This window comes from Erigeron canadensis, chromosome 1 (genome assembly GCF_010389155.1).
Source record: "Erigeron canadensis isolate Cc75 chromosome 1, C_canadensis_v1, whole genome shotgun sequence".
NCBI classification, from domain to species: domain Eukaryota; kingdom Viridiplantae; phylum Streptophyta; class Magnoliopsida; order Asterales; family Asteraceae; genus Erigeron; species Erigeron canadensis.
The window spans coordinates 57,582,631-57,654,719 of NC_057761.1; the positions used below are offsets into that span (position 1 = coordinate 57,582,631).

Here is a 72,089-nt window from a genome sequence, read left to right on the forward strand (position 1 = left end):
TGTTTTGATGGTATTGTTAGTGATTGCAGGTTTAGAACAGGTACATTGGTTAGAAATGACATTTGGAAGGTTAAAAGATGCATTAGGATGATTCTTGGACGAGTACGAGTGAAGCCGAGTTGAAAAATACAAGTTTCGTGAATTCTGGAGCTTTATGCGAAGCACAGAAGGTCTATGCGGCGCATGAGAAGAAGGAATTTTGATCAGGGAATTTGGCAAAAGTTCCTGTGTGGCGCACAGGGGGGCATGCGGTACATATCGGGCGCCCAAAAATAAGGAAAGTAAGGTTTGTGCGGCGCACAGCCATTCTGTGCGGCGCATAAACTAGGTCGGCAGAAGGGTTTTTGATTTTTCACTATAAATACAAGACCAAAACCCTCCCATTCGATATACAATCACCTCCAGTCGATTTTAGGGTTCTTTGAGGCAATATTTAGCAGCTTTTTCGTCCATTAAGGTCTAAGGGTTGTTCGTGAGCTTCAAGGCATTCGGTTATCGATTTTCTTAGCTTCTACTTGTTTTCTACACATTGATACAATATGTTCTCTTATACTTTTACTTTTTGTGCTATGATTATGATTATGAGTAGCTAAATAATTTGTCATCCACTGAGATGAAGTGATACATTGACTATGGTTGCATATTTTTAATCCAAGTTGATTTTATTAACGTTATGTCGTGATCTTAATGAACTGTTTTCTTGTTCTATATTATTGTGCTTGTTGGTGATTCTTAAATGCTTTGTCGATTGTGTTGGAAGTATATAAGTTTGATTTCAATTATTTGTCTATGAGTAATTGGTGCTAGTTCATGGAGTGGTAGTAAACGACATAGTAATTATAGGAAACAATTTGTTAATTGGAGTTAATAGTTGATGGTGTCATATTAATTTCAAGTAGACATAATTGTTAATACTTAACCAAAACAAATTAATTAATTGGGGTAAATCTTATTAAACGTTGGTGGTGCCAATTTTCTAGGATTGAACTAGTTAGTTAATGGGTTTGAATAGAGTTATAAGCTTGTCGGCCACCAAGTGAGTTTCTTTATTCGAGTCTAGGTTATCTTGTCAACATATTTGGATTGAGTCTTAATTTAAATGCAACCGGAGTTAGTGTATCACGGAGTCGAAAGTGGATGATCTTCTCATCCTATTTGATATAAGATAATTTTCTTTTCGATAAATTCTTAGGAATTTCTAACTCTTTCAATCAACTAACTTTTTAATATAAAATCAAGATGATGTGGTGTCTTTAAAAACCAAAATCTTTTTAACTACTTAAAACTCGCTAGCTCTTTGTAGTCTCTGTGGTTTTTGCCCTTTACCTGCTTTAATCTATATTGCATACGGACGGGTCCACTGCCCGATTATGTGTGGTATTCGATTTGGAGTTTTTTTAAGAATTTTAATTTAACTAGATTTTCACACATCAGCTGGTGATGTACCCAGCGGCGCTGGGAACTCTCCTGAAGGAGCCAGCGGTGCTGGCAATGATCTAGCGGCGCTGGCGAGTTTCATGTAGGATCCAGCGGCGCTGGCTGCTCCGCTTTGTTTGTGTTTCCTCGTTTCAGCTCCAGATCTTCCTACATAAATCTCCCGAACTTCAACCTTGAACTTCACCTCATTCTTGCTAAAGTTGTTTTGCTCTTTCTCATCCGTCTCGCATGCTAGCTTCCATAACTTCACGTTACCTTATCTATTTTAGCTCAAATGTCTAATAATTGCTTATCAATCAAACATTGTCCTCAATGCTCAAAAATATCAACATATAGCTAAATCGACTCAAACCCCTCCCCAACTTTGAGCTTTTCAAAGAAATGGTCAAAGTTGGTTGACACACGATAAACAAATTATTTATGACATGACTCTAAAAATAAAAAGTAAAAAGACTCGAAACAAACTAAAAAAATGGGTTGCCTCCCATTCAGCGCTTAGTTTAACGAGTCTTCAGCCGAACTCATTCCCCAAAGGTTACCAAAGTGGTCTCTTAAACACCCCCACACTTAAAGTGTCGGGCGGTTTACGTGAATAAGGTGAGTAAAATGTGAATCTAATCTTGACCATTACCCAAATCATTTCTTTCACCTTAACAAAAATCACTTTTAAAATATCAAAACCGTTTTTATTGTTTTCAAATCTCATCTCAAAAATCCACCCTTTCATCTTGACATACTTAATTTCAAGAACACCCTTATGATACAAATGTTCGTAAAAATGGGACTCGGATGATCCGAGGCGTATCTTGGCGAGGTAAACCTTCGGGTTAGCAGCCATGGCGTCTTCGACTTCCAAAATTCTCGACCCCCAAATTCCGAGCCCAAGTTTTTTTTAATACAAAAAACGGTCACTTTTTTATTTTTCCGGCAAGTTTGATTATATTCCGGTTACCTTTGCTATGTTATCAAATTGGCAAGTTTTGGCCATTTTTGTTTGTTACACCACTACTTTTGGCTAGTTTTTGTCGATTTGTCGCTGGCCAAAACTTGTCAATTTGTCAATCTTTTGACACTAAACTCTTGCCCCTAAGACGAGTGACATTTGTCTAGTTAGAGTCTTAGAGATCGAGACATGTGGGTGATCATTGATCAACAGTACACAAGCTGGGTTTGTGTATTAGTGTATATACTAGAAATAACACCCGCGCGTTGCCGCGGAGCTTTTATAGTAACGTCGTGGACAATGATTCATTAAGATTAAACACATTGCCGCAGATTATATTACACACCTTGCGGCGAAACTCAAGTAGATTATCTTTTCAGATGACAATGTTTTGGTACAAATTTGATAAAGTCACCAACAAACATTTATTTGACATTGTAACAATAAAACATTTTATTGATAGGCTAAAATGTAAAAGATAAAAACTTTAGGGGGTTAAATGGTAAAGACGTAAAAGTTGATGGGTTAAACTGTAAAAGGAAAAAACTTTGGGGGTTAAAAAGTAAAGAAAAAACTTTAGGGAGTTAAAATGTAAAGTAGTAAAAGGTGATGGGCTTAAATTTGGGGGTTAAAAAGTAAAGAGAAAACTTTAGGGAGTTAAAATGTGAAGTAGTAAAAGGTGATGGACTTAAATGTAAAAGGTAAAATTTTTTGGGGTTTAAAAGGTAAAGAGTTTAAAGTTGCATGTATGTACCATTTGTATAGAAACTTATAAAACCAGTTGGTTTTTAGTATATATATAAATATATGGAGGGATGAAGAAGCCACGTGAAGTGGAGCCCATTGGATCTAGCCTGTTGTGCCTCTGACAGCTGGCCTTGTCTTCTCAAATGGGACACAATTACTGTATCTCGTCATGTTAATCCAAAATATCGTGTGATGAGATTTTTGATTATTTTTGAAGCATCGCATATCGATACTTCGATAGGATATTACCTTGGGCAAGGGGTATTTCTTTTGGTATTTTACAAAGAGAGGGTTTGTATGGTTGAATGTTGAATTGAGAATACCATGCTTTACTTGTGACTTTTAATTTAAAATTTTTATTAAAGAATTTGTTTTATTAATTTTATTCGGATATACATAAATGTGTTATATTTTGGTGATTATCTCTGTTTGAATTAGCTAATTATACTCGCTAAGTCATAAACTTTTGCCTCAAACACCATCAAACTTGCAAAACCTTTAAATATTTTCTTGATAAATATTATAAAAATTTTCTATAATTAATTTTGAAATAAAGTAGTTCTTGTCTCATGTGGAATCTATACCATCGCCTTTATTTTCTTTGTGTTTGTCCTTTTCCTTTTTCCCTCTTTTATCTCCATGATGATATATCGCGACCCATAACTTGACAAGGGATATACCCATGGAATATGTTGCTTATTTATATTGCATTGTAAATAGGATAATAATATATATATCAAATTTATCTGAAGATAATGCTGAATTTCTTTTAGATAAATACAATAACATTATTCGTTTATCTGCAGAACAAAGAACCGTCAAATTGCGTTTGATTAATCAGTAAAAAAGCCAGCATTTAGATTAAGAAAATGTACTACTTGACGGTTCTATAATGATACAGATAAGAGACAACAAACGCATTTAGTTATAAATAAAGGCTAGTTGGTATAATAATATGTCCTTAATTGGTTTCTTAGATTCCCATATAAAATACTTTCTCTACTTTATTAGCATTCTTTAACTTAGGGCCTTTTTTTTTCTTAATAATTAAGTGGTTAAATGTATAAATATTGACTGAATGTATTAAGTAAGAAATAGATAATTCATGGTTATTTTTGTTTATTAAGTTAAAAAAAAACATGAAATTTGACTTAATGTATTAAGTTCTTAATTATTAAGTCTATTAAGTAAAAAAAACAGGGCCTTAAAAAATAATATATAATACACTGTTTTTTTTTTTTTTTCTCTCTGGTCAAACAACTTGATAATATAAATTCCAAATAAAACCAGAATCAATATTTGTGAAGCTATGGTGTCATATGAAATGTTTTTTTTTTTTAATCTATAAATCTAAACAATAAAAAAAGACTATCCATCTACTATACAGCTTTATGTGAAGTCGGCATCGGAAACATATGCATTAACTTATGGCTTTAAAAAACTTACTTTTTTTTATATAAACTTTTAACTTTAATATGTATTAATAAACTATAAATTAGTTATAAAGTTGAACCTTTATAAATTGATACTCGATAAATTAATAAGCTCGATAAAATTAATAATTAGTCTGTTCCAACTTAGGACTAGTATACATTTAAATCCTAATTAATCAATAATATAATAAGATAATAAATTTTTTAAAATCTTAGTGTATTTATATTGCTATCAACGAAACTATAAGTTAATAATTATTATGATCTTCTAAATTTTAAGATTGCTTAAAAAAAACCACTTTTTTTTTGTTGAACTTCAAATATATATTGAGCTTGTCTTTAAATATTCATTGTACTAAAAAGTTGCAACTTTGTTTTTTTTTTATTACTACAAAAAGTTGTGAAGAGTTGTTGTCGTTTACAATATTTCTTTTAAAGCTATTGGATCATCCTCAATTTTGTCATTAACAAGATTTTGTAAGATTTCACCATAAATTTTTTTAATGCTTTGAATTTCATAACATTCTTTATTTATATCAGGATAAATAATCAAGTGACTCATATCCATTTTATGTTGATAATGCATACTCGTAATGAAGTTCTCAAGCTCACGGATGTCTTCTCCACAACTTAGATCGTAAAACATCTTTAAATTAATAAAACATTAATTTATCGATATAATAATATCTCGTTAAATTGATAAAATATCCTGATTCCGACATTATTAATTTACAAAGGTTTTAGGTATTAAGATATGCATTAAATCAATGGGTCCCTAAGCCATTTATTATTTTTAAACAAAATTAGTTATAAACTTATAATGACCAAGTGGTAAAATGGGGAGAAAAGTTGGTATTAGGATCCTCTAAAGTTATGACAACTTTATAGGTAAAGTTGAGAGGATCTTAACCTTTGGATTAAAATCAAAGGTCATCAAAGGTCAAGATTCAAAATTAATTTTTGAATCTTAACCCTTGACTTTAATCCAAAAACTGGGATCCTTTCAACTTTTCATATAAAGTTATCATAAATTTAGAGTATCTTAGTCCGAAAAGTTGATTACACAAATGAGGTTTTAGTAAGGTGGAGTTGTGGCTTTGATTCCGTGAAATTATGATGCTTCTTGAGTGCCTACATAAAGATGATTTTTCGCTTAAACTTAATATTATTTTTCCCAATAAAGATTTTTTTCATTTTCTATGCATTGGATCGCATTACATATTGAATAACGACACCACTTTGACTACCATTATCAAACTTTATATGTTTAAAATGTAAAACGCACAATCTTTTTATGATTATCTCCATAGATAGTAATCAAACTTTATACATGTATCCCACTCTGAATGTGACATGAGTTAAGGTACATGACTATAAGATGAGAGACCATTTGCTTTTAGTTCTTTTAGCTTAGAAGATTGTGAACGAATAATCTTTTTTATTTAATGACAAAAACTTTTAAAAACTGTGAGAGCAATTTCTTTTCAAAAGCGGAATATGTTTAGAACATTTAGGTGCAATGTAATTAATATTTAAAGAACACAATTAGTTTTAGGTAGCCATGGAAAAGGTTAGGAACCGGAAATACTCTGATTCTGACACATACATTCGTGTCAAAAGACTTGTAAGCTTTGAACAATCTATACATGAAAACCTTACTCGTATACCCGTAATTAGTAGTAATTTATATACAAGTAAGGGGACTGGAGCGAGTTTTTATTACAAGGCTTTTCGTGTTAATAAAATTGTTCATACTCTATGTAATCGATTTTACGATTCTGTTAACATGTTGTCAACTTAACTTGATTTATGCACACATATATACATGCAAGTGAATATGATCACATCTTCATGTAGCACATAAATTTTTATATTTCTTATTTTCCTAAACTATTTTAATTATAGTTTGTACCGGATTCTATGTATATCTATTAAGATATGAGGCCTTTAAAATTTTGAGTTACCTTAACTTTGAGACACTATTGAGTAAGAAAGCATAGACGGCTCACGGCTGCTTTATATTTGTACTTTGCATAATGCTTCGAGCTTTTGATTGTGGGGGGGCCTTTTTGGATGGCTATTGTAATAATAGTGTTGAAGGGAAAGGCAAAAAAAGGTTTCTAGGGATTGGAATCCAAAACCCAAATAGACGATTGCAAGTTTTTGTGTTTAATTCATCAAGTTGAAAAGGGTTTGTTAATTAACATCTATCGTGTTTGATCTTAGTGACCATCCAAACTTGCATGCTGTCTGAATTCAATACACTCACGTGTACATCTTTGGTAATAAATTTCCAGGCTTCAATAGAAAAAGTAATTTTTCTTTACAGTTTTGGATCAAATATTACTAAGAGTATAAACTATGTCGTCTTAATCGGATTCACACTAGAGCGTCCTCTCACCCAATAACTAGTAGGTGGAAAAATCGTCTAATAATTCGTCCAGGAACACGATTTGTGTGTATATACCAGACTAATATTTGATCCAACAAACGAATTTCATATGCATTTTAGGTAATGCTGCATTGGGGATGTAAAACTAATTTTAATAAGATTAGACACACACTATGCATAAATTTATAGAACTTAAGATTTGACATAGAAATTAGCGTAGGAAATAATTCATAAACAAAAATATAAATATTTGATATATCATATTTTTATAATCATCACAGATTTCATCTCAATAAGATTTTCATAAACCCATCAATCATACGTGGGTCAGAGATATCTTCTAAATCCACTATGTGAGTTCCGGAGGTGAGTTTTTCCCCAAGGTCTTGGGTGAGTATTTGGTTTCTCATATCAAGGTATTTTTCATGAGGAGGATGTTGGAGGTCTAGCAAATCGTTGGTTAAAATTGTCTCCAACACGTCGGAATCGAAACTAACTTAAAAAAAATAAATAAATCGATCCTATATTGTGGAATATGGATGCATTAAGTTGCTAATTAATCATGATTCATGGCCTCATGGGTAGACCGTAGACTACATGTGTTTATGATAAGCCCAATCTTTTTAGGCCCATTCCAAGGCCCGCCTGATCAATTTTTATGGTATCCAAATGAAACTTCTCTCTCCCTTTTTTACACATGTGTGATGTGATTGAAGTACTCCTGTCGACCTAAATCATATGGGATTTGATAGCCAGTACCGATCTCCATACGTAGTTGTGGACTATTAGGCAAAATGTTAATAAAAGCCCTTACAAAATCCTACCCCTGAATTTTATACACTTTTTTAAAAAGATTTTCATTTATATACAAGATATCACTTCTATGCATATCAAATGACAGGTTAATACTGTTTGTAAAATTCAAATCAGATTGTTGGGGTTATTGGTATTGCAAAAAGTTGATGGGACAATCGATTGTGCAATAAATAATTCGTGACAAAATCCTTATAATAAGTAACATATTACTGCTATTATTTTTTTTACTTATTATATATATACTAGTGAAACAAGAGAACATTAAAAGAATAAGGCACTGAAGTAAACTCATAAACTATGTAAGCATCGGTTGAAACGTCGAATCAAATTTCGATTTGTTTTATCTTATTATAATATTATAAAACTGTACGTATAAAAAAACAGTTATGGATGTGAAGAAAATTTAAGTTTTGCTATATAATAACTGCTATATATATATATATATTCGTGTGCATCACACACGGCGGCCGGGTTGCTCACACAACAACACAAACATTGGAGTAAATAATACGAGTATAATATAATGGCAACGCCATCATCGTTGTTCGTAGCATTGAAGTGGTTGTTCATCACGATGACATGTATAATGGCAGCTGCGCTTGTTTACTTACTCGCCATGGATCACTACTCTTCATGTTTTGGACTGCAACTTGGGTAAATAGATATTTGTTGCTTAAAGATTACTACAATAAATTATGTAAGCTGTGATTTCAATTCCTCTAAATGGTGTATTTTGTCACATTAATTTGTATGTGTTGTAGGTGGATGCAAGTGTTAGATATAGATATTATCATCTATTTTCTTTTTATAGCGGTATGAGAGTACTCCATATCATTTACATTATGGCTAATTGCGTTGAACTTTGTTTGACATTTTAATGTTTGGTTATATATCTTTTGTGTATCTTATTCCTAATCAATTAGACTCGGATGTAATTAAGTGGCTCTGTATTACTAATTGGTATCTTTAGGCTTGGTTTTTCTACAAGGAATCAGGCTGGATCAAGGCATTCGTTTTCTTTGTATTAGTACTTTGGTGTGGAAGGTTGGTAATTAATTAATCTTAAATTAGGATATCATCTTTAATTCCAACTAGATTTTGTTCCTGACACTAGCTCTTGTTTTAATTTTTATCACTGCAAGCTAGCTAGTATAAATTGAGCCCCATTTTCTTTTCGATCTTGTCCAGCTTCGTGACCTGTGGATACATCGTTATACAGTTCTTCAAGTTGTCATCTGAAGAATCGTCAAAAGATCCATTATACTTTGTGCTGGCTGGACATCAAAAAGGGTAAGGATAAGAGGACATCAGGTTATCAAACCGTTGATTAAGATATACTTCTAACTTCGACCATTATGTATTTTTCTTAGGGATATCATGGGACACCGGAAACAACATTCGATGGTAATAGCAAAAGTAATCGTTGCTGTACTAGGCTGCTACATGCTGGGAATACTAATTTACGCCTTTATGATCAATGGAATGCCATTCCATATGGAAATACTTACGCCGTAAATCTCACTTTTCCTTTTCTCTCTTTTAAAGAGCAAGTAATATATACTACTCATGCTAGCTATATGTCTTGCTTTTTACCATTCTTGTGCTTGAAATGAACCAAAGTAAAATTATTTATGCCATACTACATTTGTGTGGTCTTGATGGTTATATGCTTACATTTATTTGCACTTTGAGAAGTTACACACTTAGCTTATTTTGTTATCCTTTAATCTTAATTTCCTTGTTACAAATGACAATGGACATTAATAATTTCTCACAGGTGTATGATAACTGGGCTGATTGACATCCATATCCATAATGTGGTTTTTACGGTATGTGATGAATCAAGTACTGAAACTTCATCTTTATCTGTAAAACAAGAATATACATCTAACTTTTGCTTTTCAGGTGTGGATATTATATAAGGAATCAAGTTGGATAAATGCTGTCCTTTGGATACTTTCGGTTGTATGTTTTGGGAGGTAAGCATTTATCAATGAAACTAGGTATTGTCTTTTTTTACTCCGCTGCTTATAAAACATGAAAACATAAGTTCCCAGCATTCATATCCCTTTTCTACCAAGTACATAATCATTTTTGGGTTATAACCATGAATGATCATGTGAAAAGTGGAATTAGGAGCGACTATATATGCTTTCAGCACTCATTTTGCTCACCTTCGATTTCATACGCATCTTGGTAATACATCTTTTGATTTGGTAATGTTTCATGTTAACACTTTGCAGCGTGGCTCTATGTGTATACATAGCGCGAGAGCTATTCCACCTGTCACCAGAGCAGCATGTTTCCTTTATACTTTTCAATAAACGTAGCAGGTAAGTCCAACGTACAGAGAACTTCTACTTCTTCATACATGTATATGTTGATCATGAACCAAGATTATACATTAGGTGGTAACCTTATCAACCAGTGTGCACTTAGGCTAATTAATTACTCATATCAAATAAACTCACCCATAATGAGAAAAAAGATTATTCTATTGCAGAACCTGTTCTGTAAATAGGTTTGTAATTAAATGAAGTCAAATAAGTACTTTTGCTAGAGAAAATGTTGCCTGTAGCCCGCTTGATGGTTGCTCATATATATATGTATGTTTGGCTAATCTCTATGCATATGGTTATTTAATTTTGTCTACCTGCTTGATACTCATATGAAATGGCTGAAGTAGCTATTTTGATATTGTTTCTTTTGGGATACAATCTAAATTTTATCTGTTGAAACTTGCAGAGATCTGATGTCGAGTGATCCTCTATTGAGAGAGCATTCCGATGTATAAGTACCTTGATTCTGCAACAAGACCACCATATCTTTCCTACGTTCTTTTTACTAGCAATAACAAAATCCGGCTTTAATTTGGTCTTTTAGGTGCTATGGCTATTGCTTACCTTAATGAAAATTATAAGGTTAAGTGATTCTATGTTATTGTACTCATATACAGTAACAGATTCAATACATCCACTTTTAATGAGAAAATCTTCAAATGCCAATCAAAGTAAGATTTAAGCACATTTATTGTAGATGTGAAATAAGTGAAAGTTATAGTTTGAAAGTTTTCTTGAAACAAAAATAAAAAGGCTTATTATTAGATTAAGCTCTCTTATTCGTTCTTCATCAGTAAAAGGTTTTTGTTTTTATACAAAAAGTACACTTTTGCGAACTCAATTGTGGCCTTCCCGTCATGTGCTTTTCTGAAGAAATGCTTCACATAATCCGAGTAAAGAACATGTCTATAAAGCGGTTTCTCCCCATTCTTAGTCAGGCCTGGAAGAGGCCCGATAACATCCTGAGGCCTCGGGTTCACAAATATCGGGACTGAGATCCGGTTACTATTTGCATTAGCAGTCACACGATGCTCAACGCTTTTGTAAGTCCCGTTACTAATGATCTGAAGTGCATCTCCAACATTGATCACCAAAGATCCGCTAATTGGAGGGACGTGAATCCATTTCATAGTCTCCGTGTTTCGCACATAAAGCCCTCCAACATCATCTTGAAGGAGTACAGTGAGCGTGGATACGTCTGAATGGCGTCCCACACCCACTGTAAGCTCGGGGTTTGGACATTTGGGGTAGTAGTTAAGGTTAATCCTCTTTGATCCCATTAGAATCGGTTCTATACTCTCATCCAACTCTTCCACATTGAGTCCTTTCATCAGTATCTTGAGCAACTTCTTAACAACATTATGAGAACTCTCTATGTAATTCAATGCTTGATTCCTGTCCGTACAAACAAAGTAGTTAACTTAAACAATTTAAACTGTATAATGTATATTTACATCACTTACAAATCAATAGATTCATGGGTATATGTTAAATTAAATTAAACAGAAAATGGTTATCTAAGCTTTCATTTGATTCCTACCATTTAAAAAAAAAAAAAGAGTAAAAATCAACATTGTAGTCAAATACACATAGATCTAACATTTCAAACGATACCACCAACACGTACATGCACATATGGACATTAATTAACATTAACAAACAAAAACCAAAATAACAGAAGGCCCACTTGATACTCCAACGAACCAAATAACTTATATAAGCATGCATCACAATAATTGAGTTATATACTACTGAATGTATGCAATAGCGACTTGGATTTTCGGATCGATATTTGGATTGTCGCACTACAAGAAAAATGTTGATTAGTGACGACTTTGCTTAGTGATGACTAAAATTTGGTCACTAATGCTGTGTTCTTGAGTTTTTTGTTGGAGAGAAAGGAAAAAAATATGAAGGATTTTTAAAATATTTGTGTTCTTGAGTTTTATTAAAGAGAAAAAGAGAAAAGAAAAGAAAGGAGTTGGAAAGAGAAATCAATACGTTTTGGTTATAATTTTTTCCTTACACTTTTGGGATGATTTGGAAGAAAGGATAATTCACTCCTTCTCTTTCATTCACCTCTCTTCTCATCTTTCCCCTTCCTTTAAAAAAAACCTCAAGAACATAGCATAATAGCCCCATTTAGTTACCATTAAGAAAAAGTGGTCACTAAATTTGGCCACTAAACAAAATTAGTGGCCAAAAAATAACATTTTTTGGTCTCTAAACAAAATTAGTCACGGACCTTTAGTGACGAAAGTGACGACTTAAAATTTGGTAACTAATTTATCATAGTGACAAAAATTTGTCACTAAATAAAATTAGTGACGAAAATTTGGTCATTATGATAAATTAGTGACCAAATTTTGAGTGGTCACTTTTTGTCACTCTTCGTCACTAAAAATCTATGACTAATTTTGTTTAGAGACCAAAAAATGCAATAGCGACTTGGATTTTCGGATCGATATTTGGATTGTCGGTTCGGTTTCTGCTCACTCTTACTAAAAAGTTCGTGGCCATTAATATAAGTGGTATTTGAAAGTTTGATGGCTATATTGTTCAACAAAAAAGTATAATATGCATATAGAAAGTTTGTGGCCATTTTAATTCATTAATAGAACGTTAGTTGATATTTAGGCTGGCTCAAAGTCTCAAACCCTTTGCAAAAGTACAATTAATAATGTTAATTACCTACAAATGGAAGGCCAAAAGGAAGAGGCCTCATTATCTGAGATAAAAAAGAGGCTAAGATAGTCCTTCCACTCAAGAGCTTTCTCGGCTTCAGGAGTAAAGCTTGTACCGAAACGAACGTTATTGGTAACCGAATGTTCCTTTGAGTATTTCTGCTTTTCGTGTGGCGGCAAGCTGAAAAACTTGTGAGTTGCATCTTTAGCGTCTTCAAGCACATGAATCGGGACTCCATGGTTCACTATCTGAAAGAACCCCCATTTCTGTGCTGCATCACATACTGCTTGTGCTACATTTGGGTCGTCCCAGTGTGACATATCAATAACAGGTATGGAACTCTTATTTGAATTATCCTCGACATTGTTACTCATAAAATCAAACCGTTCTTGTGTAGATTGAATGTATTGTTGAGGTAATGTCTTGAGTCCCAATTCTGCCAAGCCTTTCACTCCATGACCTTGGTTTACTACGAAATCGAAAATGTCTAGTGGGTTTTTTTGGAGCATTGAGATTGATGGAGCCATATATGGTTAATTCGAGTGTATGTTTTAGAGATAGCTAGCTAGGTTTGGATCGGATTTGATGGAGTGGTTAATGTAATGGTGGTTCTGTTAGTTTTGTTGATAATGTATGTGATTATATATATAGAGATATGCTATGTATAAAGAAGTACAAGGCCGGGTTCGTGCTCCTAGTTTTGGTCTTCATGCCTTTTGTTTGCAAATGCATGGCTAGCTACTCGGAAAATAAATCCTATATGTTCTACTATTTTTAAAGGTGTAAGATTAATCGTAGCTAGGGGTCTAGTATACGTTATTTTAACCGGGTCTATGTTATAGAGCCCCTTCACCTCCAATACCTAAAAGAAGAGGAAACCCTCCAACTAAACCGCTAACTTTGCCCCTCTACAAGACTTAAATCTGTTTCATTGGAAGACTTTTTGTGTAAAATTCTTTGAAATGTCTTTTGCATGTCTCACACTCAAAAAGTCCTTATCTAATACAGTACTTATTTTAAAAAGACTTTTTAGACTCAAATCAAATACATAAGTTGTTTACGAAATATTCAAGGATAAATTAAATTCTCTATATAAGAGTTTTAACATTAGATATAACCTTCTAATAAATTCGATATACATCATATCAAATGGTATATTCTTATCTTTGTGATGTTAAAATATAGTAATTTAGTTGAAGTAACGTATAGTATATTAGTATAGTATATTCTATATTTGGCTTAATAGAAGTTTGTTTATCTAAGTATCTAACTACATATAAAAGTTTTTATTAACTACATAATTTAAAAATAAAATATAGGTCTTAAGGTTTATCATTTTTTCACGTGCGGTCCATTTTTAAAGTATGTTATGTATGGTCTTTCAAATCATTGTTTCGATACAAAATAATATCACTCTTTACATAAGTTATGTAATCAAGAGAGACTATTCTGCAATGAAACAGAGGATTATGAGACCAGCCACGTAAAAGGTTTTCAATAAATTTGCAATCAAAAAGTGATTTCAGTAGGGTTATAAACGAACCGAATATTTTACAAACAGTTCATGAATCGTTAGGTGGGAGGTTTGTTCGTGTTCGTTCGTTTAGCTAATAAACGAACATGAACACAAAAATCTGTTCGTTTAGTAAATGAACTAGCATGAACACAACTCTTGATCGTTCATTTATGTTTATAAACGTTTGATAATCTGTTCGTGAACGTTCATTCAAATATGTTTGTGAACCATCGTTTGTGAACAATAGTTCGATTGTGTTCGTGAACATTTATTCGTTTATGTTTGATTACATATATTAATACCTAACCAGTTATACTTTAAAAAATAGTTTAACTATAAATATTTCTTTTATATCATATATATATATATATATATAACACATACCTAGTTATCTGTATTTTAAGAAAAAGTTTAAATTTAAATACTTATTTTATAAATATTTCGGTTGTGTTCGTTCATTGGTGTTCGTTTTATTTGTGTTCGTGAATATTCGTTCATAAACACAAATGAACGAATATGAACAAACCATTATGTTCGCTTATCCATTCGTAAACACAACATTATGTTTGTTTATCTTTCGTGAACTGTTCGTTAAGTGAAACGACATGAACAAGGTGTCGTTCGTATTTTTTTCGTTTACAACCCTAGATTTTATGCTCTGTTCTTGAGTCCATTTTTCAATTCATTTCCTTTCCATCTTAAAAAAAAACTCAATAACTCAACTTGTTTAGAAATCACTTGGATTCTTTTCTTTTCCCTTTTTACAAAAACCCAAGAACATAGTATTAGGGAGTATACATGTAAAAAAATCATGTACAGTAATAAAGAATGGAAGGTGTGAACATAGGATGAAAATTATTTCAAGTTACCTCCTTAACTTGAGTCAAGTTAGAAAGATCTTAATCATTAAGTCAAAATTCAATGATTATCTTTGGATCTTTTCATTTGATTATAAACCAAAGGCTAGAGATGCAAGAAGCGGTTAATCGATTTTGGTTATTGATTTTAATAACCGGTTTCAGTTATTTTTTGAAACAGTAATAACCGGTTACGGTTAACTTATATCGGTTAATAACTGGTTTTTAGGTTTTAAAACTGGAATCTATCTAACCGATTTCGATTAATAATAACTGGTTAACTGATACCGGCTAACCTATTCGGATTTTTTTAACCGCCCATTACAATATTGAGAAAGTGGTGAATAATGGGGAAAAACAATCATTTTCGACATGTTTGAGCGACAAACCCATGTTCCAAAAAATCTCCATATTCCAAATAAATATCATTTTCTAAACACGAAACAAATTTAATCATCCAAAATCTCAAAAACAACCAAAAAGTGATGTTGGATCTGATGAAAGAAACATTAATCTATATATAGTATAGATATATTGAAAACTTATGAAATAATCTAATGGTGCGATTAACCGGTTATTATTTGGAATAATTAACCGGTTATAGGTTAACCGGTTAATAACCGGTTTTGGTTTTAAAAAGAGTAATCGGTTAGTAACCGACAGTTTCTAACAACCTATAATCGGTTTTTACTATTCTGGTTAATAACCGGTTTTGGTTACCGGTTATAAATCGGGTCGGTTCGATTAATCGGTTTTTTCTGTTGGAACCACGTTAGTGTAGCCGTCACTGATCATGTATCATTCCTGATATGATAATTGACGATAATGAAATCCCTATGCCTAGGTAAATATATGATGAGCGTATTTACTTTTAGAGACGTAGAATAGAGTTTCCCATTAGGTGATTGTAAATAAGAGGACTAATGGTATACACATTAAACACCAAAGGGGTTGAATGTGTAATTATTAAATGGTGGTTAGTGTAATTATTCTTCTTATAAATAAAGGGTAATTAACTCTAAGTTAAGGTTAATCACACACACATAATCCCACACAAATTCGTGTGTTTACTCCTCTCAAATTCGTGCATAACATCACAGTTGAATTACCCATCTCATCCTAACTCAATCACCTTGTTTTGAGAACCCGAAATCAATGACAAACATGTTTAATGTCTTTACAGGTTCCACAAGATCATCTGATGAGTATTTTCCCTTGAATCAAACCATGTTTATTCCAACATTTTCTTGCACCTTTACCAAAGGCTACCATTTTTAAACAGCTTGGGAATCTCTATATGTGAACATAACCAAATCACATGGACCATTAATCCAATTCACTCATTTAAATGTTACCTTACTTGGAGTTTGGACAGTAGTCTCGAAATGACCAAATGGCATCCCGTCCACTTGTTTTCACAAATCAATTTATCTGATCCATGACTTAAAAATTACTATAAATCAAATTTACAAAATCGAGAATTCGAGATCGTAATAAAAAATATTGTTTTACAGTTATATTAACAAAAAAAAGTGTAAAAGACAAAAAGATATTCGTTGTCTTACTATGCAACCTTTATTGATCAACATGGATATATTATCTAACCTACTTTACAAAAACAACATCCAAAAAAAAAAATCCCTGATTAATCAAATGTGTAAGACATTACTTCTCTGAAGGCACGATCTGTCAAATTCAAAGGCGAAAACCATTTGAATGCCGAAAAGTTAACATTCATAGATTATAGCTAATAAAGGGTGTGTTTTGTTATTAATGAATCCCATTAGACATGGATTTTTTTTAAGACGCGATCTTACGAAACCCGGGTTATGCATACTATGTGAGTATTCCAAAACTGTCAGGTCAAGCGTTGGCCTAATAACTCCGTGTATGCCATTCGCCTTAAGCTTTCAATTGGCTGAGGAAGTGTTGAATACCATTCGCCTTAAGCTGCTTACTCTTAGATTCAAGAAAACGAGCCAAGTTGAGAAGGCTCTTGAAGTTTGAAATCTTCCTTATTCTCTTATTAACGAAAAGTAGGTTTATGTGATCTCCTAGTTTGTATTTGCAATAGGCTAGATTCTGCGGGCATGACAAATTATGTACCATAGTTTTTTTAGCACATTAGTGCATGTGTATATACTAGTCAATATGTTTACAAGTCATATTGTCTCAACATTTTTGAGTAATTTATACAATTCACACGGGTATAACCTTTTACCCAAAATAAACACATGATGTGTTAACATAATTGTAGGAGCCAAATACAATGCATGATGCCTAAATTAACCTCCAAATTATAATTCATTTTTTAAAATTCTCAAGCCACATGTCAATTATACATGGTGTTTTATTTGTTTTATGTTAACAGTTAGTTTTATTTTACCTTTAACCTATATATATATATATATATATATATGGAAAAGTGAGCATGAGACTGTTATGCACCCAACTTGGGTGAAAAACCCCTCACATACTAATATTTTAAATAAATACATGGCCCCCATGATTTTTACCTTTTAAAAAATCACCCAACTTGGGGTTTTTCACCTAACTTGGGTGCCTAACAGCCTCATATTCCTTTCCCTATATATATATATATATATATATATCTACCAATATATATATAACAAGGTCCTAAATTCATTTATAAACAAATAGGAACCCTTAGATGAATTCCATCTTTGATTGAGAACCATTAGGTCAAATTTAATTATTTCATCTTTAATAAATGACGGTATTTATACTTATACTTTAAATGATTAGACAAAAAAACCCCTTAAATCATAAACCATAAATAATAATTATTATTATTGTATAAATATATGTACACAGAAAATTCCTTACGAATCATGGACCATAAATAAATAAATAATATAGTATTAAATTTTATGTAAGCGATTGACCATATTTTTTTTAAAGTAACTATTTAGGAATTATATTTACATTCGGATATCCTATATTTATATTATGGAAACTTTTAGATATTTACTAATGTTACTAAAAAAATATACCTTGCCAATCAATCCACCCAAAATATATTGTTGTTTATCGATTGAAAAACTATAGCCAAGTATATTTAAGATTCATGATCAAACTAAAAGATAGATTTTGAGATACAAATAAATGAAAATCTTTTGTAAAAATCGTCGTTGACTTATGCTAATCATTTTAAATTAAATATTAGGTCTAAGATAATAATTATTTAGTAAAATCAAGAATTTTGATTGGTTAATGGGTCGTTACGGGCAACATTTTGAGTATGTTAAATATTGAAAGTTGAAAAAAAAAAAAAGACAGAGTTTAGTTTAGTAATAAGTAATGATAGTATAATTACAAATATTGGGTATTAAATATGTTTATGGATAATTTTGGTTCAGACAATGATTAATCTTCTTAAACACTAGTCTAAGATTCTTTTTAAAATTATATAAATGTAATAAGTGAATTTCATTTAATCTCTTTTCTAATCTTACCCTTTAATTTTTACATATCACAATCCTATGAATTAGGAGAACATTTAAACTAATGAATTAGGATAATTACTAATTCCCCATATTCATCAAGATTTACATAATCCAAAAAAATATATTAAGTTCAAACTTTATTAAAATCCAATGAGACAAATAGACTATAATTAAAAAAAATGTCAATTAATGAGTTTTTTTATTTCATAAGATAAACGACATAAACAAATATTAATCAAGTGAAATTGAACATTTTAATTGGTTGATAAATACTTAGGAAAATTATATTTTAATACATACTACATTTACGCCCGTGTTAAATACACGGGCTGTTTATAACATTTTCAAGATAAAGTTATTTGTTAATTTTGTAAATTCAGATGTAAAATATGTAGTTTTAGAAAATTTAAAAAGGTTATTGAACGCATATAGTGTATTTCAACTTATGTAATACTCTCTCCGTCTCACTAAAAGTGTTTAGTTTTAAATTTTCAAAGTCTTTTTTGTGCAACTTTGACCTTATATATTTGTTTGTATTATATGAAATTTGATGAAAATTATATGAATTGATTAAGTTAGATGTGTTTTCATTGATATAACTTTCATCGAAAATTATTTAACACAATTAAATTTATTTAAGGTCAAAGTTATAAAACGGAGATTTAAAAGGTCAAAATAGGACACATGGGATAGATGGAGTATTATGTTGTAGATAATATTTGTTTATATTTTTTATTTGACATTTGTTGCGTATCATCACTTACAAACCAACTTTTGATTAAAAAAAAATAAAAAATAGTTAATAAAATTGTACGTGAGAATTATAATGTAATTATTGATGTAAAACAAAAAAGTATAAATTAGTGAGAAATTTTATATAAAAATATATATGATAATTTTTGTGTGCGTCCATAGTTTTTATTTTTATTTATGAATTATGACATAAGCAAGTTTTAATTTGATAAAATCGACTCTTATAATTGGTTAATAAGTTACTATATCAGTTGTGTTTTAGTGTATATAAAGATAAAGATAAAAATAAAAGATAAATATATATGTACTCGCGTATTACGTTTCGTTTAACAAAACTAAAAATTAATTACCTAATTAATTTAGTTAAAAGTTACGTAAATATGGTAATTCGATTAGTATATATTATATTTTATTACATTATTAATACGAGCATATTAAAATATCTAGATATCTGAGTGATTAAAGTTTTTAATCAAGGAATCAAAAGAAAACACTACGTCTCTAAATATATATCAAAAAGAAACCTTAATTCCAAAATAGAAAAGTTTGGACCCTTGGATAAAGTTCAACTTTTAGTTATAACCATTAGATCAAAACAAGGATGTCATATACCTTTTTTAACTTTTTTAGATTTAATTTTAATTCAATAAACTAAATAATTTTTCTTTCCCAATATAAATTTGTAGACATTATTTATTAATGTTATTTAATATATAATTATGGAAACTAATATTTTTTAAATTTTATATTATTTTTCATATTTAAAATAAATTTTGACTCTTTATTTAATAAAATTTTCTTTTTAATGGGTACAATACACAGATTGACATAACTTTTCAATAATTACTCAACGATTTTTGAGTTAATGAATAACTGGAAAAAAAACAAATAAAAAATCTATAATAAGCTATCACAAATATGTATCAAAAAATAGTTTTATGAAAATCGTAAAGATATTATCCATAACTTTAAGTTAGATTAACACATAACATTTGATGTATAGATTGGTAATTTAATTGGTTAATAAATTTTGTAAATAAATAAATTATTCAAACAAAACGTTAAAGCTCAAGTATAGACAATACAGACATATTCGAATGCATAAAAGACATCCAATCAAACAGAAACATTAGTTAGCGAGACCTCTAATAGATGATGCATCCATTTTTCTAACTGGCCGGTCACCGTTAACCACAATCTCAACGACCATCAATGTAACTTCACGCCTTTTTTAATGGTTCAATTTTTACCAAGTTCATCATGTCATTATATATATATATATATATATAGGGGTGAGTTATTTTGAGAACTCCTAAAAGAAAAAGAACTCAAGAATTATTCTGGATCACACATTCTTTTCCTTTTTCTCTCTCTTCAATTAAATAATAAAATTCACCCAAATCATTCAAAATGTTCTAACTCACAAACCGTAAATCGTTAGACAAAACAAAAAGCATGGGTAGTCTTAAAATTTCGTCCTCTTTCATTAGAGATCCAATTCGATATACTTTTGACGACTTTTTAATTTTCGTTTTCTTTTTGGTAGTTACACAAAACTTACACATGTGTAGGTTGAACACAAATTATGATTCGGAACGGGCTTCGCCCTTAAGGATATTCATAAACCAAAGCTTGTGGGGGTGATAGGTCATAGAGGGTGATAGGTCATAGGGTGATAGGTCATAGGGTGATAGGTCATAGGGTGATAGGTCATAGAGGGTGATAGGTCATAGGGGGTGACCAGTGAGGGGTGATCTACCTAACGGGCTCCGCCCGAAGCCGCTATTCCTCCGCCATAGACTGACGGGCTCCGTCCTTGGCTACCATGGCTCTGCCATGGATTGACGGGCTCCGCCCTTGACCTTCATTGTTGTGTACATATGTTCATTTACTAATTTACATGTGAAAACAATGATTTTACACATGTGTAGGATGAACGTGATGGGAAAAAAAACGAAAATTAAAAAGTCGTCAAAATTATATCGAATTGGATCTCTAATGAAAGAGGACGGAATTTTAAGACTACCCATGCCTTTTGTTTCATCTAACGATTTACGGTGTATGAGATAAAACATTTTAAATGATTTGGGTGAATTTCTTATTTAATGGAAGAGAGAGAAAATGATAAAAAAAAATGAATGGTCCAGATTTGTTATCGCGTTCTTTTTTATTTGTGAGTTCTCAAATAAACCTTCCTCTCTCTCTCTATATATATATATATATTCCTCGCGTATTACGCGGGGTTATAATCTAGTATATATATATATAGAAAGGGTTATTTAAGAACCCATAAATAAAAAAAACTCAAGAACCATTCTGTACCACACATTTTTTCCCTCTTTCTCTCTCTTCAATTAAATAATAAAATTCACCTAAATCATTCAATATGCTTTATCTCACAAACTGTAAATCGTTAGACGAAACAAAAAACAAGGGTAGTCTTAAACTTTCGTCCTCTTTCATTAGAGATCCAATTTGATATACTTTTGACGACTTTTTAATTTTCGTTTTTATTTTTGGTACTTAACGCTGGTATGGGTAGAATAATCGAATCAAATTGTGATTTCTGTCTGAAATCTTTGAATGATGGTTTATGATAGATTTAGTTCTAGTGTGTGAATAGCTAGGGAGAATGCATATTATAATACATACGTACTCATATTATAATAGTACTGTATCAATTTGGTAGTATAGCTAGGACATGTCATGTAACCAAACCCAAGGGTGACCACTATTTCCTCTTCCTCTTTTCCCTTTTTGGTGTGGATTTTTAATTTTTAATTTTTTGATTTTTTCTTATTGAAAACTCATTTTAAAAAAAATTTCAATATTTTTTTTAGAAATGGTTGAAAAATAAATAAAAATATATGGGTTATATGTTGAAAACGGATGGATATGGTACGGGCGTTGCTTTATCCGATCTAAAGGGTTGCCACCAGACGCATATGGAAATGGTATAGATTTGATGGACCACAAGTCGACAATCCAAGATATGGTGGTGGTTGGATACGGTACGGACGTACCCCTTAGCTCCGCCCTTAGAGATGGTTTTTTAGTGATTCTTACAGTTCTCACCCTTGTTTTGGTTCTCACTTGATCACTTCACTAAAGTAGTCTTGCTATATATGTATAATTAGTGCTATCGGATAATCTTGACATAAATGGGTTTGTTTTTAATTAGTGTCTATTGTCTAATGTCAAGTTTTAATTCAGTCTTGACTGGTATGTGTCTAGTATTTAATTAGTTCAATCTCTAAATTAAGGAAAGAGTGCAAGTTTTCCACAGTTTCCTATATATCTAGTGTATATTTCACATATACCATCTGCATTCATTTCTAAATATACTAATTAAACAACAAAAGAGTCTATGAAGTAAAGGAAGGACCACATACATACTGTACGTATAATTAATCTAACACTAGCTAGGGTTGTTCATCAAACGCTTCGGAGGCAATAATGGCAACGTTGTTTGTAGCATTGAAGAGGTTATTCATCGTCATGACATGCGTAATGGCAGCTGCACTTGTTTACTTATATGTCATGGATCGCTTCTCCTCTTGTTTCAACCCAAGTGCTTGGTATATAATTAGAGATCTTAATTTAATTATATACATATAAACATATGCACTAGCCATTATATATTTGTACATTTACATATATCCTTCTATCTGTCGCTATAATTATAAGGTAGATATTGGCGGCGGCCTGTCGACCTTTTGGTGATTTCCCGTAGCTATTTCTAATAAGCTTGTAATTGTCAAATCTTTTGCAGGTGGATGCAAGTGTTAGAGACAGATGTTATCACCTATTTCCTATTTATAACAGTACGCAATCTCAATTAATTTACGAGGCTATAGCTAACTTGTTGTTTAAGTATGACATTTTAAGTATTACTGCGCCTAAAGCATAGATATGAAGTAAAGAAATTGCAATCCTATATCTCTAGGCTTGGTTTTTCTACAAGGAATCAAGCTGGATCAAGACATTTCTTTTTTTGGGCATAATACTTTGGTGTGGAAGGTAACCTTTCTTGTTCTTTATCAGTAATGTAACAACAGCTATGTTTGTAGTCCTTTGTAGATTCACTTATACATACGTATGTAGTCGTTGGCTTTTGGGTTTATGTTTAATTTATACAACTGACCTTGTTCTTGACATTGCTAATCCTAAAATAGGATATATATAGTCTAGCTTCCAACTAGTTCTTGTTCTTGATATGCACTCTTGATTATTTATTTTCACTGCAAGTATTGAGTTTCATCTTTTATTTCCTCGTCCAGCTTCGTTACCTGTGGATATATCGTTATACAGTTATTCAAGCTGTCATCTGAAGAATCTGAAGATCCATTATACTTTGTACTGGCTAGACATCAGAAAAGGTATGGATAATAGGAAATCGGGTGTTCGAACCTCCAAAAATATGTACTAGGCTTCTCAACGGGGCACCTAGTTGAGTTTTCAGTCACTAAGTGCATATATACAACTAATAGCATCTCTTTTTATCTTTGTTTTTGTGCCATTATGCCATCAGAAAGTTAAGATAGACTTCTAACTTTGATCAGTATGTCTTTTTCTCAGGGATATCACGGGACACCGGAAACAACATTCGATGGTAATAGCAAAAGTAATTATTGCTCTACTAGGCTGCTACATGCTGGGAATACTAATTTACGCCTTTATGATTGATGGAATGCCATTCCATATGGAAGTACTTACGCCGTAAATCTCTCCTTTTCTCTCTTTCTATCAAAGAACAAATAATATACGATATAAAATGTCATGTGTGTGAAGTTAGGCGTACCCCCTCATCAAGAAATACTACTCCTGCTAGAATGTGAACACAACCCACCAATCCGGGGAAAGTCGAGTAGGTGGGTTGGTTTCTAGTTTGGGTGTGCGCGCGCGGCGGGGGGGGGGGGGGGGCAAACAGGTTGTGGGTTGATTTCAGGTGTCGGGGTTGGGTCTTGGTTGTCGGGTCAAATGGGTTGATAGGTTGACCTATTAAAATACTATATAGATTTAAAATATTTTCGGGTTAGTTGGTCGACCTGTTAATCCTGAACAACAAATTGGGATAAAATAAGGTCGAGATTTCACAACCCTACCTGTTTAGGTCGGGTTTTTCGTGTTGGTCGAGTATTAACATCCCGAGTTCCTGCTACATGATGAGTACATGATGAGTACATGAAGTGGATGAGATCACTTGGTCTGTTTACGTCTTGCTCTTTACCAATCTTAATGTGCTTAAAATGGACCAAAGTTGAGCTATTTCTAACATACTATATATGTGTGCTCTTGATGGTTATATGCTTATATTTGGTTGCACTTTGGGAAGTTTACAATTAACTGATCAATGTCGTTGGACCGATCAAAAATAAAACTAATTACCACTAATTAGCTAGGGTAAGTCGAGTATCGTATCCACAGGGAATCAAGGGAAAGTGTTAAACAATTTTACAAAGTTAATTAAACTAGACATAAACTTAAAATTGATTGATTGATTTGTTTGATTAAAACTAAAGTTGAGCATAAACTTAACAATTACTTCAATTAAATAAAAGGGATCATTCTCATGCTTCAAATTATGTTTTCAAAAGTATAACCTAACTTATGTTCGTTGGAAATCACATAGACATGATTCGTTATAAGTTTGGATTGAATGAATGTTAAGAACTAAATTAATCGGTTGTGATGATTCACGATAACGAAAACCGGGGAATTGACACAACTAAATTATCTATTCATTAACAAGATTACAAGTTCATAAGAGATTCTTCCAATAATAATTGATTAACAAGAAATTGAAATCAAAAGATAGATGGAATTCATTCAAGGTTATAAACTAATAATCATTCAAACAATCCAAACAACATTATATGTTAAAAGACTAATGAGAAATTAAACATCTAATCCAACATGAACATAAGAAAAGTTGAATACAATTGTCTTACATAATTGTTCACATGAGAATGATCAAAAGAGAATTAGCCTAAAATCTTCATCATTGATAATATCATTGATTCTTCAATTAGGGCTTGAATTTCCATGAAAATATGAATTGATGATGAAATTGGGGTGTTGTGTGTGTTAGGAAACTGCCCAGGGATGAGAAAATATGAAGTGGTAACTTCCAAATTCGTGTATGAGGGGATATAAACTGAAAATTAGAATATAACCACCAAATTCGGATTTGTATACAGATATAGCCGTCCCAGACTGCCTCCTGACCGTCTGAGACTGCCCTCCAGAAATGGCACTTTTCTAGATTTTTGCCTTGATACTTCTTGACTTGATTCTTGACTTTGCTTGACTTCTTAATGATCCATTTAACTTCAATTTGTCACCAAAGACCTGAAACACTTAAACAAACATCAAAACACCCTAATCGTCTATTAACATTCACAAAACATGTCCGTTTTCGTATCTTAAAGTAGTACGGATTAGGCGTTTATCATTAACTTACTTAATTATCTGTTTAATCTTGTTTTCCTTCATAAAGTAGTTTACAATGGCCATTAAAATTTTTTCACAGGTGCATGATAACTGGGTTGATTGACATCCATATTCATGTTGTGGTTTTTTCGGTACGTTTCCATTCACTCTGTTTTGTTAAATTAAGTACTGAAATTCCATGTTTATCTGTAAAAAACTTGAATGTACATAACATTTTTGTTTTGAACTGCAAATTTCTATATAAAAGAGTAAAAGACCCGTTAGCTAGAAGTTAGCCGGGCCAAAGGACCGTACAAAGTAAAAAATACAACTAATGGGAGAAGGAACACCATTTTGCTTTATGCCTAATCCAATTAAAAGAGATTGCTTAAAGATTGCTACATAACTTTTGAATATAGAAATCTTGCACCATTGCCATACATATTGCTAAACCTGATGAGTCACCTGGAATGCTGTGAAAAGATGATCAACATCTTCAACTGTCACTCCACATAGGAAGCAAAGATTTCATGACATAGCCACATATCTTGCCATTAATGCTGATGTTGTTGTAATGCAATTGAATATACATTTAAGGATCCCTACATTTAACTGTTGCTTTTCAGGTGTGGATAATATATAAGGAATCAAGTTGGATAAGTTCTGTTTTTTGGATACTTTCAGTTGTATGTTTTGGGAGGTAAGCATATATTGAAACTAAGTAATCGTCTTTTTTCACTCCCGTGAATTCATATCTTTTTTCTACATTATAAAGTTCCAGTTTTGTGATTCTCGCTTGTGAATGTTCCATCTAGTAAGTACGGACTCACAATCAAATCTAAATTTCTATGAAGATAATATATGTAAGTTACCCTTCTGATTAATTTACTGCCCAGATCTTGGAGAAACAGCATGACATATGTATTTGTGTTCGGATACTTTTCAATCACCTTTGAATATATATTGCTCGATGACGATTCAGATTATAACCTTGAATCATGCAAAAAATGAAAATAGAAGCAATTATATATATGCTTTCCCATATGTCATGTGTATCATGGTAATACATATCTTGATTTGGTTGTGTTTTATGTCAACATTTTTGCAGCATGGCTCTCTGTGTATACATAGCACGGGAACTGTTGCACCTCTCACCAGAGCAGCCTGTTTCGTTTATACTTTTTAATCAAAGTAGCAGGTAAGTCATACGTACAGAGAACTTCTACTTCTATATATGTGTCTGTGTCTATGATCCAAGGTTATACATTGGTTGGTGATTTATCAGTATAATTAAGATGTCAGGCGTGGCCACGTTAATTAATCTATGATGTGATATAGGAATTTATAGTATACTTAGTCTTTCACACAAGTATTGATCATATATCAAAGATTATGTATCCATAATGAGAAAAAAAGAAAAAAGATACTTTAGAAAAACAAAACCAATTCTATAAATAAATTGTAACAACATGAAGTTTAAATAAGTACTTTTGCTAGATTAGAAATTGTTACAAGTGAATTATATATGCGAATATCATATGTATATGATTGGTTTGTGTTTTGATTAACAGTCCACAAAACTAAGAGTACACAATATTGTAGGCATTGCTTTTCTTTCTTCTTTTTTTTTTTTTGGGTGCAATCTTAAATTTTTTCTTTTGTTGATTTCTTTTGAATCTTGCAGAGATATGATGTCGAGTGATCCTCTATTGACAGAACATTCCGATGTATAAGAATCTTCCGCAACAAGACCTTATCTTTCCTATTTTCTTCTTACTAGCGATTAGAACATTCTATTTCTGATACTCGCCGCAGATAATTAAAGTTAGTAGCTAGGCCGTTCTAATCTACTTGATCTCTAGTTTTAAGATTATTATATCTTTGAAGTTAAATCATGTGTTTTTAACTTCATTAATCAGTTTTTGCACCAGTGTCACTTTGAATGTTGACTTTCTCATATTTTCCTTGATCCAGGCGGTATATATACTTGTTAATGCTATTGAAATCATATTTTCCTTGATCGAGACAGTATATATAATCAAAGGCTTAAGAAATCACCTCTTGTGTTTGTTGTTCATATTTAAAAAGTTTCTGTTTGATGGAATTGAAAAACTATCCTTTTGCACTCAATTGTGGTCTTCGAGTTACTATTTTGCGTTAGCAAATGCTCAACACTTTTGTAATTTCCCTTGCTCATGGTCTGAAGTGCATCTGCAACATTGATCACCAAAGATCAACTTGAAGGAGTACAGTGAGCGTGGATACATTTGTGTGGCGTTCCTGTAAGATCAGAGTAGCACTTAAGGTTACTCTTCTTTGATCCCATTAGAGTCGATTCTATATATACTACCCTCATCGAACTCTTTTACGTTCTATATATACCATATGATGAATGTATATCTATCATCTCCCATTTTTGAAGTTCTAAACTGATCAACTTAATTTATATATTGAAATGGCATCTCGATACTTGCTTCTCATAAATGATTTTATCTGATCCATGACTTAAAAAAAATCAATTTTTTCAAAATCGAGATGGTTATAAAAAACTGTTGTTTCACACTTATAAATTCTAATAATTTATAGAGACTGAATGACTGCACCAAAGCATCAAGTTGATAAATTATTGATAGGCCTTGAACTCTTGAAGTATGACTACCTTTGATGTTTTGGTTGTCGAATCTTTTAGCAATATATATATTTTGTCTCTATATGCATGTTTTGAGCAACGCCTGGAAATCAGTGTTGGAGAATTCTTAAAAATGCAAACATAAATCTAGCATCTCTCAAATGCTTATGGTTGTTTCAAGTTTCTAGGATTAATCTGTCTTCTTCAATATCAGATAGTTTTTTTTTTTATTATTATTATTTCAGTTACTTGTAAGTTAGATCAGATAAAATCATAAATTATATGGCAAGTACGTGGATTGCCTATAAATTATCAATCCTACCTATATTTCTTCTTTCTCCAGAACAACTATTCGTGCCGACTGCAGTTGTTATTTGTAAGGGCTCTTCATTAATTATTCTCAAACTTAATTTTATGTCATAATATGTTATTTAGTAATCAGCTACACAAACGTTTATTTAACGAAATTAATTATATATGTTTCCTACTTGTTGTTGTCTAATATATATATATGCATTTTACAAGAAGGCTGAATAGTCTACAGAGTCAGCAAGATCATGAATTGTCTTAAAAGCTCCAACAAAGTACAGAAACGGAAAACAAATATCGATTCTGGTAATGGTACACATGATCCTCGAGTGGTTGTTGCTCCTAAAGCCAATGGCATACCCGCTGGAGTTACTTTGGGTGTTATTTATAGATATTCCAGAGCTTACGTGCTTAAAGGAACGGTATGTATATATAGCTTCTAAAAACTTGGTTCAAATAAAACAAGTATAGAGTTAACACAAATGAAGTACATGCAGTAATTATTTTTCCACCACAAGTACATCAGTTTTTATCATTATATATGGTCTAGAACTCAAGATTTTATACAATAATAACCAGCCCTTGTGTATATATGTATATATGAATTAAGAATGGATAGTTTTAATTTTTCTTTTTTTTCTTTTAAACAGGTATTGTCTATTGTATCAATTTCTTTGCTTGCAGTTAAAAAGCTTACAGACTTCACTTCATCTTTCTTCCTTGGAGTTTTGCAGGTTTGTAGTAGTTTTAGTTATAGTTAACATATATATACGAGTATATGTTAAGAATTTAAGAAGTAGATTGTTTTTGGGACTTAAAACATATGATCAGATTAATTTAGCATGAACTTTTTAGGCGGTCATCGGTGGGTGTTTGGCCAATTTGTATGTGCTGGGCTTAAATCAACTCTCAGATATTGAGATCGACAAGGTTAACAAGCCATACTTGCCATTGGCATCAGGCGAGCTTTCTGTTAAATATGGCATTCGGATCACCTCTACGTACGCGATTTTGGTATGACTAGTTAAGAATTACTCGCTAGACCTTTAATTAATTGATCAATTGGTGACTTAACACAAGTCGTAGTTCTCTTTGTCATTTGAAAATCTGACGAGGACACCCAATGATTAACTATTCGTCATTTTGAGGTGAATTATTTGGGGATTTTGCCTTGGATGGAGTGTCAACTCTTGGCATTTGAAGTTGTGTCTGTTCGTATGGTATGCTGCAGGAACTGCTTATTCGATTCACCTACGTCTTTATATATAATTTCTGATAATAAGAGTAGTATACTACAAAATAAGAACCAACTCATTACTCATGTATGTACGTTTTAATCCTATATATATATATATATAGCTAAATTATGTCAAATGTGGTTGTTCATAGGCACGTACTTTTAGTTGCCATTACTACGATGGAAACAGTATCCCCTGCTTGTCGCGATATGCAGTTGGTCAATTCAAGGTGTGATCCTTCCCATGTTGTTCCATCTACATGCTCAGGTACCTTCATCCTTACTAATTACATGTACACTCACATATATATATATCTTAATTAAACCTTACCTAAAATCGGTAGCCTAGCTATATGTCTGTATACATATGTCCAAAAATATAAGGCAAATATTATTTGACCCATTAATTAGTTTAAGGCTTTAAGCCATGTTGAACTAATAACACAGATGCTTAATTAATTACAGACCTACATGTATGGGAGGCCACTCGTAGTTTCTAAGCATGCCATTTTTGTATTTGGCATCATGGGCATCCACTCGATGGTGCTGGTAATATTTAAGGTACCTGATAGATATATGTATTTATTTTCATATACCATGTATAACAATTATCCGATGTTCAATTAATTAAGCTGGCGCATATATATTAACATTGATAATGCATGTACTTATATATGTATCAAATTGTTGAAATATTAATGTATTTCTAGAAACTACTAGAATAAATTAGTTGTAGTAAAAGTTAGAATTAACTAGGATTATCTAGAATCATTTAGATATTTGGTTAGTGTTTAATTACTAGAAATTTCTAGATTAGTCTAACCGACTTTGAAGGCCTATAAATATGGCCATCTTGTAACATATGGATGTAACAATAACAACATCAACAACTTCAATCAATAAAATCTAAGTTTATTTCTATCTAGTCCATCACATATTCAAACTCTTCTAAATCCCCTCATCATCAATTAACATCTAAACTATATTTAAGCATCACATAAATAACTAAAACTCATAACAATTCTAACAAGTGGTATCAGAGCCGTGTTGGGCGTTTACTAAAAATACACCATGACTACCGTTGGTGCATACAATATTCCCGTTCCTATCTTTGATGGTGACAACTATGACTTTTGGAGTATCCGAATGAAGACATATTTCCAAGCACAAAGCTTGTGGGATATTGTCGAAGTCGGGTTCACAACTCCAAAAGATGTCGAAACTCTGCCTGCGGATCAAAAAGAAAAACACAACAAAAATGTTGTGAGAAATGCTGCCGCTCTAGGCTACATTCAACAAGCCGTGACGCCATCTATTTTTCCACGTATCATGGGAGCTACAACAGCCAAGGAGGCGTGGAAAACTCTTCAAGAAGAATTTCAAGGAAGTGTCAAGGTGAGATCCATCAAGCTACTAACCCTAAGGAGAGATTTTGAAAATTTAAAAATGAAAGATTTTGAGACCGTCAAAGATTACTACTCTAGAATCAAAGAAGTAGTAAATCAAATGAGAGCCTATGGAGACTATATAACCGACAAAAGGATTGTTGAAAAAATACTTATTAGCATGCCTGAAAAATATGATCATGTCGTTACTGCTATTGAAGAGTCAAAAGACATTGAGACTCTTTCAGTAATAGAACTAATGGGCTCTCTAGAAGCATATGAGGCTAGACTGAGCCGGCGAAGTGATGACTCACTTGAAAGTGCCTTTCAGTCTAAACTCAGAATGAGGTCTCAAAAATCTAACAGTGAGGGGAAAAGAAATTTTGAAGAAAAATCAAGAGGAGGAGAAAAACCCAAAACCGGGTTTGATCAAAAAAGAAAGCTACCCTCCATGTGGTATTTGTAAAAAGACAAACCACCTGGAAAAAGATTGTTTCCACAAAGGAAAGCCACAATGTAATAACTGCAAAAGATTTGGACATTTAGAAAAAGATTGTCGTCTAAAACAAAATCATCGAGCTAACTACACGAAAGAAGACGGAGATACACCGGAGAACAATAATCAACTATTCTACGCGTGTCATGCTGCGAATGAACAAAAGGAAGATATTTGGTTCATCGACAGTGGCTGTAGCAACCACATGACCGGAGATGAGAAATTATTCAGCAGCATCAACACGTCAGTAAAGTCCCGTGTCAAATTAGGGAATGGAGCACTCGTTGACACTAAAGGAAAAGGTACGATAGATGTCCAAACTAGTAACTGCACGAGATCTGTCAAGGATGTTCTTCTAGTTCCAAGCTTAGCAAGTAACTTGCTAAGTGTTGGCCAAATGATGGAGCATGGCTACTCTTTACACTTTGAAGATGAGACATGCGTTATTCGTGACAAGAAAAATAATAACAAATTAATTGCCGAAGTCAAAATGGAAAATAGAAATTTTCCACTTTGTTGGCATTACATCAGAGACACGGCCATGAAAGCTCAAGTCGAAGAATCATGGCTATGGCATCGAAGATTTGGCCACTTCAATTTTCACGCACTAAAAATTCTCCAACAGAAAAATATGATGAGGGACTTGCCTGGCATAGAGGAGATCACTGATACATGTGAAAGCTGTATTATGGGCAAGCAACATCGAAAACCTTTCCCTCGTGATATGCTTGGAGAGCAAGGAGTATTCTAGAATTGGTACACACTGACGTATGTGGACCAATGAGAACTCCATCTCATAACCAATCCAGGTACTTCATCCTCTTCATAGATGATTATTCTAGAATGACCTGGGTATACTTCATGCGTGAAAAATCAGAAGTTTTCACGATATTCAAAAAATTCAAAACTTTCGTTGAAAAGAAAAGTGGCCATTATATAATAACACTAAGGAGCGATAGAGGAAAAGAATACACTTCTAGAGAATTTAATAAATTTTGTGAAGATGAAGGAGTTCACCGCCAACTAACAGTTGGTTACGCTCCCGAACAAAACGGTGTCTCTGAACGTAAAAACAAAACTGTAATGGAAATGGCCAAAACTATGATACATGAAAAAGGCCTTCCAAACAGATTCTGGGCAGAAGCTGTATACACGGCTGTATACTTGCTAAATAGATGTCCGACGAAGGCTGTGGAAAATAAAACTCCGATAGAAGCATGGAGTGGAAAGAAGCCATCAGCAAAACATCTACGAGTATTTGGATGTATCTGCTACATCCACATTCCAAAGGAGAAACGTCACAAGCTCCAAGAAAAATCAGATAAAGGAATATTCTTGGGCTATAGCACACAATCAAAAGGCTATCGAGTTTATAACCTAAAGTCAAATAAGCTCGTGATCAGCCGAGATGTGGAGTTTGATGAAGAAGCTTCTTGGAATTGGGAGAAAGAGAAAGTTGATAAACAGATATATCTTCCAAAAATATCTATGGAGACTCCTACTCAACAACCACTACAAATAGAAGATTCTGGAAGAGATGAAAGTACAGGAGAAACGAGCCCCACTACACCAACTTCTTCACCGTCAACATTACCTTTAGCACAAGAGGAATCAAGTTCGGAGTCAACACCTGGAAGAGTCAAAACATTAACTGAAGTCTACGAGACTTGCAACTACACATCTCTAGAACCTGAAAGCTATGAAGCTGCTGCCAAAGACGAAAAATGGTGACAGCTATGAATGAAGAAATCAAGATGATCGAGAAAAACAATACATGGGAGTTAGTTGATCTCCCCAAAAATAAAGAAATCATTGGAGTTAAGTGGGTCTACAAACAAAACTTAACCCCGATGGTTCTATTCAAAAACATAAAGCAAGACTAGTGGCTAAAGGCTACTCACAACAACCTGGAGTCGACTACAATGAAACTTTCGCACCTGTAGCTCGACTTGATACTATAAGATCACTTGTGGCATTAGCAGCTCAAAGAAGATGGAAGATTCATCAACTAGATGTGAAATCAGCCTTTCTAAATGGGTTTCTGGAAGAAGAAATATACGTAGAGCAACCACAAGGATTCGTCACGAAAAGAAAAGAAGATCAGGTTCTCAAGCTAAAGAAAGCTTTATATGGACTAAAACAAGCTCCACGAGCTTGGTATAGTCGTATTGACAGCTACTTCACAAGTTCTGGATTCAGGAGGAGTGAAAGTAAGCCTACGCTCTACATCAAAACCCAAGGTAACTCTGACACTCTCATTCTTTCCTTATATGTCGATGACCTAATATATACGGGAAATAATGAGAGAATGATACAAGAGTTTAAACATGACATGATGAAAACATTCGAGATGAGCGACCTTGGATTGATGCACTATTTTCTTGGCATCGAAATTAGTCAAGAAAATGAAGGCATCTTTACATGCCAAAAGAAATATACCGAAAACCTCCTGAAAAAATTCAAACTATACGGTTGTAAAACCGTAGCCACACCATCAGTTGCCAATGAGAAGATGAGAAAAGAAGATGGATCTGAGAAGGCGGATACTTCAAGATTCAGAAGTCTCATTGGAAGTCTACTCTACCTAACAGCTACAAGACCAGATATTATGTACGCAACAAGTCTGCTATCCAGGTTCATGCAAAACCCTACTCAGATACATTATGGAGCTGGAAAACGAATATTAAGATACTTGCAAGGTACCATGAACTATGGAATATGGTACAAGCCCACTACAGACTCAAAGCTGCAAGGATATACAGATAGTGATTGGGCCGGATCGGTGGATGACATGAAAAGTACTTCTGGATACGTATTCACACTTGGATCTGGAGTAATCTCATGGGCGTCTAAAAAGCAAGATACAGTGGCACAATCATCAGCAGAAGCCGAATATGTTGCAGCCGCAAATTCAGCAAATCAGGCTATATGGCTAAGGAGAATTCTAGAAGATATGGGCGAAACACAAGATGAAGCTACAAAAATATTCTGCGACAACAAGTCCTCAATTGCAATGGCAAGGAACCCCGTGTTTCACGGAAGAACAAAGCATATCTCCATCAAGTATCACTTTCTTCGAGAAGTGTCGGCAAAGAAAGAGATTGAGCTACACTACTGCAAGACTGAAAAACAAGTTGCAGATATTTTCACTAAAGCATTGCCAAGACCAAAGTTCGAGTTCTTGCGTAACATGCTTGGAGTAACATCGAAATACATTAAGGAGGAGTGTTGAAATATTAATGTATTTCTAGAAACTACTAGAATAAATTAGTTGTAGTAAAAGTTAGAATTAACTAGGATTATCTAGAATCATTTAGATATTTGGTTAGTGTTTAATTACTAGAAATTTCTAGATTAGTCTAACCGACTTTGAAGGCCTATAAATATGGCCATCTTGTAACATATGGATGTAACAATAACAACATCAACAACTTCAATCAATAAAATCTAAGTTTATTTCTATCTAGTCCATCACATATTCAAACTCTTCTAAATCCTCTCATCATCAATTAACATCTAAACTATATTTAAGCATCACATAAATAACTAAAACTCATAACAATTCTAACACAAATTAATATTGCGTTTTAGGACATTCCTGATGTCGAAGGAGATAAGATAGAGGGAATTAAGTCCTTTGCAGCGAAGTTCGGGCAAAAACAGGTCACCTCAATTAAAAACCATATGCATATACTATAACTAAGTCGAAATAAATCTTCAACTAATTTGTTGAAATTTAATAACATACATGCCTGATATTTATCTACAGATGTTTTGGATTTGTGTATGGCTTGTTGAAAGTATATATGCTATATCGATATTAATAGGGCTATCATCGACCCATATTTGGATCCGATACATAATGGTAACGTCCACATTTTTTGTTTTCTTGGACATTATTTATGGATTAAAAAGTTCAATTTTTTCTGTGTGTGTGTATCTTGGTAATTACTGATCATTATATGTGTTAACATCGGATTTTTAGAAGGCCTAGCTACCAGTTAATTACTCTATATATAATTACATATGCTTTGGATATTAAAAATATGTGTTATGTAAATGTGGTGATCGAATAGGTGATTGGTCATGGCATGCTTGGTTTCATGCTTTGGAAAACGGCAAACTTGGTGGATTTAAAAAGCAATGATGCTATTGAGCTTTTCTACCTGTTTCTTTGGAAGGTATAGTAGCTAGTTTACTACTTGTACGGCCCTTACTGATTTTTTTTGTTCCATATATAATTTAAATTAGAACATATAAAGTATATGATAAAATACATATATACATTAATCACTTCACAACACATTTTTTCTTTTGCAGTTATACTATGTGGAGTACTTGTTGGTGCCGATTTTGAGATTTCTAACAGCATGAAGATAGCTATAAAATAAATGATGTGCACCCTTTATTAGTTTTTTCTCAGCCCCGGCCCAGTCCCCATTATATGTTTTTTGGATTCATAATACAGGGGTGTTTGTGTTAGTTTATTTGTTAGTGATTGATAAAGACGTTTCTGTTAATTTATTTAAGTAGCATAAGCTTATTATGAGCTAATCAATGATGTTGTGTTATGAATTTATGACTGTCTATTTTCAATGAAGGGATATATGAAGGAACCTAACTTAGCTGGTAAAATTGAGTGTGATCAGTTTAATAGCCAAACACTATTCGTTGGTTGTTAAGTATACAGAAAAAGCCTCGAATTGAGTCACCAAAGTTAAGCAGACAAATTAGCAAAGATTTAAGCTTTTAAAATCAGTAATGACGAGACGTAAAAAAAATATCTTTTGAAATTCATACCTTCTATGTGTTATATTTTATCAAATTTCGAAAATCATATAATTGTACATTTTGGCGTTCTCCTCATTCTATGGTTTATTTGAACCATGAAGCTTTCTTTATATTTTCATCGAGGTTTGCTTTCTAGTATAGGCTCTATATTTTACTTTAAAATTACAATCTTTTATGGTACTAACATTTTGAAATGGTTATATCCTTATCCTTTTATATATATATATATATATATAATATGTTGATAGATAGATAGAATTTTCTTATTTTGAGAACCAATTTTTTTATAATAACCATAAAAACTTTTAAATTATGTATTGGATTTAGATCACATTTTTTTTTCATTCAGATGTGAAATGATATTAAAAAGTATGTTGCAGAGAAAAAAAATTTAAAAAACCTTCACAATAGCCTTTTGTGAACTTGTAAATGAATATGTTCACGTTTTCATTCACATGTTAACAAATGAGTATATATAAGGTTTTGAAAAAAACTTTCTTGTACAACATGTATTTTTATAACGTTTCACATGTGAATAAATAAAAAAACATGTGATCCAATACATAATTTAAGAGTTCTCAAGGTTCCTACCAAAAAATGGATCCTCAAAATAAGGCTCCCCTAGATAGATATATTATACAAGTAATTGTTATAGATTGAATTAAATAAAATTGAAATTTTGCTTTTTAAATAAAGGGATTTGCTAACTAGTGCCCCTAGTGCACCAGTAAAATAGCATTTAATGAAGCATTTAATGAAGTCCAACCTTCTTAAAATATGAAAATATGTATTAATTATTGATTTAAAAATAAAAATTGTTAGGTTAAATTAATATACATCAAATATAATTTTTAATTAATAAGGAAATAACAAGTTCATTAAATGCTACTTAACTGGTGGGCACTAGTTAGCAAATTCCTTAAATAAAACTCTGTAATTAATGTCTTTTAATTTCGATAATGAGTTTGAATAAGTTCATTTTTAAGGCAGTGTTTATTGTTTTCATGCCAACAAACTGACCCAAACATGGTTCGGGCTAAAAATAAAAATGTGAAACGAAGCCCAATACAAAATAAACCGGATGGGCTCAACCGAAAACATTTTGGGCCCTCGCAAATGGAGGAAACCCTAACACAATATATTCACCAAAATCTGGATTCCTATATCACATAACACACACATTTTTCTGTAAACCCTAAGCCTCAGCAAACATGCCGCCGAAATTCGACCCATCGCAAGTCGTCGACGTTTACGTCCGGGTAACCGGAGGTGAAGTCGGCGCGGCGTCATCTCTGGCTCCCAAAATCGGACCACTCGGTCTGTCCCCCAAAAAGATCGGAGAAGACATCGCCAAAGAGACCGCCAAGGACTGGAAGGGGCTGCGTGTGACGGTGAAGCTGACTGTTCAGAACCGTCAAGCGAAGGTGTCGGTGGTGCCGTCAGCGGCGGCGCTGGTGATAAAGGCGTTGAAGGAACCGGAGAGGGACAGGAAAAAGGTGAAGAACATTAAACACAGTGGGAATATAAGCCTGGATGACGTCATCGAGATTGCTAAAGTGATGAGGCCGAGATCCATGGCGAAGGAATTGCAAGGGACAGTGAAGGAGATATTGGGGACGTGTGTGAGCGTTGGATGCACCGTTGATGGAAAAGACCCCAAGGATCTCCAAGAAGAGATTGCTAATGGTGATGTTGAAATCCCTCTTGATTGAATTTGAGGTTGTTTTTGTCATTATCTTATCTTTCCGTTTATCTGTTGTTATCTTTATTTTTAAATGATTATGATATATGTAGATATATCATATATCTGTCTGTTTTTGAGACATTTTGGTAAAATTCTACTATGTTTTAGTTATGGAGTTTTAATTAATTATGATGCGTTTTCTATATTCATTGTGTTAGGAATTGTGATGTTTATTTCTGGTTTTGATTGGTAATGGTTACTAGCATAAGCATTGCGATTAGTATAATAGATGTTCTGTTTTTTTGGGTTAAGATGGCAAGTTATAGTCATTTCAAGTTTTGATGGTCAGTTTTTAAGAGATAAATGGGCTGGTGTTTGCAATTTAGAAAGGCCATTTTTAGGGAATAATGTGATATCAATCAGACAATCAGTGTATCTAGATGGTTTTCTGAGTTTCGGGTTCAGGAATTTGGACAATTCAACCTGAAAGTCGCATCTTAGTTTATGAAGGAATTTGGTTGTTTGATATAATTACAAAGGGATATGAAATTCAGATTACTTTAGAGATTAAGGCTGAATAGTGAAGCTACATTGTTTTATATGAAACTGAGTCTGCATTAACAACGCTAGGAACTTATTTGATACCTAATATTCATGCCAATGAAATACACGATAAAGTGTGATGTTGTGACATTTCGCTAAAATGCCTGATGTTTGCGTTTGAGTTTAACCAGAAACCCGTGTTCATCAATATGAACTATTTTTATCGGGTTTTTTGCGTTTTATTGGTGCTATGAATGGGGTGTGTTTTGGGTGGGGATTTGTTGTAATCCAAAGCCTTTTTTTTTTTTCATGTCAGATTAACTGGTTTAAAACTGCTGTTAAAACTGTATATGGATTTTCATTTGTAACACAGTTGATATACAACTTTAGGGGGGTGGGAGTGGTTTCCCCAACCCAAAATTCCCTAAATTTCCACATCACCATCTTCCAATAAAAACCCTCCATCTCAAACTTTCCCAATTCACCCCAAATTACCCTAAAACTATGGCGCTACTCACCCCAACCCCAATTTCCAAATCATCATTTTTATTTCCATTTATTTTTACTCTATAAATTTAAAACATAAAAAAAACATTCATTAATAATTAAAAAAGTACATAATAATACTGGATGAAAATTTGGAGGCATGAATTGATTTGGATGAAAATTGGCATGCATTTGTGGATCATTTAGGCGATATTTTGATTTGTTGAAAGGATTTGTTTTGGTTTTCTTTGGATCCATTGGTAATGGGTGTTTATTTTTTATAAAGAAGAAGTGTTTTTTTTTATAAAAGTGGAGGTTTTTGGATTTGAAGTTTATGTTTGTAATGTTGTTTAAAAGTGGTGTTGGATATATATAGTGGGTGAAAAGAAAGATGGGTGAGATTTAAAATAAAAAAAAAAAACGGTAAGAACAAGTAACCGTTGGCTGGGCCCATGTCCACGTGGCAGCGGCTAGTTCGTTGTTTGACCACAAGCGGGCCCCCCACGAATTTCTCTCTCTTCGGCGTTCAAACCCCAATCCGGACACACCTTTCCCCACCCCGACCCACCGGCGGCGGTGTGCCCGCGCGGGGCCGGGGTTCACCGCGCCTCACCCCGTTACGACTCCCACCCCCCCTAGTTTTTCATTGATACACTTGTGACATCTTTATAATTTTGAGTTTTGGAATCTGAAATTTTGATACAATTTGTGACACCTTTATAGGCTGTAAGCCTGTAACCTCTGCAAATGGCTTTTTATGTTGATTGGTTTAGTTGCAATTCATTTACAAGTTTCTCCAACAGCATTCATAAATAGATTCGTAAGTTACCATCTTTTGATAATAATGCATTGAGATTGCTAATGCTCATGGATTTCTAAAATTTGTCAAGCGTGAAGTCCCTCTTTTTAAGCGTTTTTTTTAGTGAAATTAGCATGGTGTATCTAAACCCTTTTTTTATAAATAGGAAATATGATATAACAAAGTATGAAATCTATATTGATAACTGCATTATTTTAATGAAGATTGAAATACATGCCAATGCGAGATTGAATGCTAAAAATCAAGCTGAATGTCTTGAACCTAACATGTCAATAGTGAGTTTATCCAGGCGACCGGGCTAGTGAGCTGATTGAAACCAATAAATTTGCAAGATCAGACGGCATGTTCAATTCTAGTTTGCAAGACGTTGAAAACTAAAGAATTGTAACGGTGGTACTATTATCTTGATGTTTTGATTGACTATCCTAATTTAAGCGGAATAAAACAGTAAAAAAAATTTGTTTGCTTGGAACTTGAAATGGTAACATGACCAAATTGGTTTCTGTAGTCGTGAAACTTGGAGATGTATACCCACATCAATGAAATAATCCAACTCTATCTTCAATTAAAAATTAATTTCTCTCTCTTCCAACTATACAACTCAATCTAACTCAAATTTTCACTCTAATCATTTTTTATTATATTAAAGTGATTTATCAAAAAAAAACATTTTTTTAAATAGCTCCGTTTTCAATAAAATTTATGTCAAATTGTTCACAATTGAGAAATAAAGAATACTATGTTTTTATATTTTTATAAAAAGATTATAAAATATTAAAGAATAACCAATAAGGTTTATAACTAATTGTATACAATAAAATATAATAAAAATATCTACCAATGAGGATACAAGATTGATGGTACAATTTTAAATTGTTTTTAAGTCTAGATTGATAGAGTTTGCAAGGAATCTTTTATTTTTATTAATTTTTTATTCCACAATCTCAATTGGAGTTCACCGATAATGATAGTCTAATGGATACTTTGATGTTGTCGAACTCTTCTTAGTCTAGGTCTTTGGGGATATTTTCCTTGGATTTTCTAAGTTATTTTTCATCCAATTTAGTACTTTTGAAGTTAAGATCTGGACGTTCATGATGTTTAATTTATAGTTGTAAGTAGTTTGTTTTTCTTCCATCATGTATATGTTGCTTTTTTGTTCGTCATGTTATCTTTTCATAATGTAACATTTTGTTAATTAGGGACTCACCAGCGGCTAGATAGTACTCGTTTAGTAAGAAATTCATGTGTCTTTTAGAAAAAATGATGTAGGTGATCATGCTGAAGTTTTGGATGGTTGAGGTTATAATTTCACTTTTGGTTGAGGTTATAATTTGTCTTTTAGAAATTCATGTGTTTTTTAGAAAAAATGATGTAGGTGATCATGTGTTTTAGAAGTTTGTACCTTTTATGCTTAAAAGAGAGAGATGTGAGTTTGGGGCTGTTATACATTTAATTTGGGTGAAAAACCCCTAACGTACCAATATTTTAATATTTTAAATAAATGCTTGCTCCCATGATTTTTATGGTTTAAAAAAAGGTATGTGAGTGGTTTTTCACCCAACCTCATATTCTCTTCCCCCATATATATATATATATATATATATATATGGGGGAGAAGAGAATATGAGGCCTCATATTCCCTCCCCCCCCCCCCCCATATATATATATATATGGGGGGAAGAGAATATGAGGTTGGGTGAAAAACCCCTCACATACCTTGTTTTAAACCATAAAAATCATGGGGGGTCAAACATTTATTCAAAATATTAAAATATTAGTATGTGAGGGGTTTTTCACCCAAGTTGGGTGCATAACAGCCCCATACTCACTTTTCTCATATATATATATATATATATATATATATTAAATGGGAAAAGAGAATATAAGGTTGTCCGGTACCTAAGCTTAGGTGTGGAACCCCTCATATAAATTTTTTTTAATATTTATTGTTTAATGATTAAATGCTTGGGCCCCCATGATATTTATGGATTAAAAAAATAATATTTGAGTGTTCCACACAGTGGAGGCCTAGAGGGTGTGCAAACCCGATTCCCAACAGAAGCATAAATTTTGAGAGGGCATAATTTTTTGAAATATATATATATATATATATATATATATATATATATATATATATATATATTATATGTTAAAGGAGGTGAATATAATGCGCAAGAAGTTACAGTTGAAGGATATGCATCTCGATGTTGCTATTAAAGAAATAAACAAGTTAATTCAATATTTCATGGATTATAGAGAAACGGGGTATTCATCCGATATTTTCACAAAAGCGTGTGATTCATAGGAATAAACAGTTCCATGAGAGTTCAAGTAGCCAAGAAACTTCATTTACACCCAAAGAGAACTTTAGAGTCAGTTATTTTTAATACATTGTTGATCAAGCTCGTTTTTCACTTGAGACAAAATTTGAGCAATTCAAAGAGTATGAAATATTGTTTGGTTTTTTGTTTCCACATAACTTGAGGATAATTGAAGATAAAGAGCTTAAGTTGTCATGCAACTTTCTTGAAAATGCACTCATGTTTGAAGAAAGATCGGATATTGAAGTTGATGAACTTTATATGGAGTTGAAGTTATTTGACACGTCACGAACTTCACAACCCTATAGATATTTTAAAGCTTTCGAAAGTGCTTGGTTATTTTCCAAATGCAACCATTGCATACAAAATATTCTTGAATATTCCAATCACAGTTGTATCTGCAGAAAGGAGTTTTTCTAAGACTGAACGGAGTAGCTCGTTCCCACCCTATTTTTTCGTGTGGAACGCCTGGGAACGCCCCCGGAACGCCCAATCTCGGCCCCGAGGGGCGTTCCACTTCCTTAATATTTATGCCCCGTTGGATATTGAACGCGAGGCTCCAGCGTTTGGTTTTTTGTCATTTTGCATAGTGTGCCAACTTACCCAATTTGTCATTTTTCCTGCAGCTTTTGAAGATACCAACAACCCTTTATTCAATTTTTTTTTAAAAACTAACTCTATTTATATATATATATACTTATTTATATATAAAATGAATGTCTTGTGGGCATTCCTCCACCCCAAAGGAATGGGGGAAATGCCCCTTATGATTGGTAGTAGACACTTGTCATGCATGGAGTGGAGAAGGAGTATTCCCTTAACCCTCCACTCCCCTTAGTCTAAGTTGAAGTTATTTAAATTTTATTTACGATCAATAATGTCTCAAGAAAGACTTAGTGGATTGACCATGATAGCTATTGAGAACGAAATTTTAGAGTACATAAATTATAAAAAGCTAATTAAGCAATTTGTTATGAATAATGCTAGGAGAGCTTCACGGATCATCGGATAAATAAGTAACTATTATGGTCTGTAATTTTAAAATTATGATCTTATTATGTATATATAAAATGTTTATATATTTGAATTCGGCTAAAGTTAGAGGCATATTTTTCTTTGCTCGACCAGGATGTTAAAATTTTCAAGGCCACCACTAGTTCAACACCTAAGCTTAGGTATCTAACAGCCTTATATTTCTATCGTCCATATATTTAATAGATGTGTGTTGTTAAAAAAAGTAAATAAACTAAACCACCATGTCTAGCATCATTTTTGTCTTATGTGGCCTACACATTCATCCAGTCATTCGCCATTTCCAATCTTCATCAAACCCATTTTTTTTCTTTTCTTCTTCTTTCATCATTCTTCTTCACAAACAATCAATGATAGATATCCTCCATGTCACTACCTACCTCAATACACTCTTCACAAACAACCTGCACGTCATCCCATCCCACAAACATCCTTGATGTTGCTAACTAGTATCCTATCTATAATGGATTGATGATTTATAAATTAAGATGTTCGAGACTTATTATTTTACTAAAAAGAAGTATCACGGACATTGTTATCAGTTTTAGAAGGTTGATCACAACTCAAATCACAAATGATTTATAGGATATAAATTTGTTTCTAATAAACACCCAAAAAACAATGTTTTTAATAATGTATGTTCATTATCTTTGAATTTTATAGCACCTAAGTTAGAGGAAGCTTCTCAAATTAGGATGTACTCACTGTATATCTTCAAATCAAGTATAATATCTTAGGGTAATTAATTTAACACCCGTATGTGTCAGGAATCGAACCCCTAACTCTCTAGAAAAAAACTATAAAGTAGAAAACTCCCTGACTGGTCTATCACTCCAATGGCAGCAGCAGCCCATCTGGGTTATTGCAAAGAATCTAATACTCGCTGATTTGCATCTTTGAGAATGTACATTAATATGATTGATTTCACTTACAATGATGACTTATATGGTCACAACTATATTTACATGGTTTCATCATAGTTACTATTTACTATAATCGATTTCAAACGATTTATATTATTGGTAAAGTCCATGTAAAGCAACGGAGGAAATAGAACTCATATTATATGATGCTGATTCACTAATATGACTTTTACATAGACATAAAAGCAGGACCCCTTTTAGGGTGAATATATGGTATTGCGAGTGTTGACCATTACAGTTCCTACCCATCCCAATCAGGCCCATTTCAAACTATATATTCAAAGGCCGGTTCAAAGTCTAACCGACCGATTTGTCCGTGTTGATGCTTAGCTCTTTCTTGCTACTTACCCTGGCAAGCAGGACTGTAGGAGGATAAATGCATTGACATATGAATAGCCCCCAAGCTGGGACCAAACATGTTTAGTAAAATTGGAGAGCCGGGTATGATAGCAACCTTATGAAAATAAACATCCGCTAAGCAACTAAGTAATGTGCTTAATCCATAAGAAACCATGATGTACAACTTATGATTTTTATTAAAGATATCAAGTTTAGGTTAGTGAAAACACACATGAAAAGAAGTCTTGGTCTAGGTATACATAAACATGTAAACAAACAAATATCTATAAATTAAAATTACCAAATACATTATTCATTAAAAAGAATATGATAGTAACGATATAGTTAATGAGCAGCGAACTGCTTGTGTTTTTGCAGGCTAGATTATCTATTGTGATTGAATGTTAACTTCAACCCCGCTTTATACATCATGCAAATATATGTTTATAAATGAAGGCTCAAGTGATTGGAAGTGTATCCAATCATAGCCCGGTATGTAAAATATGTATCCAGCTCTAAATATCGCTAATGTGTGTATCTAACTTCTATACGTAATAGGTATTGTATGAAGCTGGTACTATTTTTTGTTGAGGCGCCCAACTCATATGGATACCACATGGGATGGAAGCGGAATTTACACAAGCAGACATAATAAGATTATACTAAACTCAATACAAATACAACAAAACAAAATTTCTTACACATATTAACAGTGTTGTGTTTGTCAGGCATAACAATGTCGATGTTCTGATTGCCTTTACTGTTCATATAACCGACTGCTTCATATAAGACTTTAGCTTCTTCAAATTTCTTGTTCTCAACTTCAAGTGACTGATCTGGGGAGTCAAGTGTGGATGTGATGGACAACTCGGTCCCACACTCTAAGCCACCGTTCTGAAATTCCTTTTAACTAAGGGAAGCCAAGTATTCATCTGCTTCAGTTCAACTTTGCCACCAGCTTTACGTCATTATCCTAATCAGAATAACTGACCAGTTTCAAAGGGTCGGAAGAAACGACATCTGTAGGCGGACCTGCCTCATCATCTTAACTAAAAGAACCAACTGATCTATGGATGAATCGGTTTCATTATCTTAATTAGAAGAATTGGGTGACTCCAACTGGTTGATCTTAGAAGTCAATTCCTCAAACCTTGACCGGGCAGCAATAAATGCTGGATTGCTCGCTTTCAGTAAGTGGGTTCAATTTCTAATACCTGATTCTTAATAATTGGTCTGGATTAAGTTTCTAATACCTAATTCTCAATAATTGGTTTGAGTTCGGTTTCTTCACACAAAAGCTCCATAAAACTTTCCAATGATGCTGGTCGCCTGGTTGTACTCTGTGTGGTAAAAGAAACAACTTGCAATGTGATACTTCATGCCCTTTTCCAACCCAAATGTTCTTCATCACGAAGCACCCACATGAGCCAGCTATGGAAATAGATGGATGAGTAGATTCAACAGTAAAGCAACCTGCATAGGGTGGTAAAAGAACAATGCATCAACTAACCAAATTAAAATAGCTATTAAGTTGAATCACGGGTAAACTACAAAATGTAAGAGCCTAAAACGGGAACAGGTCAAATGGGTTGAATGAAGTGGCTATGGTCAACCTACCTCGTCTCTAACCACCAACCCGCCCATTTTGCCACCTATATATTCGATACCATTCGGGCTAAAGATGTATATTAAAAGAGTTCAACCAGTTTATCACAAATATATGACAAAAGCTATTAAGGCGACAACCTTGTCCCTGAAGTTATCAGAGTTTCCATGGACATCTTTAAACCCCCGAATAATATCTTGCAATGATGTCAGGACAAAGAAATATTGTTGCTTTAGCCATAGTTCCTTTCCATGAAAATGCAGAAAAGAAATTTTCAAAATGTGCCCACATTTAAGCAAGTCATGAAGGTGTCATACACATGTACATATGAATATGTAAGAGCGATCACCGGGATACTAGACATTGCTTATTATCTCCGCCTTTTGTCTGTTACAATAGCATTGATATAATCTCCAGTATTATAAGACACTCCTCCAATTATCAACCCAACCTGACATCATCCGTACCAAAACTACCTACAATCATATTCACAATAAATGAAAGGTGATGATCATGGAAAGTTCCTTTGCTGCTGCCTTCCCAGCCACTGCTCCAATCCTGTCTCGTATTTCTGAAGCAACATTTGTAATGTCATAGTTGTCACTAAACAAACATATATAAACTTTTATAAGTCACTAAACATTGGATCAATTCGGAAAAAAAAAAAAAGAGAAGTAACTAACTACTTAATGAAATATAGCAGCTTATGAAGAAGCATTAAAACTCGTCTGACCATTGTAGATGTCTAAATTAGAGAAGAATTAGCAAAAAAATATATTTAAGTGACCATTGTAGATGCCATGCTCCACAATTTTGACACGGTTTTTCGGTTATACAAAAATGACTCAAATAGTCATAAAATTTTTAATAAGTAAGCCGGTAGAGATTAGAGTACTAATTACATAACTTGGCCTTCTTTCTGATTTCATAAATACTTGATATTATTATTAGCAAGTGGGCTTGCGTTGAACTCTAAAGTAGTAGTCACTTACCGACTCTAGAGACGTACAGGAGGCATTTGGATATATCTTCCAATGTATTGTTAATACATCTTCATTGACAACAACCATTTCCTTGGGATATAGAACACCGAATAAACCCATTTCTTACTAACTAAGAGGCCATACACCTTCAACATCCATCATCTTAAAGAAATCTATCCAACTAACACATATTACTTGAAGAGTATTGAATTTAAATCTTACCTCGAGTTACTTCCACGCACTTCACCTAACATTCTATCCAGCCATCATGCACCTTTAGTGTCTACACATAGACCATCAGAATGGTTTATTGAAGTAACCATGTTAGTGAAGTAACCAGTCAAGAGCGACTGCCCACCTGCAATAACCATTTTGAAATATTACGTTCAATATTAGCAATTGTAGAAGAAACTATTACTAACAAAAATGCTATATACCTTCAACACCCATCAACTTGAATTTAAATTTTACCTCGAGTATTGTGCAGAGCATTGTGCATTCCGGCTGTATGATTGAGTACATTATAAACCTGGAGGGTATAAAAAGGAAAGAAGTTAATATGAAATATGGATAATTTGATATAGGTATAAGTAAACGTTACTCTGCTGAAATATTAGACCAGATGTATGATTCAGCTCATGTGACCCTTTATTTTCAACTGTTAAATTTCAATAGACCAAATATCACACAACAAAATACCAACTACAAATACTTTCAAAAAACACAGATATCTCAAAAATATTGACACAAACAGAATCAGTCACCTATTTCCCTGAACTGAAGTGTACAATCTGGTTGTGAGACACCATCAAGACAAGCTTTGCTGAGTCTACATTGAATAAGCGATCATGCTTAACCCAAAAATAGAAATCTTTTCCAAAGGTGTTGTAAAGTACTGTATTAACCATTTGATGGAAATTAGAAAACCTAGTGTTCTAATAATGATTAGAGTTGGAAAAATGAGTTTTTTGGGTAGATCAACTAACAGCTTGAAACTGGTCATCTTTTAGCACAGGGCTACACGTTGAATGGGGCAGAACAGGTCTAAAGCGTAAGGTGTTAATATGAAAACAATTCAAATGGTAAGCATTATAAAACACGTACCAACATATGTTATCATCAAAGATTATAGGCAGAAAATAGTTTCAAATAGAACAGAAGGCACCAAGTGTTGTGTCTCAGACATTATGTAAAAATAAGTACCTTTCTCACGGAATTGGATCTGCAATATTATCTATACTTTTATGGTAAGCCTCACAAGTTCACATTTTCCCATCGTCCTGTACCAATAAGCTGTCAAGGCACGACTCCCACAAACAGGGTCCAAAAAGAGAGAAGCAAAGAGAAGGTCGAAGTTTTCTACCACACCAAACTGCATTATAACGAAATAAATCCCATTATTAATACATGAACAGCTTGCGATAAATGTTTATAATTCATGTACACTAACCTAAACTTTAGCACTATATTATGGCAGAAGAAGCGACTATAAAAGTCAAAATCTGACCCATTAGAAGTGATTTAATTATTAACCCTTTAAGCATATTAATTTGCCGCTCAAAGTCCACAACTTCTTTTACTAACGGAAATACCACCTGCATAAAAGAAGACACAAAAAACATAACTTCAAAAACAATCCTTTATTTCCAAATAAGCAAAAATACAATGCAAACAAATATGCCATCACGTGCAGCCTTCTTTACATCAACAACGAAAATTGCCGCCAAGGGTGGGGTGGGACTTACAATCAAAGAACCACTCTATGTCAGAATCTATATTGCATAAATGGACTCACATTTTGCACACAAACATTTTCCTAAATATATCGCCATAATTTATATCAGATTTTCATGGTTAATAAGTTTTTTATCCTATTTAGAAATAAGCGGAGTTGACTTTAACTCAAATTCTAGCACTTGGATGCCGATATGTGTGATGACAAAATGGATGATACGGGTAGCAAAATGAATGGGTCATATGGGTTCAGCTTTAAATGTGTAAACTTTCTGGAGTGGTATAAAAGGAGTTCGGTTATGTTTGAATTGACACCACTTTTGCAATTTTGCCTACCCATTTTTACATCACATAATTTATACAATAAGGGAGTTTTAGAATCTCTGTTTAATCAAATTTGAGTGTGTGATTTTCCGTTTTTAAGTGGCAAATCTCACTCTGAAATTGCATATTCAAAGACCTCATAATAGAAAGATTACAAAATACTATTGTTGAAAGTTAGAAGAATGTAATCACTTGGTTATGTCAAAAGGTAAATTTAACCAACCCGACCTCCTTTTTTTTAACTATAGTTTTCTATCTCATCGCTTAATATATAACCAATAAATTACAGCTCAAATTGACCAATTTATACATAAATTTGTACGCTTGCTGCAATAAAAGTTTACAGCTAAAGTCACCTGCACATCTTGATACTTTGCATTCGTTACTTTATGTCAAAACTTTTTAAAAAATTGCAAAATTTTGAATTCTTTGTTAAGTGTTACCCATAAGTACAATGCAAGGAAGGGGATGTAAAAGGGAGTGACAAATGTACCTGATGGGGAGATTTTTTGCTACCAGGACAACAATTTTGATCAATTGCAGTTGAGTTGTTAACATTTGTCACGATAGCATATTGTATAACTCCATCAATGGACCCATTACTAAGTTGCTAGGTTTTTGCATCCACACTTTAATCCTTAAACCATTGTGAGTACCTGTGAAATTCACCCTATTAAGTGTCATGTTTTGAACACGTCAAATTTCCAATACTACAGATAAACGTTACATTTTGTTTATCTATCTGTTTATAAATGTAACTTACCACGAACATGTTTAGAAAGCTTGTTGCTTACAACAGTCAACAAATGGCACGTGTCATCAGCAACTCAGCAAGTTATCTTGCTGTTCTCAAAGTCATGTACATCACAAATATGAATATCTTATTTCCCAGCTGCAAAAAAAAAAAAAGGAAAAGGAACCCATATACGATAGTACATTTTTTGTTGTTGCTTAATACCTTTTTGAGGAAGATTCAAGATTCCACTTCATCAACTTTATGTCGATAAGTGGTCCATTGCCGACACATATTTTATACTTTTTAGGCATCATGGACAATTTTCGTAGTTTATGGCTGAAGTTATGTAGGTAACAATAAGGTACATGGAGCAGAGGTTCCCATCAATCTACATAGTAATTGATAAGACCAAAGGTAGCAATATGGGCAGATTTAGTAATTGTTCAAACAGATTATATTTTACATGTGTCGGCTTAGGTTATATTGTCCATAAACACTTCTAGCAAGAATATTAAACCTCTTGTATAAAAACTACATCTTTAAATAATAGTCAAATTACCTGGATAAAATGGTCGAGGAGGTTTAAGTAATGTTTTTTCTTTTTTTTTTCAAAATAGGCCATAGCCTCTCGTTTTATTAATCCACAAAGAACATTACAACTCGTTTAAAAACATCTAACTGGTAAGATATTCCCAAGCATCAATACATACTACTATTCCTTTACCATCACTATCCTATCAATATATCTAAACAATCATGTCATCTACAAAATGACCTTTAGAGAACAATAGTTATTACATCTATCAGTTTCAAATCCGCTACAAAATGATGACATGTAGTATTAAATTAAACTAACTTTCAAGAATAATGGAACCAACCTTTTTTAATAGCAAGACAAAATTCGAGCAAAACTCCCCACCATCTTCATTACCAGCATGAAATTGCAACTAAAAGAAAAAAAAAAATCCATTTATAAACCTTAAAACATATTTTATCATAAAAAAAATGAAAAATATCAAAAGCAAAATCGAATCAACATAATTTAAGCAAACAATGATTATGTACTGAAACAACGTATTTATTACTACATGGGCATTTCTAAAACAATAAGTTTGTATGCTAAACTCAAGGAGTACCTCGGTGTGAAGATCATCTAATAGAAACACTTGAGAATGTTATCACAGCCATGATTATTGTGATGATGAAGGGATTACCAGACTCTGCAGTTCCCAAGTTGCACAGACAACTGCTAGAAAATGAAACTTAGTATAATTAGAATATGAACCTCATATGATGGAAGGATGTGGTTTATTAATGGAAACTTGGTTCTGACCGACTAAAAGTATAAAATGACCTCGTATGATAGTAAGCTGCAAGGAAACAACACAGATAAAATAGACTATTTGCACATATACACACGAGCCATGGTCAAGAAAAACCACACAAACTGTTATAAAAAAGATTTACTCTTCAAGTAAGTGTCAAAGAGATTTCCTATAACGCCTTTAATTGTATCATCAATTGGAAGGATGTGTACTCACTTCGCATCCATAAAGTGAGTGCATTGATGAACAGAGACAACGTCGCCAAGCCTAATCCTTAAGTTAACCCTCACAACCTTATTCATCCTGATCTTACACTCCTCATAAGTATCAACAGCAAGAGCAATTATAAGTAGAATCTTTTTTTTACCCTCTATATGGAAAAACACACTACTTAGTTTTAAAAATTGTGAATCATTGATTGATAAACTATGTAGGCATCTACCTTTAGTAAGTATTGATCACGTTTTAATGATAAAGTTCCATAAGTAATGATATTTCCTCTTTGAACTCGATATAATTTGTGTTGATAAAGCTTCACAAATAAACAACCGGGCTGATGATGAATCGGCAATACACCTGTTTCTCCAATGTCCCTTTGCTGATGAACTACGGACTTTCATAATGGTTTGGTGTAAACTCCCACAAATCATACCCACTCAGGTCAGAGACCTTTTTGAAGTTCATAAGCATCCCCAAATCAGCCCCGGGAAAGCCAAATACATCAACGTAATCATTCTCGCCTATATATGGATAATTTGGAAGACCCGGAATGATTCTATCTTCTCATCAAAGGACCCCTCAATCAGATATGCAAAGAAAGATCTTAAGTCCATTAGCTTCCTTTGGGTATCTACCAGACAAAACCGACCCAAATTTGATTGGAGTCAATGGTGTAGCTTCAATATCTAGTTTTCAGGTTTGTTTTTCTTTCTCAACTTCCCTGTTGTAATTGTATCTCACTAGCACCTTGCTAGGTTCTTCATCAATAATATATGGAATGTTCAAAAAAAAAAAGACAACCCGGCTTCTCAGGGACTGAAAATACCACCTGGTTGCCAAGACTGTAATCTTATGTTTTCATAAACATATAACAATATTTCCTCTTCCAAACAGAAGCATCATAAAAGAGTGATGTTTATAAATAACAGATTATGCGGACCATGGAGATTGTGTATATATACATACTAAAATCCAACACTAAACTAATGACGTGAAGTGCACCAGGCCAAATGCAACAAATAATTGGTTAAGAAATTATATCAAACACTTGGTGTTCATTTAGTTTATGGAGTTGGTAAACATTTAACAAAGAACAGGAAAGTGTAATCAGCAGACATCTCAATTAGAATAATTATCAAAAATAATAATAGTAAATTAAATACCTTTGGATCATCGTTCTTGTCACTCAAATCCAAACCGCCGAACTGAATTCATGGAGACAGAATGAGTGAGGGAGAGCGATATAGAGAAAAAGGCAACCGCCATACGGTTTAAATAGCATAATTAATTGGGCCTCCACACTCTCTTTCACCCTCAACTACAAATCAAGCAACCGCAATCCAAAACTTTTTAAGGATGCCACGTCAGATTTCATATGAATCCTTAAACATGCCACATAGGCAAATTAACTAACCACTTTATTCATGCTTATATCTATTCTATTCTATACTTATATCTCTACTATATTATAAACTCTGTTTACATTTTAAGTTTCAAAAATTTACTTTTTCAAAATGCTCATATTTTAATTTTATATTTACCTAACATCCTTTCTCTCTCCTCAAATCTCAACTAATCATTTGTTTTATCTCTCCTCCATAAATCATTTATTCCTCCAATTCATTCAAAATCTTTTATATCAAAAACCGTATATCGATAAATTATAAAAGTTATATGGGTGTTCTTAAAATTTCATGCTCTTTCATTAGAAATGTCATTCGATAAACTTTCGACGAATTTTTAAATCTGAGGGTGGAGCCCGTACGGCTAAGGCATTTGGCTATCACACTCTATGACCTATCATCCCATATCTCACCGCCCCAACCCTGAGTACTTGCTCTCGTTATCTTAGATAGATAGATGGACAGCTGTCAGGCCTTAATTAAGAATAGGCCGGTTATTGTTTTCTTGGGGAACAAGTATTATATATACCCAAATCCGTTTTCCTATATAACATAACACCTACACACATTTTTCTGTAAACCCTAAACGTAACAACTTCCTCAAATTAACATGCCGCCGAAATTCGACCCATCTCAAGTCGTCGAGGTTTACGTCCGGGTAACCGGAGGTGAAGTCGGCGCGGCGTCATCACTGGCCCCCAAAATCAGACCACTCGGTCTGTCCCCCAGAAAGATCGGAGAAGACATTGCGAAAGAAACTGCCAAGGACTGGAAGGGGCTGCGTGTGACGGTGAAGCTGACTGTGCAGAACCGTCAGGCGACAGTGTCAGTGGTGTCGTCAGCGGCGGCGCTGGTGATCAAAGCGTTGAAGGACCCAGAAAGGGATAGGAAAAGGTGAAGAACATTAAACACAGTGGGAATATAAGCCTGGATGCCGTCATTGAGATTGCTAAGGTGATGAGGACGAGATCAATGGCGAAGGAACTGGAAGCGACAGTGAAGGAGATATTGGGGACATGTGTGAGCGTTGGATGCACCGTTGATGGAAAAGACCCCAAGGATCTTCAAGAAGAGATTGTTAATGGTGATGTTGAAATCCCTCTTGATTGAATTTGAGGTTGCTTTTATCATTATCTAATCTTTCTGTTTATCTGTTTTTATTTTTATTTTTAAATGATTATGATATATGTATGTATATCATACATGTATCTGTTTTTAAGACATTTTGGTAAACTGCTACTATGTTTTAGTTAATTGAGTTTCAATTAATAATAATGCTTTTTATATATTTATTGTGTGATATTTGTTTCGGATTTTGATTACTACTAGAAAACTGGGCTTTACCGACGGAAAAAAAGCCGTTGCTATTACCGACCGACTACCGACGGATTTACCGTCGCAACGTTATTTAAAGACTACGAGTCAAATTACGACAGATTTACCGACGGATTTACGACGGATAAAATCTGTGGGTAATCTGTCGGAAACATACAAACTTTACCGACGGATTAGCGACAAATTATTTACATACTATTTCATATTTTTAAATTTTAATAAAATTATATGTATACCGACGGATTACCGACGGATTAAATAAAATTAAGTAATTAAGCTTTAACAAGTTAATTCGTATTGAATAAATAAATAATTTTAGCGACAGATTACCGACGAATAATTTAATGATTTTTACTTTCAGCTTTTGAACCTAACCATGTATTTTAATAAACTTTGTAAATAATTTTAAAAAATCATGTAAAACTGAAATTAAATACACATTGGCATGCTTGTTCTTTGATTAGTTAATAGTGTAAACAAAAGTATTATAATATATAAACAATGCCTAAGATATACACACATGTAATACAAAAGATTATAAATGTATTATTTTATTCATGTCTAAAGTTGTTATATAATGTATTTATATGATTCCAAGGCTAATAATCTAAAATATATAAACATACGTCGGTAATCCGTCGCAATCACCAACGGATTACCGACGGATCTTCTAATTTTTAATTTTTACTTTTTGCTTTGGAACCTATTTTTCTAGATTATAAACCTCGTGGATAATAAAAACAAAACATACAAAATGTAATTATAGCTTGTTTATACTCATGAAACTAGTGTTTTTCATTGTCACACGTTATATCGTTATCATTTACTAAAAAGTGGTGTTCATCCTTAACAATCGTAACCATTTTAGCATCCTTTCAATGATACTTTGCATCAATGATTATATATAGTATATAAAAGAAAACTACCACTTTTATGTTTGCTTGTCTTCGTTCGTTTATTTGGCCAAAGTAGCGTTTGAATTATAACACATCAACAACACCAACCTATAACTTTTTCTAACATATTATAAATGTTTACAATTTTCTATTTCTCTCCTTTTTTTTTTCTTTTTTTTCTGTCTTTTAGGCTGAGAAAGATAAGTTTTTGAATTTGAAAATAAAAATATAAAATAATCCGTAGGTAATCCGTCGCTAATAACGACGGATTACCGACAGATTATTTTGTATTTTTATTTTTTTGAACTTAACTATCTAGCTAATAAAATTTCGTACATAATCAGAAAGCATATAAATATTTTGTTACATGAAACAACCTCTAGGAAAGGATCTTGATTATTAGGATTTATAAATTATATTTAAATTAAAAGATCACATAAACGAGAATTAATTTGATGAATTCGAGCGATATGATTTATTAATAAGTTATTAGTTCAATTGTCTTTGAATATATATAAAATTTTTGATGATTAGACAATTCAAATTTTGATGATTTTTTAATGACCATATGTGACACATTTTAAAAATTCACAATTATTTTTAAACAAATTGTGAAAGTTTGAAACCAGTGCAATAAAAAAGTTTATGTTGCACCTGTGCATAAATTTTAAAAGTTTATTAGGTAACCATTTCAATTAAAAAAAAGAGTTTATGATGCAATCATTATAATTGTAAAAATACATTGGTTCACGAGTGATTAACCTAAATTATTTATTATATAAATGTTGAAATGGATTAAAATGTAATTTAATGACCTTTAGATGCCTGTAAACTTATGAATATTTGCATGCTATTGATTTTAAATACGATTATTAAATCTTACGCCACACTTTCTTGAGTTGAGTTTTTACATTAAGATGATTAAATGTTCAATAATGTAGTTTACAAATAAATGAACGAATTTTTAAATTTATTAAGTCAATGTTAAAGAAGTATAGATTTTTAACGAATTTTTTTTCTTGATTATCAAATTATTAATGTCTCTAAATATTGCTAACATGTGTAATTAAAAAAAGAAATATATATATATATATGTAATTAATACAAATAGATGTTTTTTTAGATAGATATTTTCATAATATGAAGTTTCTTGTGTAAGAAATGACAATACAATACTTACACAATATATATTTGATGATGTTCGAATAATTTAAAACTTTCAAATAATATTTAATAATTAAAAACTATAAAATATATAATAAATTAATTAAATAATAAGGTAATTGTAAAATAAAAAATTTAATTAAACGAATAAGAAAAGTATCACTACCAATACTTGCCGCCATCACCACCCGTCGTGGCACCACACGACCCTTAGTCTTAGAGAAATTGTTAGCATCAAGAGCAAATATAACCGAGATCAAAAATTTTCCTCGCGGCCACTACTACCGCATTGCGCGGTTATCGTGCTATTTATACTAAAAGTTTCTTGAAACAAAGGTCCCTATATACATATATATATGATCACCCGCATATTACGCGGGATAATAATCTAGTTGCTCCTAATACTAATACTCCTAATAATGATATATATTAATTAATTAATTAATTCACACCTAGAGTTTTAGTGAAACTATTATGTACGTAATTCAAATCTATAGTTTCAATCGTAAAGTTGTAATTTTTAAATGTGTAATTTGATATATTCATATTCATATAAACTATAAATTTATTTATAAATTTCTTTAACCCCACCGTAGGTCTCCCACCCCTTCCAACAACTCCAAATCCAAGATAATCTCTATACCATACAACTTTGAATGAATATTCTTTTATCCTCTCAAGACACTTTCTTTCACCCTCAAAAACTAAAGAACCCCACCACAAAAAATCGCTAAAAACACTTGAAAGTTTTAACCTATACTACCTTTTTATTAATATTCTTCAAGAACTATCACCGAATCTATCTCAACAAAGCCATCGCATTGAGGTTTAAGTCTCGTATTGGTTATTATCTAAATGTTTTTGTTTGTTTTGTGTAGATCTAAAAGTTATTGCAAAACATGGCTGGATATGTGAGGTTATTTGGTAGAACTACACAAAAGGATGATAAGTATATCTTTATTAACTTTTTTTTCCATACTTGAAATCTATATATATATATATATATATTTGTTTCTTCAGATTTGATGATAAGTTGGAAGGGTAGATGAAACAGAAAGTCACAGTATCAGGTGATGAAAAAAAGTTTCATGTCCCAACCTTAAATTTATATATATTTTTTTTATATTTAACATAATATTAGCTATCTGGTTTTATGTTTTAGTTTTTATTTCAGATCTGAAACGTGAATGGGTATTGATGAAAAAAAAAAGGATGAGATTTAGTTTTAGATCTAGATTTAGTAATTTGTTGTGAAGTTATTCATTTGTAATGTAATGTTGTATATTGCAAAGAATTAACATAAATTAATGAATATCTTTTTCTAATCTTAATCTTAATTATGATAATTTTTTGTTTTTTGTTTTTTACATATTATTTGCCAAAAATTCAGCCGCTAGATTAAAAATTAACCGATTCATATAAATTGGAAAATAGTTTCAGCGTCGGAATACCGACGGAAATATCCGTAGGTAAAATTTAAGTTCCGACGGGAGATCTGTTGGAAAATATTACCGACGAGGTTTTTACCGACGGATATTTTCCGTCGTTAATCCATCGGTAAAGGTCGTTAGCGACGGATTTGACCGTCGGTAAAGCCCAGTTTTCTAGTAGTATGGTTATTAGCATAATAAACATTGCTTTTGGTAATTATATAGATGTTCTATTTTTTTGATGGGAAGTTATAATTGTTTTTCGTGTTGATGGCTGACCTTTAATACTCGTAGGGTGTTTGGTAAGAGGGAATCATAGAGAATAGAAATGTAATAGAGAATGAAAATAGTGAGAAAGAGAATGAGTATTTGGAAAGAGAATGGATTCTGTTGTTTGGTACCAACAGAGAATGAATATATATAAAAAATAAAATTTTAAATAATAATACATATATTACATATAACATCTTCAAAAAAAAAAAAATTTTTTTTTCCATTCTCCACAATTTGTAGAGAATGTAGAAAATTGAATTGATTCCCCTTTCTCCATTCTCATTCCCTCTTTCCCATTCCCTTTTCATTCCATCATACCAAACACCTCCGTAAAAGAATGGGCTGGTAATTGCAATCTAGAATGACTATTTTTATTCTTTTAGTGACTGTGATATCAATCAGTGTATTATGGAGTGACTTTTTAGTTTATTAGGCCGGTGACAACCCCGGCTTTGTACCTCGTCTTTGCACCTCTTCCTCTTTTCTTGCATTGGCACGAGCTCGGTATTGGCTCTTCCTAGTTTGCCTCTTCGATCCCCCCATCACCGGGTGAGGAAGAGGTGGTGGTGGTCCCGGCCTTGATGTAAACTAAAAAAAAAACCCTTTTTGATTTAAATATATATTTTTTTTTGGCGAGGAAGTAGTAGGAAGAGTGATTTAAGGAAAGAGAGCTGCAGGGTTGAGGCAAGTAATTTGGTTGTATGATAGAAATTACAAAGAGATATGCAAAAATGCAAGGCGTAAAAAAATGATGTTACATAGTTTTATATGAAACTGAGCCCGCGAGAACAAACATGAAGCTTATTTTGATACCTAGGCTAATATTCTTGGCAATAAAATGTTAAAGTGTGATTGTGAGATATTTTGCTTTAATGTTTGATGTTTGAGTTTGAGTGCAACTAGAAGGAGCAATCATATCGGGGTTTTTTCCAGCATATTGGTTCTGTAAACTGGGTTTGTTTTTGGTAGGGATTTGCTACCTAAAGCTTCTTTTATATGGCAGAGTAACTGGTCTGATTTTGGTGAGGAACTATAAATATAGTATTTTGCTCTCTTTTTTTAATTTATGAAAGAGTATCAAATTTCGAGTTTTCAGAACAAGATTTTTCTATATATTGATATACTTGTGACAACTTTATAATATTGAAAGTTTTGGATAATGTTGATACAACTCGTGACACCTTTATAAGCTATAACTTCTGCATATCGCTTTGATGTTTATTGCTTTATTTGGAATTCTTCGTGGAGGATGAAGCCCTCTTTTAAGCCTTTTATTCTTGAAATTGTCATGCTGTATTTAAACTCCTTTTGTTCATAGGAAAACTTATCAAACAAAGCATGAATTGAAATCTGTTCTGATAACTGCATTGTTGCCGTGAAGATCGAAATTCATGCCTAAGTGAGGTTGAATTACAATAATCAAGCTAATTGTCTTGAACCTAACCAATAACAATAGAGTTAATCCAAGTGAGTTGGGTGATTGAACTTTAGAAGCCACGCTAATAAAAATACGAGAGTAAACGTTGTTTTCAATACTAGTTCAATACTCTTTGATATTACTTACTTCAAGAGAAAAAACTTTGAAATTACCTATTCAAATAAATCACAGAAGTGACTATGCCATGATGTTTTGATTGACATGCAAATATGTGATTTAATACACCATATAGTATGTGAAGACAAACATTTATGTTCTATTCTAAAGTAAGTCGAATCAAACAGTAGATTTTTTGCTTATAAACCAAATGTTAACAAATGTAGTCTTGTTTCCTTTAATTATCTAGATTTGTATTTGTTGGATGTTAGCACTTGGTTGTCTTTTAATCTTAATGTGTAACTCTGTGGTTAGCAAAAAGAAACAAATGTTGACTCAGAGGACAAATATGATTTTAGAATATTGCCCTGGAACGGGTGTTCCCAATAGTGCCATGAAAATGGAAGTAAAAACAGGAGTGAGCAATCCGTTGGGAAAGGCCTAAAGATGGCGCTAAAAGTTTAATGGAAACCAGACTATTTTAGATGATAGATGAGTTGCTCATGAAAAAGGCATGATCGTCTTCAACTGCATAAAAGTAGTGCGGAGAACTAGTAAGAAAAGACTAGGAGAAAATGCCAACAATAGAGGGTAGTCGTCAAAGATTTGAAGAATCAAATAATTTCGATGATGATGGGTTTAGAGACAGTTAATCACTCTATGTGAGAGACTGATAATTGTCTTGAGTTAGACTACAACCATAGGCTTTCATAGAAGTAACAAGTAAGCATTGAAGTTAATAAACCATCAAAAGGGAAGTGATGCTGATTGTACAAGTTAATCATGAACAATTATGGCCGGTATATATATCCAATAAAGAAATGATACTAATAGTCTAATATCACTTCCAAAATATAATTAAAAAAGTTCAATTAACTAGGTAATGAGGAAAGGCTATCGACAATAATCCAAAAAGGGGAGGCACGTTGATGTTGCTGTATGCCCTTTTAAGATTGAAAAGTAAAGTAACTCCCAATGTCGTCTTTTACGGGTTTTGAAGTTAATAAACCATAAAAAGGGAAGTGATGCTGATTGTACAAGTTAATCATGAACAATTATGGCCGGTATAGATATCCAATAAAGAAATGATACTAATAGTCTAATATCACTTCCAAAATATAATTAAAAAAATTCAATTAACAAGGTAATGAGGAAAGGCTATCGACAATAATCCAAAAAGGGGAGGCACGTTGATGTTGCTGTATGCCCTTTTAAGATTGAAAAGTAAAGTAACTCCCAATGTCGTCTTCTACGGGTTTTGGGTCCCAATACCGTTTTCGACGGTGTATGGGGGAGGTTGATATGTAGACAGCCTTACCCCTACCAAAGGTAGAGAGGCTGCTTCCAGGTTTTATCATAGGTAGAAAAGGACCTTCAGCCTTGCTGGGCATGAGGATCGAACCCATGACCTCTGTTTCCAGAGGCATGAGCTCCAATCACTGATCCAACCCAGTTGGTTATAAGATAGCCATTCGCTTTAACAATCGATACAAGCACCAAATGAAAGACGATGAAGTTTCTCTTTCATTTCCTTTATTTTTTTCTTTATAATTTTTTAAAGCAAAAGAGCATGAAGCTTTAAACCTTTTTGAAGCGATAAAATAAAAATAACCTTTCTGAAATTGTATCAACGCATCTTCTAATAATATTGAGTTGAAATAGATTGGACAGGTACGAATGTAATCTATTTGATACATCTACGCATCATGACGATTTTATCTTTTTGTTTGTGAAAGATTACTCCTCCTATGAATAAGAAATACTGAAACTCACCTGCTTAATTCATACAGTAGCTCATTTATAATTTTTCGGTCGGATCGTTTCTTTATAAACTCATTATAAGATGAAAGATATGTAAAGCTTAAATATGAAGCAAGAATCATGCTTTAAGGGGAATAAAAGACATAGGTTAGAAACTTAGAGTACAATACTTAAATATATTATAGGCTGAAAATTTAAATTGGTAAAGTAAGAAATCAAGCAAAAAAATAAAAAAATAAACATACTATGAAAGGGAAAAAAAATTATCATAGGAATTTGCATTTAAATTTACACAATGTTAGGGTATATTTGGCAAAGAGATTTTAAGAGTTTTTAGAAGGTTCAAGCTTTTAGTTTTTTAAAAAAATGTCATATATAATAAAAATGTAACACCCCGAGAGTTTTAAGGTAAAAGAAATTAACCATTTTTATAATTTGACATTAAATTAATTTCCTAGTATTTTATTTTTGGAAACAGGGTTAATTTAGTTGGAACATTAGCGGATAGCGGGTAAAATACCCACAAATTTGAGAATAAGTCGTGGCATCTTCAAAGGAGTGCCAGCCATCCTCCTGAATTATGAGTCATCTCCCACTTCATTTTCTTCTTCATTTCCTCATGCAATTCCATCCCTTTCTTTCAAAATCAAAAGCTTAATTCTCTCTAATTCAAAAAGGGAAATCATTATACTAAACATCACCATCATATGATCTTCATTTATATTAGAATTTTAAAAGCTAGGGTTTTGGTGATTTTGGGTGATGGCCGAAAATCAAGAAGAAAAAGGGGGAAAAAGAAATTGTAGCCCATAGTCTTGAATTAGCTCATTGAATCTTGAGGTATTGAATTCCTTTAAATTAGTTTTTATCTTTCTTGTGAAATTAGGGTTCATGGATGAACCAAATTGAGGGTTTTTGCTAGAATATGAATTATGGATGAATTTTTCCCAAATCCTTAGTTAACCTAGTTGTTATTGAGTTATATGATGTGTTTGATTATGAAATTGATAAGTTCATGTGATAATTTGAGTTATGAGAAAAAATGAGTTTTTCTAGTTATTGAAATGATAATGAAAATGGTAGGTTGAACTACCTTTTGTGATTGTTGGAAATGAAAGTAACTCAATGACAAATGGGTTGGGTTGGGTTTAGAAAGGCTAGTGAATTGAGTATGACTAGGTTGAGCTAGTCAAGTTGTGAATGTAAGCTTATGCATTTTATGTGATGATCATAGGTTGAAGCTTGTTGTGCATAATCGTTTTAGCTTTATTGTCCTTGTTGCGGGGGAGGGGAGTATACCTTTATGTATATGTTGGATCAATTGACCACATCATGTTGAAGCCTTTTGTCCATGGTGGTTTTGACCATTTCATGTTGAAGTTTATAAATCCATGTGTGGTAATTGATGTGGCATGAGCCCATGTAGGGCATTGTGATTATGAAGCCTAAGAACCTCCGGGGCCTAAGAATCCCGATAGATGTGATTGATATGATTTTTTAGCTTATATGGGTCCATATATGTGTTGTTAGTGTAGAAGGTGAACATGTAAATGTGACATGTAAAAGTCCTTGTACTTTGCCTTCCTTCGTATTCGTAAATGTATGCAAGTGTATTCACTAAGCCTTTGCTTATATTTTAGATGTTTACCTCCTTTTATAGGTAGTTCTGGAAGAAGGAACTAGTGTTGTCAATTGGAAAGAGTTGAATAGAGCTTGAAGTTGACTTTTGCAAGACATTTGAAGGTATTAGGTCATTCTTGGATGAATGACACACTTTTGGTTTAAAGTCTTAGAAATCCCTCTCCTCATGGCTCTTGGTACATTCTGATTTGTTGGTCATGCTTTTGTTAAAATTGTGTAAATGATCAAGTGTAAAGTTTTAGCAAATTGTGAAGCTGCATTTTAGACGAAAATAGCGTCAAAAATGACCCATTGATGGTGTTCATGGGTTTTGAAATTAGATGATGTTGTAAATCTGTTTAAAAGGTGTCTATGTTGTTCTTGGTAACCTTTTTGAAATGGGTTTTATGAAGTTCATGTTGAATTGTGAAGGTTGCAAGTTTGTTCATGTGTTGAAATGGTTTAAGATTGTTGATCAGGTGGCTCACTGCGGCGCAGTGGGGGTGGTTTTGCCCATTGCGGCGCAGTGGAATCCCACGTAAAGTTTTTGGCTTTCTCCCACTGCGGCACAATGGTGCAGTTTTCCATTTTGTTCTGAGGCTTTCCACTGCGGCGTAGTGGGGAGTGCTCAACCCACTGCGGCGCAGTGGGGTATAAAATTTTTTTTGTGTTTTTCGGTTTATTGATGTGTCATATTTTATACCATTTCCCACGTGATTTTAGAACCAAATATTCGTTATTTTGATAGTTTTATATCCAACTTTTGATGCTTTGAAGGTGTGTTAAGTGTTTTCAGGTTGGAAATTGATTAGACGAATGAATTGGTTGAGTTTGATGATATATGGAAGAAATGGGAGGAAGATTCGGTTGAAATCGAGCGAAAAATGAAGGAAAAGAATCATGGAGTTTGTAACTCCCGTTACTAGAGTAACGGCCGTTATAGAGGGAGTTTGTGGTTTCTCCTGTAACTGGCAGTTACTACATAAACGGCCGTTAGTAATCAACTAGCGAGTAACGGCCGTTAGCCCATTAACGGGCGTTAGTCATCTAGTACAAGTGTAACGGCCAGTTACTACACTAATGGCCGTTACACGCTGAGTTTGTATATAAGTTCAATTAGGGTTCTGCACCAGGGACGATTTTTTTCTTGGAAAATTTTTATTAGTTTTCTTATAGCTTTTAACACCTTTGGAGCAAACAAGTTGTTAGGGTTTTACATCTTTTCAGCTTTGGATTGTTATCATCATTGCTACCGGATTATCTTCAATCATTTTGGTATGATATGATTTCTTCTCTATTCGTTTGTTCTTGTGTTTTAATTATGAGTAGCTAAATCTCTTGCACCCGCTTGGGTAGTAATCATGTCATAGGGTCGATTTAATGTTGCTTGTAAGTGTTGAACAAGGTTTATATGTTTAATCGAAGATCCACATTTATTTGGATTTAAATATTGTTTTCATCTTTTATATTATTTCATTGATAATTGTAATTAGAAGTTCGGGAGAAATCTATGTCATTATCAATTGATTTATGAAACGGTTAATCGGTCTATAATTAACCTAAAATCGCTGGAGTTCGGGAGAAATCAACGATAAAGATTTTAAACAATTAAATTCATTTCGAGTGAGTAAACGCTTATGATAGAGGGATCTGATTAGGCGAATAAGCAGTTCGGGAGAAAGCTTTTAAAGATTAAATCATAAAATCAACTTAGGTTCTTAATGCTTAATTGTTTTGAGTAGAAATTAAGTGTGGGAGCAATAATCATATCTAAAACAATTAAAGTTTCAAGTATAACGGGAGTTCATCTTGTCTACCTTCTAAGTCGTTCAACAAATGCAAGTGAGCTGATGATTGGCATGTGAGCTGATCCAAGTAGGTGTTCCTTTTAAATCTTTGCTAATATTCAACAACCAAATATTCTCTTGCGATTAATCCTACGGGATTAGTGACTTTTCTTACTAACTTTTGCAAAGTGGCAATTCGGCCACAAAACCCCCCTTTTTAATCTGAATCACTTTATTGTAACACTTGCTTATTAAGTCCTTGTGTTCGACCTCGGTTTACCAAGTCAACTATACTGCATACGAACGGGTCCACTGCCCGCAAGTGTGTAGTAGTAAGTAGCAAGGTATTTCGTGTTTATAAATTTAAGACTAGAAAATATACATCATTTATCGAGTCTAGTCCTTTCAAAGAAGCTTTATTTGGTTGAAAGGGCTAGAACCTCTAAGAATGGGAGAAAAAGCTCATTGTTTCAACGCTACCTTTCCTAGCGTTTTCAAAAAGCTAGGAGCTTTTGATACAACAAATTACTTACGTAACCTTATTTTAATAAAGACCTGAGGATGGTGGGTACAAAAGAGGTGACAACTTACACTTTCTTCACTTCTTGAGATATGAACAAAAGTTTTGTTTTGTTTTGTTTTGTTTTGTTTTGTTTTTGATGGTGCACAAAAGTTTGTTGACTCAAATAGTTATTGTGACAACCGTCATCTGAGCGTATTTTTCGAAGTACTTTTCCGATCATTTTAGTTCGTTCGTTTATGTACGTCACTAGACTTTAAGACTTTAGTGATGAAATAGGTGGATTTATGACTTCTTTGGACTCTTCGAGCATTTAGACTTTAGAAAGATTGTGTGTGGACTTGAAAATAGAACGGATACTAGTTGTCTTGTGAAAATGCCAAAATAAGTAGAATACTTAATATTTTATTAATTAAAGATTTAATCAATAAATATAGTCATGTTTATATCCATTAGAAAGCTATTGAAAGGTTACATTTAAATATGTCGACAAAATGTTTTAACAGATGTGGGGTCCCCTTGAATGATCGAGTCAAATGAGAATCTGGGAGGGTCAAACATTGGTCAAAATCAGTCAAGGGAAGGAAAGGAGTAAACAAAACCCTAATTTCCTTAACCTAATTTCTCATTTCACACACACTCCACTCTCTTACTTCCTCCCTCTCCTCCCTTTCTCTTCTAGCCACCCCCTCCCCCCCCCCCCCCCCCCCCCTCCTCTAAAAACGGCAGCCGCCACCAACCACCGTCGAACCGCCGTAATCCACCACCACTTCTCATCTTTTCTTCATCTTCTTCTTATTTTCTTTGAGTTTATGGTAAGATTTTCTTAGATCCAAGTATAAAATCGGTTGTTCCTCACGAAAATCACATTTTTCTTTCATATATTCATATATTCGGCCATGTATATGTATATATATGTATGGATCTGAAAAGTGTTTCAATATATAGATATAAATCGGTTTTTATTATGTATATATATTCAAATCTGAATATTTGTACACAAATATATATATTTTCGGTTATTATAATTATATGTAAACATATATATGCGAAATCATTCAAATCCGGATTATCTTGACAAAAATATATGCTTTTCAGTTATATATAAGTATATATATGTATAGATCAGAAAAGTTACGACCCGAAATCTTTTAGACATCGAAGACCGGTTACCGAAATCTTCAAATCGAAACCCTTTTGGTCCGAAATCCTTTGACTCCGATATGTATAACTCGAAATCGTCCATATTCGAAAACTATGAGCCGAAATCCTTTAAATCCGAAATTAATTAAATCCATGAGAAAAAGAGATATTTGGTTGATTTTGATTAAATCTAGCTTAAATCCGGGTTATAAAAGTGATTTGGATTGTTATTGTTTTTGAATCTAGACTTGTATTTGGTTTTTGGTTCGGTCAACTGCTGGTCGACGCGGTCAATCATGGTCAAAGGGGGCAGATTTGTATTTTTGTCTATTTTGGATCTTATTTGGACTTTTATAGTCAAAATTAAATTAGGGTTTGATTCAATTTGGACTTTGTAGTCAAAATTAATTAAGGATTTTGGAAAAGTCAAAATTAGGGTTTTCTAGTAAAAATTGAATTTTTGTCAAAGCCAAAATTGGGACTTTTTTGGTCAAAATCAGATTTGGATTTTTGTCAATTAGAGTCATGTTATAATCCATTCAAAGTTGTCGAATTTATTAATAACATGGGCATATGATTAAATATAACTATATGTCTATATATATATATATATAAACTTGGTAAAGACTATATAAGTTATACGACATTCCGAACTTAATATATAATTTATAATGACGTTTCATATGAAGACTTGAAGGGATATAAACAATAAAACGTGACATCGGAGTTAATATGGACGTTAGACCTAAGTATATATATATATGCGGATTAATTAAAATGGACAATTTATATATATATATACAAGGACTAATTTAATAAGAACATATGTATATGTATATACATAATACAAAGATCAATGGACTCGAAAAGACCAAATAATTATACATTGGTATAATAGTAATCGATGACATTGATATTAAAATATGATTTTATTAAAAGAAATATTTCTTTTGGACAATTTATAAGAACAAATGAGACTATTATTAAATATTATGACGTTGACGAGACATAATGACATTTCCTAAGATACTAGTATAGGATATGGACTTGTGCAATTAAGTAAGTACTTACTGGATGACCTGTGGACAATGTAGGACTGTTGGACAGATTTTGAGCGTGTTTCAAGTGTACCGACTGTTCCTGTTCTTGTTCGTTGACTTAGGGTACTATACTTGTGCTGCGTTCAGGTGAGTTTCGTAGCCCCTTTTTATTACAAGCTTTGAGGTGGAAAGTATACTTATTTTTCAAACAGTTTTGTCGATTTCTGTTTATGTTCAATATTGAGCCTGTGCATATAGATTTACTTGTGTCAATTGACGTGCTTCTGTCTTGTTGTATGTGTGTGATTATGTGTTTGTTGTTTTGCTTTATGATATGCTTATTTGGCGTGCTTTTGTGTGTAATGGAGATTTGAGACTTTGGACTAAGGCAGGTACTGTAAGGCCGGACTTTGAAACATTGAGACTTGAGACTTTTGGACTTATTATGGCGTAACTCTGCTCGTTATATATTGAACTATTACTTGTTTAGACATAAAAGAATCGACAAAGGACTTATTTCTTTGACTAGACTTTTGACATAAAACCTACGAACTCATCAACCTTTGTGTTGACACGTTTTAGTATACTTTTCAGGTACTCAAGCTAATCAGGGATAAATACTGCTATGCTAGGTTTGGACTTCGGAGATTAGTGCTCCTTTATTTACTGTCAGACTGTCAGGCTACATGCCTTGGATTATTTATTTATGGACTTGGTTGTAATAAGCTATTTTAGCACTGTTATGACTTTGAACTCATGTTTTAGAGAATATATTTATTATATTCTATTTCATTTAGCAGTATCTATGTAATCTCATGTCGTGTTGTACTTTTCATGACACCTCATGTTTCCGCCGACGGTGAGGTGTTACATTTATATAAAAAGCATGCATTGCGTAGTAACTCTATTTATATATGGCTATATACACAGAGGCGGTACCAGGAAAAAATTTTAAAGGGGACAAACTTAGAAAACTTATGAAAAATAAATCTAAAAGGGGGCAAAATGTTAAAAAACCTATATAAATTTTTAAAAAATTTAAGAAAAATTTAAAAATACATGACAAAATTTAAATTTGGAGGGGGGACATTGGACCCTCTTGCCCCCTTTAGTACCGCCCCTCTATATATATATATATGCTTGTTTAACTGACATAGGAACCAAATTTTTCTAATTGGTATATAATTAACCACTTTTTTTGATAGGAACCAAACCTTGAAATATATTCATAACCAAAGTTTAAATAAATCGCAATAATCTTATAATATATGTTTGAGAATATAATAAATTATAGTATAAATTTGTGTGTATATCTATTTTTATCATTTTAAATATTTATAAAAAAGGTTATAGTTACTTCTCAAACACTTAAATTAATTTAAAAAACTTCAGCTATTAGCTAACACTTAAATTAATTTAAAAAACTTCAGCTATTAACTAATAGTTTGCAGTCATCAGTTATTAGCTAGTTTTGCCAAACATACCTTTACTATAATCAAACACGCAAAAGTTCAAGTATAGTAAAGGAAATACCACCATTTTCATTGGAAGATTAACTACACGCTAATCATCATGCTTAAATACCAACCTATAAAATTAAAATGCCAGCTCACCAATCACCAACCGTCTTTCCTCTTTTATTAATACCCATCAAATTCAATTTTCCCTACAAAAACACACACAGTCACACACGCAATTTCTCTAGATTCGATTCCCCCTTCCTATATCTCCTACCCCCTCCCCACATGTTTCCTTTCAATTCCATCAATTCTCCATAAAAACACACCTATACTTACATACATTCTCCATATCTCGGATCTATACAACAATGGCGATAAACACTTTCATTTCTCTATTCACTTTCACTCTTCTCATCACTCTCTCCCTTTCTTCTTCTTCAGATCTCTCGCCTGCTCCGCCTCCACATTCCGGTTCCGACGACTCTCCGCCACCGCCACTTCCTACTCCTTCCGTTTCACCGTCATCTGCTTCTCCTCCTGCACCAGATCTAACTCCTCCACCTGCTTTACCTTCGTCAACAACCGCTGATAAACCTTCTCCAACTCCAGATCTCTCTCCTTCTCCAGCACCTCAAGTGTCGGATGTTAGTAATCTCGCTGATGCTAATTTGAAAACCGAGGATTCTGAAAAATCGGATTCCGGCGGGTTGAGCGGCGGACAGAAGGCCGGAGTGGCGATTGGAGTGATTGCGGCGGCGTGTGTGGTTGTGTTCGGTGGATTGTTGTATAAGAAGCGTCAACAGAATATTCGAAGAGCTGAGTTTAGTAATGCTGCACGCAGGGAGTTCCTCTAGAATATCTTAAAGTTTGAATGCACATTTTATTATCATGATGGTGATATGATATTATTATTATTATTCATATATAGATTTATATACAGATCTAGATCTATACACAGTTTCTCAGTCAGGATGTTATCTCTCATACATTTTGTCTCCTGTAAATTTTGAATCAGATCTTGTGGTGCTGGTGATTCCATTCCTTTTATTCATTATTTTGCTTACAATTTTTAATCTATTGAATTACTTTTACTTTGATATATCTGATTGAGCTATTAGTATTATTACCTGCTGTTAAGATTTATGCATAATACTTGATGAGTATTGAATTGTAAAAGATATAAAATCATACATTATGATGTAAATTGCACTCGATCCATTGTCTATATTCGGCCAGGTTTCACATCCTTCATGATTATTGTTCACTATAACAGCAATGCTTACCGTGGCCATCAAATCCTATAGATTGCACTAGCTTAGATTATTGTATATGTGCGCAGCTAAGATGTATAGTTATCCAATGGTAGAGAGATTGCTTTTAGAAAAGATGTCCGGTATAATGTTTCCTAGTACAAATGATTGAAATCGTCATATGTATTCGAATGAATACCTCTACAAAAATCTTATGCTATAGCTTTCGCTGGCTGTTTTCTGGTAACAAATGCAATACATCGATTAATCAAAGCTTTCAGATATTGTTTTCTCAATATACTGATTTAAAATTTTTGGCACAACACCATATATTTCAACTGATAAAACAGCATGGTCACCACTTCCTAACATTGGCTAGATCGTATCATAGTCTTATCCTTAGAGCCGCTTAATATTGAATTCAGCTTCCTCTGTGAACTTCTGGATTCCCAGTTTCGATATCATGTGAAGGAACAACATGAGATGTTGATGCAGTCTCGTTGCGTCTTGGTTCCGGGCGCAAAACAATCTGGGAGTTTATTTGCTGATCTGATGGATCGTGCCACCATCGTCGTTTTAATCTCACAATCTCAACAATAATTGAGCTACCACTCATTGCAACCCCGCATCCTGCAAATGTTGCTAGAAGAATTGACAAAACTGGTTGAACATTAACCTGAAAACCATTCAAAAGATGCAGTGAGTATGTTTTTGCAAGTGAAAGAAATCAGAACATGTTTTGGGCTGCTTACCACGGAATAGAAAATATGTGCAAAGATAACAACAAAAGCAAACTGAACTGATGCATATAACCAGACAAATCTTCTTCTCACTGTAAATAGACCACGCAATTTGAGTTATAACATCTACTTGAGTCACAAAAATGAGCTAAGAATCCAATAAATGACTGCTTACCCATAGTTGAAGAAGTCATGGATGAAAGAAGACCTAAAACACACGAAAATGGAAGAGATAGTGCAATTGCACTCGTGCCCATGTTTGCAACCTTCATATGAAAATTTGTAGGCATGTCAACATTTCAATGCTTTAAAAACTGAATTCAAGCAAGTGTTATTGCTATGAGACTTACCAGAAGTTGCTCAATAAAACAGAAGTAGGCCAACATGCTAACAATAACAAGAATTGGTACTTCTTGCCATACCCTGTAGACATCACTGCCCAATTCAAGGTAACGGTTTTAGATCAGTCATGAAATTAGATTCTCATAAGAAAGTAGTAAAGAATGACCCAAATGGCAAAAGGATATGATCAACTTGCCCGTATGCGTTTATTTCCATCTGTGATCTACTTACACCAGCAGTGCTCCGATTTCTGACAGTACTCTGTATCCTTAAAAGTGTGACCGGTAAGTTCTGGACGTCTTGATGGCAAACGTCACAAGTCTTGTTACCTTTGATGCTAAACCATTTTACAGCACAATCTTTGTGAGCTAACGCAAGTTCGCCTTTGCAGCTGCATTCCATTTTTAGGGTTTCCCCTCCTTCACATAATTCAACCAAACATATCCTACAAACAGCTTCTTCTTCAGCTATATCTTCACCACTCCCTTCTTTGTTATCTAAAGAAACACAGATACTTAATCCAAATTAAACAAATCATTGGAGTGTACACATAGCATAATGTCAAGCTTCATGATTACCCTTGTCACGAGTTGGAGATGGGGTTGGGGGGATGGCATCAATATCTTTCACTCTTGGAGTAGATGGAATC

General features: G+C 33.1%; 6 protein-coding genes, 1 long non-coding RNA gene and 2 pseudogenes across 9 annotated transcripts in view; 6 read left to right on the plus strand and 3 right to left on the minus strand.

The window, feature by feature from the left end:
- The first annotated feature begins 8,291 nt into the window (after positions 1–8,291).
- On the plus strand, positions 8,292–10,765 carry LOC122595925. Its single transcript, XM_043768407.1, has 9 exons — positions 8,292–8,422; positions 8,530–8,581; positions 8,739–8,812; positions 8,957–9,058; positions 9,139–9,279; positions 9,546–9,597; positions 9,674–9,747; positions 10,012–10,101; positions 10,514–10,765. Exons 1-9 carry the CDS (start codon positions 8,292–8,294, stop codon positions 10,560–10,562), a joined length of 765 nt encoding a protein of 254 aa, XP_043624342.1. The 3' UTR covers positions 10,563–10,765.
- A 68-nt stretch (positions 10,766–10,833) lies between these two features.
- On the minus strand, positions 10,834–13,363 carry LOC122585606 (feruloyl CoA ortho-hydroxylase F6H1-3-like). Its single transcript, XM_043757728.1, has 2 exons — positions 12,799–13,363; positions 10,834–11,502 (listed from the first exon to the last, which is right to left on the minus strand). Exons 1-2 carry the CDS (start codon positions 13,317–13,319, stop codon positions 10,884–10,886), a joined length of 1,140 nt encoding a protein of 379 aa, XP_043613663.1. The 5' UTR covers positions 13,320–13,363; the 3' UTR covers positions 10,834–10,883.
- A 9,478-nt stretch (positions 13,364–22,841) lies between these two features.
- LOC122595935 lies at positions 22,842–27,550 on the plus strand. The gene is made up of 8 exons (XM_043768416.1): positions 22,842–22,963; positions 23,158–23,209; positions 23,697–23,764; positions 23,964–24,104; positions 25,918–25,969; positions 26,444–26,517; positions 26,926–27,015; positions 27,502–27,550. Exons 1-8 carry the CDS (start codon positions 22,842–22,844, stop codon positions 27,548–27,550), a joined length of 648 nt encoding a protein of 215 aa, XP_043624351.1.
- A 1,453-nt stretch (positions 27,551–29,003) lies between these two features.
- LOC122595944 lies at positions 29,004–36,247 on the plus strand (annotated as a pseudogene).
- Positions 36,248–37,836: 1,589 nt separating this feature from the next.
- On the plus strand, positions 37,837–38,551 carry LOC122600843 (60S ribosomal protein L12). The gene has a single exon (XM_043773621.1). It carries the CDS (start codon positions 37,876–37,878, stop codon positions 38,374–38,376), a length of 501 nt encoding a protein of 166 aa, XP_043629556.1. The 5' UTR covers positions 37,837–37,875; the 3' UTR covers positions 38,377–38,551.
- Positions 38,552–45,206: 6,655 nt separating this feature from the next.
- Positions 45,207–53,071, minus strand: LOC122600863. The gene is made up of 12 exons (XR_006324103.1): positions 52,906–53,071; positions 51,335–51,444; positions 51,077–51,145; positions 50,226–50,354; positions 49,956–50,118; positions 48,855–48,999; positions 48,608–48,776; positions 47,876–47,933; positions 47,627–47,762; positions 46,771–47,024; positions 46,562–46,666; positions 45,207–46,288 (listed from the first exon to the last, which is right to left on the minus strand). It is a non-coding gene; the product is annotated as an uncharacterized LOC122600863 (long non-coding RNA).
- Positions 53,072–53,755: 684 nt separating this feature from the next.
- LOC122600853 lies at positions 53,756–54,284 on the plus strand (annotated as a pseudogene).
- A 15,022-nt stretch (positions 54,285–69,306) lies between these two features.
- LOC122584166 (classical arabinogalactan protein 1-like) lies at positions 69,307–70,159 on the plus strand. The gene has a single exon (XM_043756410.1). It carries the CDS (start codon positions 69,477–69,479, stop codon positions 69,960–69,962), a length of 486 nt encoding a protein of 161 aa, XP_043612345.1. The 5' UTR covers positions 69,307–69,476; the 3' UTR covers positions 69,963–70,159.
- Positions 70,160–70,594: 435 nt separating this feature from the next.
- The window catches only part of LOC122608603 (probable E3 ubiquitin-protein ligase MARCHF10), a 4,266-nt gene continuing 2,771 nt past the window's right edge, over positions 70,595–72,089 (minus strand). The window contains exons 3-8 of one of the 3 annotated variants that reach the window (XM_043781706.1): positions 72,019–72,089; positions 71,637–71,937; positions 71,449–71,533; positions 71,274–71,364; positions 71,114–71,190; positions 70,595–71,034 (exon numbers count right to left, since the gene is read on the minus strand). The exon at positions 72,019–72,089 is cut by the window's right edge and continues 92 nt beyond it. In XM_043781706.1, the coding sequence (XP_043637641.1) occupies positions 70,780–71,034; positions 71,114–71,190; positions 71,274–71,364; positions 71,449–71,533; positions 71,637–71,937; positions 72,019–72,089 (880 nt within the window). In that variant the 3' untranslated portion in view covers positions 70,595–70,779. Of the gene's footprint in view, positions 71,035–71,110; positions 71,191–71,273; positions 71,365–71,448; positions 71,534–71,636; positions 71,938–72,018 lie in introns of all 3 variants that reach the window. The other 2 variants (XM_043781713.1, XM_043781702.1) reach the window with 2 other exon arrangements.

Bases quoted from the DNA above. Each gene is read 5' to 3' on its own strand.
- LOC122595935 (XM_043768416.1), top strand. From the start codon at position 22,842: ATGGCAACGTTGTTTGTAGCATTGAAGAGGTTATTCATCGTCATGACA. The intron at 22,964-23,157 runs GTATATAATTAG...AATCTTTTGCAG, and splicing joins TGTTTCAACCCAAGTGCTTG to GTGGATGCAAGTGTTAGAGA. The intron at 25,970-26,443 runs GTACGTTTCCAT...GTTGCTTTTCAG, and splicing joins TTCATGTTGTGGTTTTTTCG to GTGTGGATAATATATAAGGA.
- LOC122584166 (XM_043756410.1), top strand. From the start codon at position 69,477: ATGGCGATAAACACTTTCATTTCTCTATTCACTTTCACTCTTCTCATC.
- LOC122595925 (XM_043768407.1), top strand. From the start codon at position 8,292: ATGGCAACGCCATCATCGTTGTTCGTAGCATTGAAGTGGTTGTTCATC. The intron at 9,748-10,011 runs GTAAGCATTTAT...AACACTTTGCAG, and splicing joins TCGGTTGTATGTTTTGGGAG to CGTGGCTCTATGTGTATACA. The intron at 10,102-10,513 runs GTAAGTCCAACG...TGAAACTTGCAG, and splicing joins CTTTTCAATAAACGTAGCAG to AGATCTGATGTCGAGTGATC.
- LOC122585606 (XM_043757728.1), bottom strand. From the start codon at position 13,319: ATGGCTCCATCAATCTCAATGCTCCAAAAAAACCCACTAGACATTTTC. The intron at 11,503-12,798 runs GTAATTAACATT...TTGTACGGACAG, and splicing joins TTTTGGCCTTCCATTTGTAG to GAATCAAGCATTGAATTACA.
- LOC122600843 (XM_043773621.1), top strand. From the start codon at position 37,876: ATGCCGCCGAAATTCGACCCATCGCAAGTCGTCGACGTTTACGTCCGG.